The sequence below is a fragment of the Cervus elaphus genome, chromosome 24 (assembly GCF_910594005.1).
Source record: "Cervus elaphus chromosome 24, mCerEla1.1, whole genome shotgun sequence".
NCBI classification, from domain to species: Eukaryota; Metazoa; Chordata; class Mammalia; order Artiodactyla; family Cervidae; genus Cervus; species Cervus elaphus.
In genome coordinates this window covers 17,712,364-17,784,452 of record NC_057838.1, presented here as the reverse complement: position 1 = coordinate 17,784,452, position 72,089 = coordinate 17,712,364, and the positions used below count along the sequence as shown (strand labels likewise).

At 43.9% G+C, this 72,089-nt stretch overlaps 1 long non-coding RNA gene across 1 annotated transcript; it reads left to right on the top strand.

The window, feature by feature from the left end:
* The first annotated feature begins 28,149 nt into the window (after positions 1-28,149).
* On the top strand, positions 28,150-62,611 carry LOC122682993. Its single transcript, XR_006337589.1, has 3 exons — positions 28,150-28,213; positions 44,524-44,607; positions 62,458-62,611. It is a non-coding gene; the product is annotated as an uncharacterized LOC122682993 (long non-coding RNA).
* The last annotated feature ends 9,478 nt before the right edge of the window (positions 62,612-72,089 follow it).

Sequence of the window (72,089 nt, the reverse complement as noted above, 5' to 3'; positions counted from 1 at the left end):
TCAGTCTTGTCCTGCTACATTTTATTTGCTTTTATAAGATAATACTTTCACTGTGTCTAATAACTTGAACATCAAAGGATTATACATGTACACAAACAAAATCGGAATCATGCTAGATAGTCAGATATTTACCAAGATGATATTGTAAGGATTTCCCACAATTTCTAAGTCAATTTTTTAATCTTAACCTGAATGATTTATTTTTTTTCTCAGAAATTTATGGTATTTATCTCTGAACAAAACTGACTTAAAAAAGACTTTCGGGGAATAGAAGCATACTCACCGACTTAGAGAGTAAACATATGGTGGGGGGTAGGGATAGATTGGGAGATTTGGAATTGACATGTATACACTGCTATGTATAAAATAGGTAACAAGGACCTACTTGTATAACACAAGGAAGTCTACTCAATATTCTGTAATAACCCATATGGGAAAAGAATCTGAAAAAGAATGTATATGTGTATATGTACAACTGAATCACTTTGCGGTATGCCTGAAACTAACGCAACATTGTTCATCAACTACGTCCCAAATTTAAAAAAATTTTAAGACTTTAGGGGAAGGCACTGTCTCTTACTGGGTTTCCCAGGTGGCTCAGTGGGTAAAGATCTGCCTGCAGTGCAGGTGACACAGGAGATGCAGGTTCAATCCCTGGGTCAGGAAGATCCCCATGGGAACCCACTCCAGTATTCGTGCCTGGAGAATCTCAGGGACAGAGGAGGCTGGCAGGCTGCAGTCTATGGGGCCACAAAGAGTCAGACACGACTGGGGCGACAGAGCACGCTGCACTGTCCCTTAATACTTTCTGCTTTGATGTTTATTACTCAGCAACCTTTTGCTGAGTTAATGAATTAGAAAAGAGGCTGAAAGACAGGGGTTTCAGAAACGGGACACAGGATGAATGTGTTTTGAAGGATGAGAGATCGTGAGAGGTACAGAATGCACTGGGTCACATCTGGTCGGTATTCTGCAGCATCGGGAAACATCCTACAGCCATAATCCATCAGTGTCACTTACGGAATTCATCTGAGCCTTCCTCTGTGCTCCAAAGATACTCTGAAACCTGTTTGGTGTAGACCCTGTGACTCCAGCGTGGTAACTATCAACCACATGTCGTTATTCAAACATAAATTTAAAGGGAACAAAGCAGAAACTTCAGTTCCTTGGTACATTTAGCTGCCTTCCCAAGGCTCAGGAGCCAGGGGCAGTGACAGGTGACCATGTGGGCAGTGCAGATACAAAATGTTTCCCTCATCACAGTGCCGGCCTTGGTGGCGGGAAGGGACAAACTCATGAGGAGGGGAGTATGTGCTAAAATAGGAGCGAGACAGTGACCAAAACCAACCTTCTACTGGTTCCGATCTGACCTCGGCCGAAGTCTGAGATTTTATGGGAGGTGAACTTCTCTGCCCCTCCAGGGTGCTAAGGACTGAGCGTGACACGCCCAGACTTTCCCGCATGAGTCATTTCCTTTCCTATCACTACCTGAGCTCAATTCGAAGTCTCCTTGCACTGTGGCCCTGCTGTTACTACCTTTCATCTGCCGAGTCCCTTTTTGGTATTTCCTTATAAGGTGGCAGCTCAGTCCACCCCTTCTCAAATTACATTCTTTAGATGATTCCAATTAAATTTAATTAAGTGTATTAGCTAGGTATATTTCCCATATTCTGTAGAAGGAATGTCTTTCGCTAACCTCTGAGCTTCATTTGGGTTAACATTTAGTGTATTACTCTATCACAGCATTTTCATTTTAAGGCTGAAATCTTTTAATCGTGTGTTTAAAGTGAATGGAAAATAGGTCATAGGATCCACAAGTCTCATTGTGTTTTGTTATTCCAGCACATTATTAATTTTCATATGTGACAACCATGAATATTACACTTTAATTGAATTGCACTTTTACTTCCCTTTTTATAGTCAATATTAGTGATTAAAAGACCCTCAAATTCACTTGTCCTGGCATCCAAAAGTAGGACATTTTAGTTCTCATAATAATTGCATGCATAAGAGATGAAATCATCTGTTAGTTTTAAATGCCTTTAAGTTGAAAATAATTTCCATATGGTTGAATTAGGCACGATCTCCACACTCATAAAGATCCATATGACTGAAATGATACATCCATGCCTTCAGAGAAAAACGGAGAAATAAGAAAGTTTTACCACCAACAACATGTAAATTAGCAAGGATGGATCATTTTTCCAGAGCATCCAACATCAAATTGCCAATAACAAAGGCATTAGTGATGCAGATTTGGCCTTCAGAGGTAAAAATAAAAACATCTATAAATTACCAGTACTTACTCTGCACTAGATTACTGTATTAAAAGTGCTTTGCATATGTTATCAGATTAGGGCTTGGCCAGCTTTCTCTGTGAAGAGCCGGGTAATAAGCATTGTAGACAGTGAAGGGCATACAGTCTGTGTCACATCTACTCTGCTCTGCCGCCGTAGCACCCAGGCAGCCAGAGACAATTCTAAAGGAACCACAGTGTCTTGGTGAAACTTCGTTCACAAAAACAGGCCATGGGTCCAGTCTGGCCCCTTGGGCTCCAGTTTGCCAATGTTCGGTCCAAGTGGATACTCCTAAACAGCTGGCCTATCTGTCGAAGACTTATCTCCAAGCCCCTGAAGGTAGCTGCCCATGGGATACGGAGCAATGAGAAGATCCCTCCGTCCCCCTCTGGACAGGTAGGACACGCCCCCACAAGCAGCTCCACATCTTTGGGAGTCTCGGGGTTACCCCTTCTCCCAGCCCCTTGGAGCGCAGAGCACAGGCAGAAGGCTGTGGTCCAGCACCTTGGGTGGGGGGGGATCCTTAGGCCTCTGCTACTGCTTCGGTTTAGGACACGGGTTCACCTACGCAAAAAACCATCATTAGAGAAATCCCTCATGAAAACCCTTTTCCTAAAGCATTAGTCAGGACTCAGGGAAGAGGCAAAGTCTCCTGGGGAGACCCCCACGCCTCTCTGCTCAGCCACCCTTCATCACGCGGCCTCTGCGGCCACGATTCTGCAGCGGCTTTCTCCCTGTCCTCCCGCCCCCTCCTCCTCTGCAGGCCGCCTGGTGTTACCCGTGGAACCGCCTGCTGTTCCGAATAAACTCTTCTGCACCCACCCTCTCCATAGCACCTCTTTTCTACCTCTTCTGCCTTTAATAGGCTTCCTGTTTCCATAAGGGTTCTTCCCAGCCTCTGTGAGGGTCTAGAGTCATCCTGGCTCTCAGAGTGACCACGCGGGGTCTGTCGCAGCCAGAGCCTTCACCAGCCGCATCCCTCACCCTTCTGGGCCATAAGAAGAGAAGAAAGGTGGAGCCAACGCCTTCTCACCCACTCCCTGTCTTTAACTGCCTTCTGTAGCGGTGATACATCAGTTAGGACCAGTTGGAACGAATCTTCTGAGCTCCTCAAATTTAAATACACCTCTTCAGATGTATTTCCCATTTGGTTGTCCTGCAAATATCACAAGCTTAAGGTGCTCAAAGATGAATACATGCTCTTCCTTACAAACTAATTCTTCCTTGGATCAGTTGACAAACTACTGTCTATACCTTCACAAAGAACAGAAACCTGGGTCACTCCTGACTCTGGAGTCAACTTTACACAAAGCTGGCCCTGTGGGATCTAGCTTTCTGACCCTGCCCATAGATATTTGCCAGTAGTTGCTAACTGCACCCTAAAATCACCTTTCTCTTCTCATCCTATAATCAGAGATTTTAAATTCCATGGTCGCTTGGAATTAAGACCACATTGCCCAGACTCATTTGCAGCTCAAGGAGACCACGAAGGAGTCACTTTACCTGAGTGAGTGAGCTCAGGGAAAGGAAGCAGGCAGAAGTCTTACAGGTAACTTCCAGGGGATTGTCTTAAAGGAGGAATGCATAGCCTTCCTTTCTCTGTCTTTCCCTGATGCCCACAGTGAAGACAAAATGCCTTGTCTTGAGTACTCATCCTGGATCTTGAAGCACAGTCCTGTTTTTGAGCATGGAGGAGTCCTCGTCGGCGATGAGTTTGAGCAGTTGTCTCAACAGCCTCCAGTGTGGGACTGGGTACAAAGAGATTTCATTCATGTGAAAAAAAGAGAAGAAATAGAGAAAGAAAGGCAGAGAGACAGGGACGGAAAGGAAGATGGGGAGGGAAGGGAAGGGAGAGTGGACGGGAAGGCAGAGAAAGAACTGCATACTTACCTAGCACATCCAGGACACACACACGCAAACTTCTGTCTTGTTTAGGCCATTTTATTTTGTGTGGTTTTCTCTCACTTTAACAAATCTCTGTCTACAAAAAAAGTCCTTCTAAAAGCCAAATCTAGCCCTTTTATTCTTCTTATTACAGGCTTCCAGGTGCTCTTATTTGTCTCTGGATAAAGTCCCAACTCAAGTGAAGCATTCAAGGCTGGTTCATTCTGAGCAAGTCAGCCATGCCGCTCCTGGGGTCCTTCACTAGGAATGTGGCTGCTAACAATTATGCTGGCGGTGGCTCCTCTTGTTGGGAATTTCCTGCCAAATCTCCTAATAAAGAATGCAGGTTAATCTCTGTCTCAGGGCATCATCCAGTGCGTTCTCAGTGGTGTCCACTTCTGTTGTGACCTCATGGACTGTAGCTCATCAGGCTCCTCTGTCCATGGGATTTCCCAGGCAAGAATACTGGAGTTGGTTGCCATTTCCTTCTCCAGGGGATCTTCCCAACGCAGGGATTGAGCCCACATTAAACTTGTGGTATTGTCCAGCTCCAAGAGCTCTCTATGGATCAACTGCTTTGATCTTCAAACAAATCTGTGAGATAGTAATATTATTTTTATAAAAAAGAGAAACTGAAGCACAGAGAGATTCACTTGACTATCCCTATGTCCCTACTAATGTGTAATAGGGCCAGGGTTTAGCTCCGAGCAATCTGATGCCAGAGCCAGCTTAACTGCTGTGTGACATGTCACCCACCAGTGTGGTGGAAGGGTCATTCTAACAGCTCCAGAGATTTTCCAGGGTGCCACCCTTTCTTCCCGTATCTGTGCTGTTTCCCAAGATGACTTCCATGGAAATGGGGGAGAGGAGCTGCTTCATGATCCATGCATTAACTCCTCAGTCATTAGAATTATTAGCTCATTTCTGGCTGACACAGATACTTCGTATAGTTCTAGGAAATAACCAGCACTAATTATAATATATTCTTACAATTAATGCCTACTACAAAATGCAAATTCATCTGTACTGTGTTAACCCCAAGCTTCTAAATATGTTCAATTTAACTTTCTCTTTCCCAAGGTGAACGCAGTCATGGCAACAGACCATGTGTTAGGGATTTCCTCAGTGCGTAGCAAAGTGTAACACATGCATTTTAGTCGGGTGAAAAGTGGGCATTTGCTCTGTGTAAAAGCTCAGAGAACCAGAAATGCTTTATTCAAATCTTGGGGTTCTATAACCATTGTGTTATTTTTCTGCTTACACATACATAAGCAAACAAGATTAGGGGCAAAGGAAAGAGAATTAAAATTGTAGGACGTTTTCTAAATTCCTTCCTCAGTAATTCTTTGGAAATGAACAAGGCCTATTATTTTCTATATCCCCTGTTGTGCCAAGTCACAAAATGTTGTTAGACCAGTTCTTGGTGTCAAAAGTTAAAATTCTATCCAATTAATTAGCTATGGTTTGGTTTTACTGGAATAACTTCACTTAGTTTTCTGTGCAGAAACACTTAGAATACACTGGCAGGGGATACTTTGCTGTCAAGATATTTCGTTGATGTATTGGGTTTGTCCAAAGTCTGTACACTTGTTAATAATTGGAAAACAGTTGATTATTTATACCCATCTTTTTTTTTTTCCCCCAGAAAGGATGTAAAAGAGCTTATTAAGATACATATGAAAGAACAAAGAAAAATGAGTCAGGAAAGTACAGTAGAGGCAGAGATGAGTCAGGACACAAAAATCACACAATGAAGTCATGCATATTTGCTAGAGGAGGGCACAAACTTGATTTGAAGTTTCTTCTAGCCAACAAAGGAAGGAAACTTTATAGGTGGGTGATTCACACCATTTATAATGTCAAAACCATCTAATAATTGCTCAAGAGATGAACAATTCTGATTCTGAGGTCAGAACTTTCTCCCACGAGTCTTTATAGAGTTATGAAATGTCATAAACATTATCTCATCAGTAAACACAGACATATTTGTTTAGAGGAGTTTCGTACAACACAGCACATTATGGGCTCCTGGTAAAACACAGCAGGACCCTGGGGACCCTCCTTGGTACAAATCCTTTTCCTGTCTCCCATTTATGGTTTATAGGAAATAGGGTTCATTCAGCCTCCCTGACCTTCCCTGAGATCAAAGGGCAGATTCAAACTGTTGCTAATCAGGGAACAGTGGCAGAGACTGGGGAGGTGCCACCAGAAACAATAGTGCAGCTGCCCTGGGACACGGTCCTGGTTTCCCCTCAAGGAACATATAGAACAATATATCTCCGGGTTCTTCTGCAGGAACTGTGCCCCCACCCAGGTGGAGGATGGTAACTTCAGTTGTCCTCATTGTTTAGCCAGTAAGTCATACTGACTCTTGGGACCCCATGGACTCGCCTCCAGACTGCTCTGTTCTTGGAATTCTCCAGGCCATAATACTGGAGTGAGTTGCCATTCCCTTCTCCAGAGGATCTTTCCGACCCAGGGATCAGACCCACCTCTCCTGCATTGGCAGATCAGTTCTTTACCACTGAACCAAAAGGGAAGCCCTTATTACATGTTGCAAACATGTACCAAAATATTGAGATTTTGTTTTAGTGGTTCTCTACATTTTTTAGTGGTTCTCCATTTTAGTGATTCTCCATGTTTTAGTGGTTCTCCCTTCCCTGGTGCAGTCCAGTGGCAAGGACTGTGTGCTCCCAAAGCAGGAGGCCTGGGTTTGATCCCTGGCTAGGAGGCTGGATTCCACATGGTGCAACCAAGACATGGTGGAGCCAAATAAATAAATAAATAAAAATATTTAAAAAAATAAACCAAGAGGGATGCAGGACAACTCGACTCCGGGAGGCCCCGTTTTCCATGTCAGACTGAAGAGTTTGTATTTTGTATTCAAGACGATGATAGACATTGAAGGAGATTTTGAACAGGAGAGGGAGATCATCAGAGACAATCATATTACATTTTCAAATTAGTGACGGGGAGGTCTGAAAAATGCATCTGAGGACATTTTCAGGCTGAGCTCAAAATTCCTAGACACCACCCTATTATCTCACCACCAACCATTCATAAGGTCTGCACACACTGGAAGAAAACAAAGACTCTGACCTCCTCCCCCAGATGATTCTTCCTTTAAAAACTTTCATGATTGATCAGAGTCCTCTGAGTTGTTACTTGGACATGAGTCCAGCTTCTCCCCACGTTGCCAGTCTCCTGAATAAAGCAGCCTTTTCTTTCCTATCAACATAGAGATTTCCAGCAGCAAGCAGACAAACCTGAGTTTGGTAACCCTGGCATCTAGTTAGGTAAAATGAACGCTGCTGAGGCCAGTGTGATGGATCATAAACCCATGACTCCCTAATCATCTACTCAAACTAGGATAGGTCTGAATACTTCTAATAGTAGATGGCTGATGTTTGTGTCCACAAGAATCATCAAATACAAAAGATGAATTGCTGTGCTTCTTCCTTGAAGATTCTGGTGCAGATCATCCGAGAGGGACCAGGAGTCTCTGTTTAGCTACTCCCCCTGAAGTGAGTCCACTGCAGAAGGAGGACTAACCCCAATGGGAGGAGCTGCTTGGTCTGCTTGCTGCATGACAGGCCAATAACTGGGAGATGTTGAGGCAAAGCACAGTGACTTCAGAAATCCAGGCATCCAAAAAGATGGTGGACTAGAGTCCTAGAGTACTATGTTATCAGAGTCTGGATGCCAATTTCTTTTATAGACCAGAGAGTGGGAGGGGAGGAGGGGAGGAAGTAAAGTAAAAAGGCCATGAAGTGAAAGTGTTAGTCACCCAATCACGTCTGACTCTTTTATAACCCCGTGGACTGTAGCCCGCCAGGCGCCTCTGTCCGTGGAATTCTCTAGGTAAGAATACTAGAATGAATTGCCATTCCCTTCTCCAGGAGATCTTCCCAACCCAGGAATTGAACCTGGGTCTGCTGCCTTGCAGGCAGATTCTTTACCATCTGAGCCACCAGGGAGGCCCTAAAAAGAAATGTCTTGCAAAATATCTCCTGATTTGACCAGCCTTTAGGAGGGAGTGTGTTCATTTTTTCCTTCTTGCCACCATTCACAGGTGGGCAGGGTCAGAATGTCTCCTGTGAGCTGAACAAAGGCACTGTAGTTTTAACATTCAGGCAGAGAGACAGAGTTCCCCAAGGCAGGCTATTATGTATGCTCACAGCTATAGGCTGTGACATCCTTTTAGTGATTATAGAAACAAAAGCAACCAAAAGCAAAGGTTAAAGAGAAACAGATCCAGCATGGAGTCAGCTTTCGCTCTTTGTTACGCAGAGAAAAGCAAACCATGGCATTATTTGATGTAAGTTAATGGAACATATGGGGATGGCAGGAAGAAACGATCTTTTCAATTTGAGGGTGATTAATCTGTAGCAACTCTTTCTGAAGTAATGTTAATACAGATTCTGCAGGCCACCCTACTAGAGAAATTGCTACTAGAGAGCAGACTTGTGCTTTCCCTTTTTCTTTACAAATCGAAAAGCCTGCTTCACAGTGCATGGGATAGGAAATCTCTCAGAAGCCCTGAGCTACAGATTTCCTGAAGGTGATGTTCCTTTGATGTGTGGGTGTGGGAAGAGGTCTTGCTGGAATGACCTCTGTGGGATGTTGGGGACTTTTCAGAAAATCATGGCCTACGGTAGAGGATGCTCTGGTGTGGCCTCCGAATCCCCACTTCAGGACAGAGCTGTTGATCACCCAGCTGCCGGGAGCATTTCCTTCCTTGGGCTTACAGACAAATGCGTCTGCAGGAGTTTTCCTCCTCAACCAAGGTTACACCCTTGAGGCAGCCAGCACCCCACACTTGCCGGTAGGGAGGACCGAGGCCTGGCCCATTCTGAAGGGCATGTAGTTCCAAGGTCTCCGTGGGGTTGGCTAAGGTCTTCCGTGGATTTGCACCACAGTTCAGCTTCTTCCTCTGTCAGTCATTTGTTCCTCACCCCTTACAGATGTGGATCCCTAGGGAATCCCCACAAACTTCCTGCCTATGAATCCTCATCTCAGAGGCTACTTTCCTAGAGAACCTGACCTGAGACACATGGACACACATTCTCCTGGTCCCCATCTCATTAAGTCATCTGTGTTACTTTGCAACTGAATTTTAGTCACTTATCCACCACTCCTTCCTCTATCTTTTGTCTTCTTCTCCTGGTCTGTGCTTGATATTTAAGGGCTCCCTACTGGACCATTTTTTCTTCTTCCTGATCCTAGTAGGATGTCTCTGCTTTTCACTTTGTTATCTCTTTCTGTGGGACTGATTGAACACACACACATAGTTACGAAGCACTGACAACTCTGTGCTCAGAGGCACTTGAGAAATTCTGAGTTAAATCTAAGTCACCGCAGGAGTTTTTGGAGTCTTTAAAATACTCACATAACATACAATTAATCATTTTAAAGCGTGCAACCCAACGGCATTTCATACATTTACAACCAGCACCTTTATCTAGCTCCACATCATTTTGATCACCCTAAAAGGAATCCTGTGTCCACCGGGCAGTAGCTTCCATCGCCCCTCCTCCCGCCCCTGGCAGCCCACCTATCTCCTCTGTCTCTGTAGATTTACCTAATCTGGATGTTTCATGTAAATATAATCATACAACGTACTATATAAATTTTTGTGTCTGGCTTCTTTCACTTAGCATAATGCTTTTGAGGTTCAGCATATATCAGTACTTGATTACTCTTTACGGCTCAATAATATTCCGCATGGATGATACCACATGTTGTTTGTCTATTCATCCATCAAAATGTTGATGGACGTTTTGAGTTTTCATCTTTTGTTATTATGAAAACCCACCAAAACACAAAGTATTGTGCTGCTTTGAACATGTATACAAGTTTTTATTTGACTGCCTCATGCCTTTTGGTTATATTCCCAGGAGTAGAATTGCTGAATTAGATAATATTTCTATGTTTAATTTTTTGAGACACCAAAACCCCTTTTAAAAAGCATATTAATACCAGCACACTTAAGAATAATACACTCTGAAAAGTGTATTCTGGACTGATTCACTTTGAGCTGTTGACGGTTAATTGTGAGTTCATGTGTCTTAACCTGCAGAATTATGTGACACTTCAGAAGACATTAACCAAAAGCCTTGATTTTGCAAGAATAGAATTTTAGGGCATGTATCTAAAAAGGTGAGATAGTTTTGAGAAAAGATGTCTTTTAGTAGTCCTGCTCATACAATGCCATGCCAAGGACTTCTTCTTCCTGCTATGAAGAAGCTTCTTCCTGCTTCTTCCTTTTCCTTTAAGAAATTAAAGTTAGTCTGACAGTGGTCACTTGAGAACAGTGTGAGTAACATTTGTATCGTGAAGACTTGTTGATCTGTTGATTATGGGATGACTGCTTTAATGTGACTGATTCAGCCTGGGAGAAGAGTTATTAAAGGCAAATAGAAATAAAACAGTAAGAGATATAATTTAAATGTTATTGATTTCTGAACTCTCAATTTTTCTTTATCTTATTCTGATAAAAATTAGTAGAGGGAGAGAAAACAATTTTGGCTTTATATTTTTCTGTAGTGTTCAGACATCAGTAGAAGTAGATCCTTTTAGTCTTTTGGGTAATTTAGAGGAACAAAAATATAAAGAGTGTGTCGATGCACAAAAGTTAGCTCTAATAATAGAATAATACTTGTATTTATTATTTAAATAATTTTATTATATATAACATATAACACGTGTGGATATCCTGGCCTAGGCAAGCCTCTTGTGAAATACTGTGAGGACTAGCTGGACCTGAGCTGAGCTGACATTGTTATATGTGGATTTTCCTGGTGGTGGCTGTATTGTGATATGTGTCTTGAATTCTAGAATATAACAGTGGAGACCTGGATACTCCCTAACTTGCATCTCATCGGGCGGCATTGAAAGAAAGAGTATCCATGAACTATAAACATATCAAGTGTTTTCAGTTTGTAAGAAATATACGGAAGGGAGGAACTCAAGGAAAACATTAGTACTTGAGCAAGAACACTTCACAGAGTAATGTGGACAAAAAATGTCACATGCATATCGGTAAACAAAGGGTAGTGGGATCATCAGCCACTGCAGTGGCCCAGACTGTGTTCCCTGAGGAGGTTCAGGGTGGAGAAAAGCAGGACACTGGCCCCTAAAGAGTTACGGTGGGTGTCAAAGGGGTGATGTCAATAAGCCCAGACTCTTGCATCTTCCCATACATAGAAAAGCATTAAATACATTAACTTGGCGATGTCCGGTTTTCTTTTTTTTTTTTTTTTTTTTCGGTTTTCTTTAATTAGCAGTCATCTTTCAATGTTCAGATCACCTGGGTTTTTGTTGCAAAAACTCCTATGGGTCCCTCCCTTAGCTCCCAGGAATAAAATGCAACTTTCAGCTTTATGTTGTGCATTTTTTTGTTCAGTCAACAGTAAGGAGATGTCATTTTTTGCTGTTGATGACTGCACAGCAGCCCCTGGTGACCTGGTCATTTTGCTCCTTGCAAGTGTTTTTTTATTTTTTTATTTTTTGAGGCTCATCCTTTATGGTCTCCACCAGTCCCCGCCTCCGTCTGCTGTCACTGTGACTGGATCATAAGCTCAGAACTCCTGAAAAGGAGATCCATTAACTGCCATCCAGTTAACATCCTGTTGGGTGGCAGTCTCTCCTCTTACCTGTGGGGATGCTCCAGGAGTGATTCCCAGTCCAGATAACTGTTGTCAGAATCGACCTCGAATGTGGCATTTTGCACATGAGGGGTGACACTGGTTTCCAGTAAAACGGATGAGTGTGGCCGCCCCTTCCGGTGTCCTGTGTCCTGCTCCAGCGTAGACAGCGTGGCGGGGTTAAGATGCCTACTGTCCACACCAGGAGGCGTGTGAGGGTGAAAGGAGGGCGATGTTAACATAGAGTGAAGGCAGATACAGCAAACAAGCGTGGGGTCACCAAGCGGGAAGGGGGAGGAGACACATTAGGGGTGTGGGATTAACAGAGACAAGTCACTGTATAAAATAGACAAGCAACAAGGGTATAGTGCATAGTACAGGGGATTACACCCTGTACCTTGTAAATAGCCCGCAATGGAATACAGTCTGCAAGAACACGGAATCACTTTATTGTACATCTGAGACTCACACAATATTGGAAACCAACTATATGTCAATTAAAATAAAAGAATAGAGCGAAGGGATAAGCCAGCACTGCCGTGGCCAAACTAGGATATGTGTCACCTAAATTAGAGCAAAAAATTGATAAATCACAGACTGGATAGCGTTGAAACAGATACATTACCATACGTAAAATAGATAATCAGTGGGAGTTTGATGCATGACACAGGGCACCCAAAGCAGGTGCTCTGTGACAATCTGGAGGGGTGGGGTGTGGAAGGAGGTGGGAGGGGAGGGGGGCTCAGGAGGGCGGGGACATGTATATGCCTGTGGCCAATTCATGTTGATGTATGGCAAAAATATCATATTAAAAACCTCCATGCTATTGCAAAGTAATTATCCTCCAATTAAAATAAATAAGTTAAAGAAAAAACACAGGCTGAGATTCATGCCCTAGGGCTGCCATACATCAACGGTGCTCTTGTAGTTAGCCATATTTTCTCTGTAAGCTGCCTTTTTGTGTCTATAAATGTGAGTTTAATGGTTTTCTCTAGTACTCTGTGGTTCGAGCATTTTTCTGCCTCTCTGTAATTATTTCTTGAATGTCTGACTTCCCTGTTAGCAGCGTGAGGGTAGGATTTTGCCTGTCTTTTCAACCACACGTCTTTGTATTGATCAGAGTGTCACACTTACGGTAGGCACTCTGTTGCTCTTTTTGCAAGAGAGAATAAGGGATATACCCAAGAGCAGCCAGTAATGTCAGTGTCTGCTTTATAGTTAGAATGTTCTTGAGAAAGTCCTTCAATTCTCAGCTTGCTCTTATTGACGGCCAGTAGTAGTAACATCCAGCCTGTGCTTGGAAGAGAGTGTCTCTAAACTAATGATGTTAATTTCTCAGATTGCTGAAAATCTTGAGTTCCATCATTTCTGTGCTTGAGCTTCAGGAAACACACCCACACACATACTGCTTATCTGTGCAAGCTGGGAGTTAAAAAATTATTTGCTAGGGATGTTGAATCTTATAGACACATTTGTTGATTAACTCATCCATCAAATATTTATATGGTGCACATGTGCTGCTCACTACTGTCACGCACTTTTCAAGCACTGAGGATACAGAAATGGTCCCTAGTAACACCGAGGAGAGAAAGCAGAAAAGTAGTAAACTCATGAAAATTGATAGTAGTGATAGTGTTTTTAAGAAAAATAGAGCAGATTATAGAGGGCAGAATGTTTGGGTGGTGAGAAAAGTCCTCTTTGAGGAAGTAACATCTAACTCAACACTTGAGAGATCGTACCAACTGAGCTTTGCAAAGAGTCGCAGGAAGAGAATAAATTCCAGAGGGAGAATGTCAGGCACAAAGGCCCTGGAGTGGGACATACCCAGATATGGATATGCGGGAGCTGCAAGGAAGTGGGTGTGTTCAGAGCCGGGCAAGAAGCACAGGGCGTCAGGAGGCCAGAAGAGACAAGACCAGAGAAGAATTTGTGACGATCAGGGCGTGGAGCTTGAATCTAATTTGAAGAGGATCACATGTTTCATTTTGATTTTTAAAAGATAACTCTGGTAGGTGGAGGAGTAGTAGCCTTAGGGAGACAAGAGAGGAAGCAGGGAGCCAGGTTGCAAAGTGACTGCAACAATCCATGTGAGAGGTGTCGGCGCCCAGGAGGAGAGGTCAGCGTCGGGATGCCTTGTGAAAGGAGAGCAGGGAGGATGACGGATTGGATTTGGGGTGATAGAGAAACAGGTGGATCAAGGAGGATTCCAGGGATCCTGCCCTAAAACACTAGAAGACGGCAATGTGGTGATGGCATTTTATAGAGATGGGGAGCAGGGCTATGAGGGGGCAGGAGGGGATGTGATCTTGGGAACAGGAGTGAGCGAGTGATCAGAGTCCATCTGTGCATGAGCTTCAGATGCTGGTGGATACCAACCTGCAGATGTCAGCTTGGCTGTTGGTTTTACCAATATGGATTTTATGGGAAAGATCAGGACCAGTGTAGTGATTTGGGAATGTGTCAAGGCAGGAGGAGAAGGGGGTGACAGAGGATAAGATGGTTGGATGGCATCACTGACTCATATTTATGTCCATGATGACACCATATTCATCATGGACATGAATATGAGCAAACTCTGGGAGATAGGGAAGGACAGGGAAGCCTGGCGTGCTGCAGTCCATGGGGTCGCAAAGAGTCGGACATGATTTAGTGACTGAACAGCAACCATGACAACAAAGAGGTCACAAAGCATGGAGTTGGATGAGGTCACTGGGAAGTTTCTGAGAAGGAAAGCGAAAAGAGAGAGAGAGTTGGGAGACTTGATGGAAGGAGGAGGGCCTGGGCCCCTGGAAGGCTTTTTACAAAGTGGCACCCAGGAAAGAGGCAAACCTGGAGGTCAGGGTGTCCAGAACACCGAGAGGATAAAGCCTTTAGGAGGGGGGAGTGGGGCTCCGTTGTATCAAATGGTTCAGCTTGAAGCTGAAGATATACTGAGTGACAGCACCTACTCCCAGTTCAGTTCAGTTCAATCACTCAGTCGTGTCTGACTCTTTGCGACCCCATGAATCGCAGCACGCCAGGCCTCCCTGTCCATCACCAACTGCCAGAGTCTACCCAAACTCATGCCCATCGAGTCAGTGATGCCATCCAGCCATCTCATCCTCTGTCATCCCCTTCTCCTCCTGCCCCCAATCCCTCCCAGCATCAGGGTCTTTTCCAATGAGTCAACTCCTCGCATGAGGTGGCCAAAGTATTGGAGTTTCAGCTTTAACATCAGTCCTTCCAATGAACATCCAAGACTTATCTCCTCTAGGATGGACTGGTTGTATCTCCTTGCAGTCCAAGGGACTCTCAAGAGTCTTCTCCAACACCATAGTTCAAAAGCATCAATTTTTCGGTGCTCAGCTTTCTTCCCAGTCCAACTCTCATATCCATACATGACCACTGGAAAAACCATAGCCTTGACTAGACGGACCTTTGTTGGAAAAATAATGTCTCTGCTTTTTAATATGCTATCTAAGTTGGTCATAACTTTCCTTCCAAGGAGTAAGCGTCTTTTAATTTCATGGCTGCAGTCACCATCTGCAGTAATTTTGGAGCCCCCCAAAATAAAGTCTGACACTGTTTCCACTGTCTCCCCATCTATCTCCCATGAGGTGATGGGACCAGATGCCATGATCTTAGTTTTCTGAATGTTAAGCTTTAAGCCAAATTTTTCACTCTCCCCTTTCACTTTCATCAAGAGGCTTTTTAGTTCCTCTTCACTTTCTGCCATAAGGGTGGTGTCATCTGCATATCTAGGTTATTGATATTTCTTCCGGCAATCTTGATTCCAGCTTGTGCTTCTTCCAGCCTAGCGTTTCTCATGATGTACTCTGCATATAAGTTAAATAAGTAGGGTGACAATATACAGCCTTGACATACTCTTTTTCCTATTTGGAACAGGCTAGGCTTAATTGTGCAGATAAATCAGAGTATTTTTCTCTTTTCTGAGATGAGAGAAGAACCATGATCCATTTCTTCCCTCCTTCTTGAATACTGTATGCGGAGACATTTCCCTCAATGCTAGCCAGTTAGCACAGAGTCCAGTAAGTGTAGGAGGAAGATGTAGATTGGTGAAATTTACAAAAGCCAAGCTAACATTTCCATATTTTCCAGCTGCATGCCATCTTCTGAGAAGCTGCAAAGGATATTGCATTCTTTGTTCTTTCATTTATAACTGAGTTTTAAGTAACTTTATTTTCACTTCCAGAGCCCTGTATAGAGCAGTAGGAAAAGCTGTCCTTTCCTAGGCAAGAGAGAGTTTGATGTCCCTAATTTGGCTTCCTTTTTTCAGGCTTCCATCTTTCTTTGTTTATTTTGAACTTTCTGAATCGAATGTCCAGGGTCAGTGTCTGTCGCTTGACCTGAGGGCAGCGGCTGCTTTGCTGTGTTTTGCTTTCCGCTTTCCACAGAAAAGGAAAAGATGACAATAGATTTGCCTCTTCCTCTTCGGTTTCAGATCTTATGATGACAAATGGGAAGGCAGTATTTCAGATCCTTCTAATGTCATGGATCATTGGAGCCCCAGGAATGTCAAGGCTTTACTATTTGGACATCATTCTAGGCAACTCAAATACAACCTTTAAAGTTTCCATTCATGTGACCTGGCACTGATGGGGAAACTGCCCAGTGAAACTAGATACTGGAGGCAGCCCACCCAGGGTCAGTGGCAGAGCCACCGATAGAGGAAAAGGAAAATTGTCTGCAGGTGTCCAGTCTGCCCCTGCGTTCTTGCTCCAAGACTGAGAGACAGCCTGACTCTTTGCCTTACCTCTGTTGCAGCTCTGTGACCTTGAACATGCCCCTCCATCCCTCTGAATTCCACTCACTGTCTTCATAACACCAGGTTCGTATGTGTAGTACGTAAGGGTCAGCATCAAAGTGAGGTTTGGTGAATTGATAATTACTGTAAGAATGTGTTGTTTTTCAGTTGCCAAGTTGCATCCAACTCTTTGTGACCCCATGGACTGCAGCACGCCAGGCCTCCCTGTCCCTCACCATCTCCCGGAGTTTGCCCAATTTCATGTCCACTGAGTCAGTGATGCCATCGAGCCATCTCATCCTCATGATGCTGTTTATCATATTCTGAATCCTAGAGATCTGTTGTACTTTGATTATTTTGTTTCTTATACTTCTGACCCTCTAGTGAAGCCCTCCGTTCATCACCATTCAGTAAATGCTTGCCCTGCCCCCCACCCATAACAAGATACCTGGAAAGCATCTGAAACCATTCTTCACCCTACATCAAAATGGTGACAAAGTCTGGATAATTCTGTCTCCTTATAAGTTTTTAGTTCCTCCCTCTGCTTTGTGTGTCTTCATTAGTTATTAATAAGATGACACCAGGGTCAGTGGCATCATTAGAGCCCAGGACTCTGCTTTTCTAACTGCTTTCATCACCCTAGCTTCTTATCCCCTGATCCATTTTTCCTGCAGCAACCTTAGAGTGAGGCGTCAAACCAAACCCGAGCAGAATGATCCAGGAATGATCCACTCATGCTCCAGTTAAAGACCAACCAGAGGCTCCTCGATACCAACAGGATAAAATCCCAACAGCCTGGCACATGCTTCCAGGTTTTCCACGGGAAGTGTCCTCCTGTTTCAGCTCTCATCTCGGATCTGGGGGCCTCAGGGCTTTGTGCTGCCTCGACCAACCCATGGGTTTCCACCCGTGCCCTCTTGCGCGGTCCACCTGCTGCCCGGCCTGCCTGGTCATCGGATGTCTCCCCTTCTATGTTTCTGCGCTCTGACCCCACACAATCTGCTTTTTCTCTTCTTGCTTTTAATGCAGTGCAGTTGGTTTACAAAGTTGTGTTAATTTCAGGTATATAGCAAAGTGATTCGGTTACACACTCATATGTACACACACACACACATATTCTTTTTCAGATACTTTTCCATTATAGGTTATTGCAAGATATCGGGTATAGTTCCCTGTGCTATACAGTAGGACCTTGTTGTTTATTTTATATACAGTGTGTGTGTATTTGCTAATCCCACATTCCTGACACACAGTCTTCTTTGATTTCCCCTCTCTGGCCCCTCATCGCAGCCAGGATTGACACTCCTTCCATGGTTCTGTCTGGCTCGCCTTTCTGTCTCAGCCTCTGAAACACAGCACATTAGGCGGGCTTTCACATGAGGGTCCCCTTCACTGTGGACACCACATCCTGCTTGCCTTATTCATTGTTTCATTCCAGCATCTAGTGTAGAGCCTGGTAATACTCACTGTGACGGAGGAGGGGAGGGAGAGAAGGGGGGAGGGGGACATCGGTTTCTTAAAAACATTCATATTGCAAGTCACATGTACTCCTAATATATAAATAAACCGCCAGTCAACCAACATTTGTCTTCAAAACATTTATTTCAGCATGTTCTACCAAACCTGAACCATACTTAAAGCCTGCTCCTGGCCTGGCAGTTGCTCAGTCGTGTCCGACTCTTTGCAACCCCATGGACTATAGCCCACCAGGCTCCTCTGTTCATGGGATTCTCCAGGAAAGAAGACTGGAGTGGGTTGCCATTTCCTTCTCCAGGGAATCTTCCCAACCCAGGTATCGAACCTAGGTCTCCCGCATTGCAGGCAGGCGCTTTAACCTCTGAGCCACCAGGGAAGCCCCTTGTAAAGGTCCCTGTTTTGTAATGTCTGTGCTCTTTCTCAAGCTGGAGCCTCGGCTCCTGAAGCTGCAGCTTCTGAGAGCGGAGCTTGATGAGCAGGGCGCCAGGACCCCGTCTGGAATCCCCCAAACCCAGGCCAGCCTGCTCCCAGGTCTGCCTCGCCTTCACTGCAGCATCATTCTCTCAAGCGCGTGTGGGGCCTGACATCCCTCATCTGCAGGTGCTGGAGGTGAAGTCAGGCACCTGCTTCTCTCATGTGAAATGATTTGAAATAAAAGGTCTGCCCCGGAAGCCCCACCAGGAAGCCTCAACCAGACCACAGAAAACTGACGTCTGGCGATCTCTCCTGCTGTTTGGGGCTCAGTGACCTGCAGGAACTGGTTGGACCCCTATCTTCCCAGCCCCGGTCAGTGACAGCAGATCCGCGGGCTGGAATCTGCCCTAGTGGGAGTGTTTACAGCACAGACCGTGCATGGACATCGGGGCGTTTCTCTTTTCTGCAGGGACAATGTGACAGACAATTCAGCACCTTCCCGACCCCATCCTCCCCTCCTGGCCCCCTCCACATTCCCACCCCTCTCCCCAGCCCACGCTTGAAGAGCCCAAGCCAAACACTTGTGAGAAACACGGAGAACCTTTGTGTCCACAGGAAGATTTATTTTTTCCTTCACCTTCATACAGGAAGTCCCCGGGCAGTGATTTTTAGATAGAAGTGCTGAAAGACCATGTCCTCTTGGCTACTCACTTCAGTTTATGTGGCCATTGTTTGCTCAGAAGGTGTTGAAATCTTCCTAGAACACAGTTGATTAAAACTGACCCTGAGAAAGCCCCCTTAGTGGACACAGTTATAAGAAAACACAGACAGACAGACAGACAGAGCTTGACCATGTTCCTCTTCTCTCTTTCCCGTCTCTTAACTCCCTGGGACCACTCAAACAGGGAGAGTTTCAAAATTAATATCATAAGGAGTTCAAGGGCCTGCAGCCCAGGGTTTGAGAAATTTTATAATTGCTTTAGGCTGGCCCTCTCTCTCTCCCTGTTTGTTTAGAAGGTGTTTTTTTAGAAGGAAGTTTATTAAGATGCTAATGAGACAAACCTCAGGGCCTCGCATTTTCACAAGACCCATCCCAAATTACAGTGTGACATGTACTCATGTGTCTTTGAAAATAATCACAAAGGTGAGATTTTTTTTTTGCATTATTTTTCTTGAAAAGTGTCTCCCATGTCGTGCATTTTAGGCCCCACAAAAACTGGGTCCATCTCTTAAGATTATTTGATGTTGGTTTTGCCTAATTTATTTGAAGTCATAATCTCACATCCAACCCTGTCATTCTCATTAACAAAATTCCCATCCTCTGTCTGTCCTTCTAAAGATTCACAAGGAAACCTCTGTGTTATAAAGTTGCTGTTTTTTAAAAGTCTGTGTTACTACTAAGAAAAAGAAAATGAATATTTAACTCCTAAAGGAAAAACATAGGCTTTTAGGCCAAAAAGCTTAGAGCTCAGCCGCCTTCTGGTTTCACTGGCTCAAAAACCTCTCTCCCCAACCTTGCCAGCACATCACCTGCAAGTCAGCCTCTGTCATTAGCCCGAGAACCTTTCCTTGCCCTGATGTTCATTTCATCTTGGGGCCCTTCTGAGGTTAGGAGCCCCTCCTATGAATTACCACTGAACTTAAGCTTCACCCTACAGACCCCTTACGAACCATTTGTTGTTGTTCAATCACTAAGTTGTGTCTGATTCTTTCCAACCCCATGAACTGCCGCACGCTAGGCTTCTCTGTCGTTCACTGTATCCAGGAGTTTCTCAAACTCATGTCCATTGAGTCAGTGATGCCATCCAACCATCTCATCTTCTGTCTCCCCCTTTTCCTCTTGCCCTCAACCTTTCCCAACATCAGGGTCTTTTCCAGTGAGTCAGCTCCTGGTACCAAGTGGCCAAAGTATTGGGGCTTTATCACACGTTAGGGCAGGAGCTCCAAGAACCAGCACAGATGGTCCTGTGAAACCTCCATACATAGTTACTGAATGGATACATAGATTAACAAAGTAATACTTCTCTCTCTCTCTCTTTTTTTTTTTTTTGGCTGGGCCATGTAGCAAGTGGGATTTTAGTTCCCCAAACAGGGATTGAATCCAGTACCCCTTACAGTGGAAGCACAGAGACTTAGCCCCTGGCCAACCAGGGAAGTCCCCAAATAATACTTTTCTGAATTAGCAGTTAGGATATCTGAACTCTGGTTGCCTTTCTGCTCCCAAGAAGCTTGAGATCACCGAAAAAACCTGTACATTCCTTGGACCACATTTTCCACATACACATGTCAAAAGCAGGGATCCGAGGTAGGCTCCAAACCGAGATTATCTTTAGTACCTCCCATGTGTGTAACCAGTCCTTACAAGAAAGAGTGAGGTTCCTCCTAAGAAAGACCACACCCGGGGGAAGACAGGGCCGCTGCAGACACTGTGGTGTGAGTGGGGGGCTGGTGTGAGGAAGGCTGGGCGTCTCGAGCATTCCTGGGACCTGTCTCTCCAGTGATGCTCTTGCCCAGGCCCAGAATGAGATGAACAAGTAAAGAAAGTTTGTTTTCCACTTTTTTATATGATTTTCTCCAGTGGGCTTTGGGATCTCAGTGCGTCAGCAGCATTGGTATTGGAGTTTGGGCAGAGGTAGAGTTTGGCCCAGGGGACCTTGGGGGGAGGGTGGCTTGGCAGCATCGCAGCAGTGAGGACCTTCGTGGTGGGCAGTGGGGTGAGCAGCCACTCTTGATGTTGTGAAGAGCCCAAAACGCATCACAGTGAGATGGAGAAAACAGAAGGAAAAAGGCAGACACCTAGTGTCATAAGCAGACAGTTCATAGAGTGTGTATCTTAGACACCCTTTGTTGTTGTTGTTTAGTAAGTAAGTTATGTCCTTGTGACTCCATGGACTGCAGCATACCAGGCTCCTCTGTCCTTCACTCTCTCCCAGAGTTTGCTCAAATTCAGGTCCATTGAGCTGATGATGCCATCCAGTCATCTCATCCTCTGTCTCCCCCTTCTCCTGCCGTCAATCTTTCCCAGCATCAGGGTCTCTTCCAATGAGTTGTCTCTTCACATCAGGTGGCCAAAATATTGGAGCTTCAGTTTCAGCATCAGTCCTTCCAGTGAATATTCGGGGTTGATTTCCTTTAGAATTGACTGGTTCAATTTTCTTATTATTCAAGGGACTCTCAAGAGTCTTATCCAGCACCACAGTTCAAAAGCATCTGTTCTCTGACACTCAGCCTCCTTTATGGTCCAACTCTCACATCTGTACATGACTACTGGAAAAACCATAGCTTTGACTACATGGACCTTTGTTGGCAAAGTGATGTCTCTACTTTTTAATACACTCTAGAAATTTGCAGAACTCTGGTGCAGGAATGTAAAGAGACTCTGTGTCACCCCAAAGCAGAGACATGTGTTTTTACTGTTGTTGTGTGAACCTCTTTTTACTGCAAGGTCTGGATTGGAATATGATTGGGCATTTATTGGGAATTCAAAATTATAAAAGATTATCATAGCACAAAGAACATGATACACGTTCAATCCTCAAATATTATAATCATAAAATGAACAGAATTAAGAATATGTCATTCCATGGCTATAAAATTGGAAAGTTCAGGCCTATGTTTTCTTTTTCCAATACAGTAGGAAGGTTTCCTGTGATACTTACTGCGTGTGTGTGTGTGTCCTAAGTTGCTTCAGGTGTGTTCTAAGTCGCTTCAGTTGTGTCCTGTTCTTTGTGACCCCATGGAATGTAGCCTGCCAGGCTCCTCTGTCCACAGGATTCTCCAGGCAAGAATACTGGAGTGGGTTGCCATGCCCTCCTCCAGGGAATCTTCCCTACCCAGCAATGGAAGTGGTGTCTCTTATGTCTCCTGCATCATCAGGCAGGTTCTTAAACACTGGCACCACCTGGTGCCATGATACTTCATACATGGATTAAATTAGTCAAGTTAGATGACTTATCTGATCCTCAGTTTCTTCACCTGGAAGATGGGATAATAGTCTATACTTTGCAGGGGTCTTGGGAGGGAGTCAACATACAAACCACCTGGGTGAATGCCTGGCGCTCAAGAGTGTTTAATAAACATTATTCTGTCTCCAACTTCATGTCCATTCATTCATAAAGCTTCTTCCTCAGTTCAAAACAGAAGTTTAAGGGAGAGAGGACAAGGGCAGAAGGTGGTTCATGCTCTTCTAGAAGTTTCCTTGTGATATTCACTACAGTTTTAAGGGACTGAAGAATCTATGAAGTATAGAAGAAAAGGGAAGCATTGAAATTCGGGTATTGTAACTTCCACTCCATTCTCCGTCCCCCTTCCATCAACCCCTCATGCTTGCTCTCCAGTTGCTGGTGATTTTATCTGTGCTCGTCTTCACCAACATATCAAGACCATGGTCTATGGGAGTCATCTCAGAACCTGTGAAGAGCTTACTGGTGCTTTTTCTTTCTTTCTCTGGGTTTTGAAAATATAATTTTCATGTATATGTATAGGCTTTTGACCATCAATAGATGTGATTAACTTACTAAAATCAGTAACTAACTGTGACACACAGGTAAAAGCAATGCTGTCAGTGGAAGTGGAAGTCTAGGGGTCATTGTGTTCTGTTCCCTATGAACCCCTGCCAAGCATATTCCTGCATGCCAATACTTCTGTCATTATGCATATCTTCCTTTATCAGCAGTTACTTGATTGTGTCCTGGTGAGTGGTCTGGAGCATATATGAGCTTGTGTGTGTACACGCACAATGACGTGTAACATGTTAGAGTGACTACAACATCATTTGGGGGCTGTGGGAGACCTGTGTTTGAATTCCACGTCCCCTACTCAGTAACTCTGTGACCTTGACCAGTTTACTTAACTGCTCTAAGCTTCAGTGTTTTTAATTTAAAAATGAGATTTGGAGGATTTATGCAGAGCACCACAAAGACGATAGCTAAGGTATTAATATTCTAAATATAATGAATAATGAAGCAGTGTATAAACATTACGTGCAACATTGTTAACAAACAGGTTTTATGAGAGTGAGAAACATTTCAGAAATACTAGTTGAGATCTTGTGACAGTCAAGACCACAGAGACAGCCAAAAAGTTTTCTCAGATTTTTCACTAATCAAGGGAAAAGCAAGGCAGCTTATTTAAAAAGTTATTGCTCTATCAGTCCCTTCCAATTCAGTCACGGGGAGTTAACAGTAAAAATACTATGGATCCATCATATTTACTGAAACGTCACCCAGCAGGGACCCTCCAGGGCCTGTGATCTCTCCAGGAGGAGCTCAGTCTTAGCACTGCTGCCTCTTCCAAAAAACCATCTGGCAGAAAGCAGCATCCTGCCTGGAATCCACAGCATTTCTTCATTTGTGAAAACAAACAAACAAAAGTTCATTTCCTCCCAAATCTTCTCAGGATCCTCTCTCTGATTTATTATCTTGTAGGAATCAGTTTTCCCATGGCCTTCTTGACGCCTCCATTAGGGAGAAGGCCAATCCACCGCGCCCCCCTCCCCACTCCCCGCAGGTGGAAGTGGAGCCTTTAAGGGGCATTGTAATGTCACCAGGGTATCTCAGGATTGGGTCTGAAAGGATTCAGTCAAACTCTCCATGGGAATTATTTCTGGGAGATGCTTCTATAGGTGAGGAAGCAGTTCTTGCTTGTAAAAAAATCTACCTAGATTTTCCAGTTTTTTTACAATAAGTATTTATTACTCACAAGATAAAACACAATGACAGTTGAAACAAAGTGTGGTGATACCAAGATTGCAGCCAGGTAGCCTTTTTTCAGTTTTGTTACTGTTTTCATCTTGATACAGGCTTTGAACTGGCTGTATATTACCTTACTTAATTTTCCCAAACACTTCCACTCATGTTGCCCATGAGAGTTTCACAAGCTGACCTAGGTATCAGAGATAGGAAAACTTGACTGCTACTGAATTAAAATAGCCTTATTTATTTACTTATTTATGGTCATTCCACGTAGCACATGGGATGTCAGCCCAGGCCACCTGCATTGTATACCCAGAATCTTAACCACTGGACCTCTGCGGAAGTCCCAAGAGCTTTACCGGTTTTTTAATTTGTTGTTGTTGTTACTTTTCACTCTGTTTTTGGCTGTGCTGGGTCTTCGTTGCTACCCCAGCTTTCTCTGGCCGTGGTGAGTGGGGACCACTCTTGGTTGTGGTGCATGGGCGTCTCACTGAGGTGGCCTCTCTTGTTGAAGAGCAGCAGCTAGAGGCACAAGGGCTCCAGTTATTGCCTCTGGGGGTTTCAGTCGTCGTGGCCCATGGGCCAATTGCTCCACGGCTCGTGGAATCCTCCCAGACCAGGGATTGAACCCGTGTCCCCAGCATTTGGCAGGCAGATTCTTATCCACTGTACCACCAGGGAAGTCCGAGCCTTATCGTTTAACACCTACAAGTAGGTAGCAGTGCAGGAATTTGAACTCAGGTCTGTCTGATCAAAGTCTGTATTTATCACTACTATTAATCCTTCAGACGTATTATTCTGGAGGGGAAAAATCCAGAGTCTGATCAGTGTGGTTTCTTTTTGTAGCCACAGTTAAATTAAGGTGAATGAAAAAAATAAATTTTCTCCCTAACAATCAAATATCCAGTTCTTTTTCCCCAAACTGATGGATTTTGTAAGACCTTTGGCTCTGTTCATGACTCTTTACAGAAAGGGTCCATTCTAAACCTAAAACATCGGTAAAAGTGCATCTTCATTTTGAAATATGTAAGGAAGCTTCCAAAGATACTAAAGGACAAGATAATATGATAGATGGAGCAACCAGGTAACAGAGAGAGGCATAAATAAGGCCAGTTAACACCAGAATGAAATAATGCATTCCCCACCAGCAACTAACTAAAGAGGAAATGACTTAAAATAAATTTTAGTAGTGCCTAATATTCTTTTTTTTGTAAACAATTTGAAACTCATAATTTTCTTTGAGTTTCAATTTAATGTTCATTAAGTAAGTACCTTCTAAGCCGGTTACATTTTGACTTCCTTTAAATTTTGGGGGAGAAGGTTTGGGGGGCAAATTTTTAAAACTCAAAGGAAAAAAAACTTTGATTTTGCATTAAAAGAATCTTCTATTTATTTTCATTCAGTTCAGGGTGAGAGCCAGGATTATTTCCCTCTCGTGGTGTTCCAGCACATGTGTCAAGTTTAACTGAATGACTAGGGAATGAATCTAATGGCAGCAAATATGAATTAGTCCAACTGGCAAGAAGGAGATTATAAAACTAGTCATGTGATTTTAAAGCAGTCCCACGTTTGGATTTTGGAAAGTTAGATTTAAGAATAACTGAAAATCAACGCCTAAGGGCAGATAGAGGAGGAATAAATCTTACCTGTTCTTCCATCATCAAATTAAATTTCAAACCAACCATCCCCCAACTCAATTTCAAGCAGAATTAGCAGGAAGGCTTAAGAATGGGATGCTCAGGAGGCTGGAGGAACTGAGAAAGAAGGGAAGACAAACTCATGGGTCACACTGCAGAGATTACCGGGTGGAGAGATTACTGGGTGGGTGGAGAGTCCACTCTGGCAACTTGAGAAGTAGCCCTGTTCCCCTCTGAAACCCATCAGATTTGGACAGAGAGATGCTGGATTTTATTATTGTTTATCCCTTGACAAAGAGCCAAAATAAGCCCCAAGCTGAATATCCAGCTTTGCATCTAAGGCATTTTTGTGTCTCTGCTGTGGCAAAGGAAAACACATTTTTTTTCCTGTTGCTATGTATACTGGCAAATATCCTATCCAAAGAATTGTGCTCCAAGAACTCTGGAAACACCTGCCAGCAGAAAACTTGGGAGCTTTGTTTAAACAAGCGGACCTGCCAATTTTCCAGTACTGTTGACTATGCAGGACTAAAAAATGCGGACTATTTTAAAACCTACTTGATGGATAACAGGAACTGGGTCGTGGTGATGTGGCATGGAATGTGCCTAGAATGGTGTTTACCTTTTTTAATTTAAATATTGCATAGTCTGAGCCTTCTGCAAGGACACTGCGGTGTTCATCACCCTTCAGTACTGACCCCACCATGTGGCTATGAATGGGGAAATGCTTGGACTGAATTCAAGATATTTGGCAAAACAGAGTTTCCAGGAAACACTGTGGTAACCCAAAGCACCAGGCTGTGATATGTACAGGCATTAAAACAATGTCCTTTAGGTTATCATGCGTTTCTAGTGTCTTCTGTAACACCCAGTGTGGACTCTCCTAAGTCTTAGTGAGCAATTAAATTCCGAGTCCTAACTGAACTCTCATATGACAAATGGTCCCACTCTCCTCTTCCCCTGTCAAATTAACTACTATATGTGCTTGTCCAGTAGGCAAGATGGTTTCTGGATGTAGTGAATAGAGGCGCTTGGCTGTGTACAGTTCAGTGGTTGACCAAAAAATGCCGTGCTCAAGACAGTAGCATTTAGTGGCATCTGTTTTCATTCCAACAGGCAGTACTTGATTGTTTGAGAGTAACTGAGGTCATCAGAGGAGGTGGAAAGACGCCAGGTGTCCTTGCAGAGTGTAAGGTTGTCCCACTGGATTTGAGCTATTTCCTTGACTAAGGATGCCATGGTGAAGTTTTCTGGAGGGACCAATGCTGTTACTCCAAAGGTCCATCAGCCTGAGGATGTTGGTCTGTTTCGTGTGATCGGAAGGAATAGTGTTGAAAGCTTCCTTCTCAATGTGTCCATCCTCTGACCTGCCATGAAAGTCCTGCCACGTTGAGTTATTCCTTCAGATTGTCTCCTTAGGAAAGTCACTGTGCATCTTAGATCCTCAGTTTCCTCATCTCTAAAAACAGGGATTTAGACTATGTATCATTTAGCTATCACCACAATAAGGGAAGCCTGGAGAGCTGCAGTCCAGGGGATTGCAAAAGAGTCAGATAGGACTTAGCAACTGAACATTAAGACTCAACACCAAGGGTCAACAGGTCAGTTCTGCCCCATATACCACTGGCTAAAGAAAGTCACATAACCAACGCCAGAGTCACAGAGTGTGGAAATGCTCTCCATTCATGAAGAAGCCAGGGCAAGGGTGTGGGACAGGGAAGGAACTGAGATTAGTAATTCAACCTACGGTAGACTGGCTCAGTGGGTTCTAAACTTTTGGGCCTTATAGCTATAAGAAATTGTTCTTCAATGCAGTCTGTTATAGGATCCCGAAATTTAAAACATATCAAACTACAGTCATTCTGTGGTCCCTCTAGGGGATTCCTCAGGCATTGGACTTATTTTTAAAAATATTTACTTACTTGGCTGTGCCAGGTCTTCACTGCAAAATGTGGGATCTAGTTCCCTGATCAGGGATCGAACTCAGGCCCCCTGCATTGGGAGCTCAGAGTCTTAACCACTGGGCCACCAGGGAATCCCAGGGCACTGGATTTAAAACCTAGTACACATAAGTATCATGCCATGTGCTTTTAGGTCCTGTGGCCTTCTATGAGACATTAGGAGAATTGAGATGGGGTCTAAAAAGTCCCATTTTTTAATAAAAATCTCTAGATAATTTGGATGCCAGGGCTTTGTGGAGCTTGACTCCTCTGTGATCCCAGGGTTCTAGGCATTACCTCTGTCTTGACAGCATGTGTGAGTACCCAGTACCAGCAGCAGTTAGCTGAGTCACGTGATATATGTCAGCTGAAATATATTACTCTTCTCGTCCCAGCCGATGCGTTTGGCAGGGACAGCAAGTCCAGGAGCCAGTGCCGTAGAGGATGTGGAAGCAGGAAGGGAGCCAAGGCATCTTGTGAAGGTATGAATGTCTCAGATTTTGTTTACAGCAGTCCTAAACAGTGATGCTCTTAAGCGTTGATTCCAGAAGGTCAGAGTTAATATGCAGTTATCCCTGGTGGTGGGAAACTCAAGCAAAACCTCAGTCATTTAATGTATCAGTGTAGCACCAGAAAATAGGACAATAGAACCAGCAGGATGCGGTCCTTCTCTTCTCTTTCTCTTTTTCGTCAATCTCTTCCTCTCTCTATATATTTCTCTCCATCTCTATTTCCCTATCTACCTGTCTGTTTTTCCTGTTTGGCAGACGTGGGGCCTGGTGTATACATTTGAAACCCGCAGGGCAGGCCACCGTGTCTCGAGGGCAGACTGTAACTCGGACAGGATCTGACACTGCAGGTCAGAGTTCTGCGGGCAGAATTCTCTACCCTTAGAGTCTTTCAACCGATTGAATCAGGCCCAGCTAGATTGTGGAGGATATTCTCCTTTAGATGTTAATCATATCAGCAGAATACCTTCATGGCAACACCTGGATTAGTTTGACTGAACGCGTGCGTGCGTGCGTGTGTGCTAAGCTGCTTCAGTCCTGTCCTACTCTTTGCAATGCTATGGACTGTAGCCCGCCAGGCTCCTCTGTCCTTGGGATTCTCCACGGCAGTGGTTTGCCATGCCCTTCTCCACGGGATCTTTCTGACCTAGGCATTGAACCCGAGTCTCTTATGTCTCCTGCACTGGCAGGCAGGCGGTTCTTTACTCCTAGTGCCACCTGGGAAGCCTGTTTGACTGAATAACTGGGTTCTGTAGGTTGAGCCAAACTGGCCCTTAATACTGACCACCATAGTTAAGGATTCTTCTTGATTCTTGTCACATTTTTATGTTACTTATAGTCTTACTTAATATTTTCTATTAAGGTGACTCATTTCCTTCAAATTTTAGCCTCCTCCTAAGCAATAATAACTATGAAATTCCTGATTCAATCTACTAGTTATGTAAATTATACAAATGATAAAATTAATTATAACTATTAAAATGCCACCTTAAATAATTCACCACATCCTCTTGGAAATGTTTAACTAGTTCATCAGATCTCCTGCCACAGAGCTGGGTTGAAAAGTTTCCTGTGCAAAAAGGAGGAATGTTAATGAACAAAGTCAGGTCTTTGGTCAGTTGCTCAGCCTAGGCATGACAGAGTACAAGAAATATTTTCTGTTAGAGAAAGCCTTGGTCCGAGCAGGTGTGTGATTGTTTGGGAAGAGGAAGTGAGGACCTGTGCCCAGAAGGAAGGATGGAAGGATGCTTAGGGATTTCTGACAGTTTCACAGATATATGAAAAATGACTTTAGCTGCTTGTGGGTGGTGCTGGTGGTAAGAGTCCGCCTGCCAGTGCAGGAGACATAAGAGAGGCGGGTTTGATCCCTGGATCGGGAAGATCCCTGAAGGGGGGCATGGCAACCCACTCCAGGATTCTTGCCTGGAGAACCTCATGGACAGGGGACCCTGGCAGGTTACCAGTCCATAGGGTCACAAAGAGTCAGACATGATTGAAGTGGCTGAGCATGCACGCATTATAACTGTTAGGAGCACTATGTTGCAAAAAACTAGAAATAATTGAGTTCATCAAACCAGCAACAGATGATGAAAAAGAAATAATCTTTGCCCTTAAAATCCTTATAATCTAGTGGTAAAGATGAATATTGAAAGATGACTGCACAATATTTTTAGACCATGAAATTTTTGCACCTTGTTTTATGTAGGTGGGTATGTTCCGGTGTCTCCAAGTTTATAGTCTGTGGGAGCTTAAATAGAATTTGTATCCTACTACTGTGTGAAAATTGTGTAGATCTTAATTATGTTGAATTGGTTCGTGGTGCTTTTCAGATCTACTGTATTCTTCTGTGATCAGTCACTCAGTTGTGTTCTCCTCTTTGTGACTGCATGGACGGTAGCCCACCAGGCTCCTCTGTCCATGGAATTTTTCAGGCAAGAATATTGGAGTGGGTTGCCATTTCCTACTCCAAGTACTCCATTAAGGAGCTATTTTTAGTCCTTTCCCTTCTATGTATCCTTCTACTTTTCCTATATCCTTCTACTTTTCTGTATATTTATTCTATTAATTTTTGAGAGTTTGATATTGAAACTCCAACTACCAATTTTAATTTGTCTACTTAAAAAATAATTATATTATATAGTGGAACTATATGTAACTTTGTTCTGTATTTTCCCAGTCTCCTGTAAGTGTGTTATCATACTTTCATAATTTAAAAAATAGAAAAGAAGAAAGAAAAAAAGGAAAAAAGCAGAGTGAAAAAATGACTGCAGACCAGTGTAGAATATGCTGGTAGAGGCCTGCAGGGGTGATGAGGAAGGGGCCAGGCAGTCAGGAGGACTGTTTGGAGGAGAGGCTGTCAAACTGAGGTTCAAAGAATAACAAGAATTATAATAGCCTGGTAAACAGGGCCTGGGTATTGGGAGTGGGAGGAGCATTCCGTTTAACGTGGAAGCATGAACAAAATCAAAGACTTGAGCTTGCATTGTTTGTGTGTGTGTTTAGAGGACAAAGGCCAGGGGTGGATACAGTATAGAATCTGCATGACCCCTGGTGCCTGAAGCACAAAGTGTGGGGCTTGGGAAGGTGGAGAGGCCAGCACAGGCCGTCCCGATGAAGTCTCTCCCTTCAGCTGCAGGGGAGTGCTGGATTTCTCAATGATCAGATCACACATGTGCTTCAGATGTCACAGAGTCCGGGGAAGGCCATTTATTTTATTTTCAACCAGTTTGTACATTTTTAAAGTAAAAAGTGGTTATTTTAGGGGAAAAAAACCCCAACATTGGATGTTCTTACACGTTACCATTCTGGCGTTGCTTTTGTTTTTAAACTACGTCTGGCAGAATGGAGGTGGATGAGAGCTGAAGTCAAGTACCCTGAATGCAGTGTTACAGCTTTCCTGGATGGGTTTTACTTATTTATTTGGATTTTTTTTTAACCGGAGTATAGTTAATTTACAATGTTGGGTTAGTTTCAAGTGTACAGCGAAATGATTCAGTTATATGTGTGTGTGTGTGTGTGTACTTTTCAGATTTGGATGTGTTTTCTCGTATGCCTAACAAAGCCATCCTATTTTAGCAACCTCTCCCTTGTCTTAAGGATTTTGTTTATTTGTTTTCATTTAGTGGTTCTCTGCAGAGAACATAGGAAGTGTGTGTAAGCGTTCCAGTCTGTCACAATGATTGGGATCGCTGATGGTTTTTAAGTGGGTGAAGACCAGGGGTGTTGCTACAGACTGAATTTTGTGTTCTCCCCCCACCCCAATTCAGATTTTGAAACCCTAGTCCCCCTGATGAGGGCATTTGGAGATGGGTCCTTTGGAAGAGAATTGGGTTTAGAAAAGGTCGGAGCTCCGCGTGTATTAGTGTCCTTATAAGCTGAGGAAGACACCCGCTTTTCCTGCCACCCCCATGTGAGGACACAGCAGGAAGGCAGCTGTCGACAAGCCAGGAAGAGAGCCCTTAGCAGACGCTGGCAGCTCGGTCTCAGACCTTGCAGCCCTGAGAACCCTGAGAAATAAATGCTGGCTATTTAAGCCACCCAGTCTGTAGCATTTTGCTGTTAACAGCCCAAGCAGGCTAAGACAGGTGTTGTAATCTTCCTGAACCTGGGTGATGGTCCCACTGGTCAAAGTGGCTGGTAAAACTGAGATCCTTTTGTGCTTGAGGAAGGCTTTGGGAAGATATTAAGGTTCCACAGGAAAGGAAAAGATGAGTAAGGACAGCCCAAGACAGAGGCCAGAGGTCTCAGCGTCTTGCTTAGTATTTTTACCACCCTTTCTCATAGGATGGATATGGGGCTGGGCTGGGAGACCCTGCCATTAGAATACTGGGCGGAGCAGGCACGGGAAAGTGCCTCTTTTGGCTCACGTGAGCTGCAGTTAAAACAAACAGAAACCACGTTTGGGATAAGAAGGCTGCACCATCATGCCTGCATCCTGTATACTTGCAGGGTCTCAAGGACACTGGAAACTTCACGATTACAGTCAGTCATGTGCAAGAAGCCGGACTTCACAGTGGCTGCAGCGCAGGAAAGACAGTGCCTAGTAATGATAGTCGGGCGTCTGTGAGTGAATGGCTGGGTGGACCCGGGAGGCCAGGGGCCACCCCAGCACCACAGTAGGGCCAGGGAATGCCATCCCCTGCGCGCCCCCAGCCAGGCCGCCTCGGGTCTGCGCGCACTGTGGGCTTCGCTGGGCAGGAGGTATTTTGATTCCCTTGGGTAAATCACGTGCTTTAACGCAGGAGGCGAGACACAGCCCCTCTGTCAGACACACACCCGCCTTTGGTGGCTCAGCGTGTTACTGAGCAAGGGAGGTGGGAAAGGTCCCCAAGACTTGCCCACAGGAGTAGTGGTCCTGGCTGATGCCTCACCCTGTCACAGGGCCATCTCCTCACCCCTGTCCCTAAAAACCATCCTGGAATTTACAAACCAGACCCTAAAGAAGGGGCAGAGAATGGAAGTTTCCTTAGGGTTGTTCTCACCGTGCGCACCTTGGGGAAAGCAGAGACATTTTCCGAGAGGCAATAGGGACCACAGATCATCAGGCACGTTGCTAGACAACCCCACATCCTCCCAGCCCCCGCTGCCCCCTTGTCAGCCGTGGTAACATTCTAGTTCACGCTTGTATTTTCTCAGAAGTCCACAGTAGCTCAAGTGCGTCAGCATCATGTCAAGTTTATTTTGAAGATGCCGAGATCTCCATGGAGACTTGGGGCAAGAAACATAACAAGAGGCCTATCAATTTTCATATCATCTTGTCATGGTTTTACATAATGTTCTTGATGAAAGCAGAAAATGGCAATAAGTAATTAGTTTCTTCAGATAAGAATCCTGTGGGCAGAGAAAACTGCCCGGGAGGCTTCTGCCTCTGAGCCCAGAAAGCTCAGTCCACTTCCTTTTCTCTGTGTGTGGAAGGGGTGCATGGGGCCAGCTGTGCTGTAAAAGGGCCACCGCGGTCCTTGCCACCTTTTCTGCTTCCAGCCTATGTACACTTCCTGTGTTCCTTGGCTTCCTTGTTTGAATGGGGTACCAGCGTCCAACTGAGCCGAGGGCGTCATTTTCAAAGCTGCTGTTTGAGAATGGGGGGTGGGGGGGCTGTGCAGGAAATGAAGAAACCCATAGGCCAGGCCTTTGGACTCCACGCTGAGGCCAGAATCAAGACACTTGTTCTTGAGGACAAGAACTACTTTGTAAAGAATAGCCGATGTACTCCTAGCCCAGAAGGTCTGTGCTCGAGCACCGCCAAGCCCTGAAACTCATTTTTCCATAAACAAGCTTCAGCCTTAGACATAACTCTCTTTAGACGCTCTGATGACTTCATGGACCAGGCATGCAGGGCGCCCAGATGTATGACTTGCTCAGCCTCATTCACTGGGGAAACCGACCTTGTCCTTTGATTTGGTCTCAGCACAGATGTCATTTGTCAGAAATGCTCAAGGAGGTCACTTGTCCGTAACTTATCTCTTAGGACCCCGACTCATTTTGGGGGTGACTGTCTGTCCTCCCCCATCATAATTGCGTCCTCTCTGGCCCCTTCTCAGGGGAGTGAGTGTTTCTTTAATAAAAACCCAGACTGCCCCAAATCTCTGCGCTCTCAGAGATTTCCATACCTAATTGGCTTGAGGTTTTTATGACTTATTATGAAAAAAAAAAAAAATAAAGGAAAGACTTGCAGTCTTCACTGTAATCTTTTTAATGGAAGATAATTCCCAAGACAAACAGTAACATAAGCTTATTTTCCTGTCAAACACGATTCAGATTTGACAAGAGTGTCTCATCTCTCCTGCTGCTTAAGGGAAACAGGGTGATCAGGATCTGAGTAGAAAGAGCTTCATGAAATTCAAAGACTTGTGGGGAGCTGAGGCAAGACAGGCAAAAGAAAACGAGACACTTCCCCAGATTTTGCACAGCTCAGCTCTTTCTGTGGTGGTTTCAGACAGATGGCAGAGGTTAGTCTCATCTTCCATCAGCTGTCAGCCTGAGACCATAGTGAATTCCCTTCTAGATGATCTGCTAGCTTTTCTGTAACTCTGGGCACCACATCTTTGGAATTTTTTCAGGCCACCCTAATTTCAGTGGTTCTATCCCATAGTCTCTACAAATAGCTTGACTTTTTATGTTTCCATGTCTGTTCAATTCCAGTTCTTTGTTCAAGGAGTATCTGCATGTGAGAACACAAACCTTAAGCGTACATCTTGAGAACGGTACCCACAGACACAGATAGAACATTGCCAGCCTTCTGTGAGGTTCCCTCGTTATCATCGTTCTGCTTTGTTTGGAACTTCACAGAAGCGGGACCACACAGTGTGGAGTTGTTTGGGTCAGGCTCCTTTCACTCCATCTGACCTCTGTGAGACGCACCCATTATGCTGGAAGCAGCAGGAACTTGTCCCTTTGGACTTCTCTGTAGTGTCCTAATTTATAAATACACCAGGACGTTGGACGGGGGAGCATCTTGGCTTTTATTGGTGGACAGTTTGGTCACCATAGCTACAGGGTATCAGACCTCATCAAAGAGTGGGGTGAGGCTTCCCTGGTGGCTCAGTGGTAGAGAGTCCGCCTGCCAGTGCAGGAAACATGGGTTCGATCCCCGGTCCAGGAAGACCCAACATGCCACAAGGCAACTGGGCCCACACACCACAAATACTGACCCTGTGTTCTCGAGCCCAGGAGCCGCAACTAGCAACTACGGAGCCCACGTGCCACAATTACAGAAGCCTGCGCGCCCCGGAGCCCGAGCTAAGCAAAAGAGAGGCTGCCTTGATGCCACCACAAAGAGAGAGAGCCCGTGCAAGCAGGCACCCAGCACAGCCAAAAATAAAAGGAAGAGAGAAAGAATCTCAAAAAAGGGGGGGGGGCAAAAATAACAGGGATTTCAAATCCAGTACTGTGGTTCAAACACCCATCAGCTCTGCCACGTATCAGCTTTGAGCCCTTGGCACGTTATTAATATTTATCTGAGCTTGCCTTACATGGCAGAATGTATTTAGTATCTGCCATTACAGAGAATACTACGAATAAAATTCTGGGAATTGGTTCCAAGGATAAGGACCCCCAAGATGTTTTATTTCCAGAGACACATACTAATTATTCACTGTTCATTCAACAAATGATTGTGCAGCAGCCACCGTATTCCAGACTCTGTTCTAGCAGTGGATTGGTCAGCTTGTTCTCATGACAATCGGAAAGCAGGAATACCAAAGAAGTAAACATTTAAATGAACAAGATCATTTTGCTATCAATAAATGTCGATGTAGGGGACTTCCCTGTGGTCAGTAGTTAAGACTCTGCACTCCCAGTGCAGGGGCCTGGGTTCAATCCCTGGTGAGGGAACTAGATCTCACATGCTGCACTAAGACCCAGTGCACCCAAATAATATTAAAAAACTGAAAGTAAATAAATGCCAATGCAGAAAATGAAGCAGGGCAAGGAGGTGGTATAGTGGGTGTTGGGTGCTGGTCTAGATCAGGAAGTAGGGGAGACCAAGTGGAGGAAGTCATGTGTAAGTAAAAAGCTAAACTATGTGTATGATTCACTTATCTGTCTCTGGGAAAAGAGACTTGCAGAGGGAAAGCAAGTAAAAGTCCTTGAGGCAAAAACAAGTTTGACATGTTTGAAGAACAGCCAGGAGCTCCATGGGGTCTCAAAAGAGTTGGACATGACTGTGCATGCACCCATACACGCAAGCGCCTAAAGAGAGTGGGAATGGGGTTGGGGAGTGAAGTGGGTTGAGATGAGAGAGGCAGGCAGGGGCCAGACCCTGTGCACCCTCCCCTCACTGTCAGTATCCCAAGCTTCTATTGGAGCCTACAGGCTGCTGGGATGTTAAATGACTTCCCCAAGATCACTCAGAACCAGAACTGAACAAGAGGCCAGGTCTTCTGGGGCATGACCATATAACATGTATCTCAGCTCCCTCACCGAGGTTGGGAAATGAGTGATCAGATGTGAATGGTCTTTGGCAGCACCCACTTGAATGAGTTCCGAAGCTTACATTAGTGTGGAGTGTGCTGTGCTGCGGGGGAAGCAGGGTCGACCCCGGGGCCAGATCTGGCTTGCTGCCTGTTTTTATAAGGTCCATGAGCTGAAACAGTTTTTACATATTTATATATTTGAAAAAAATATCAAAAGAAGAATAATATTTTGAGACATGGAGAATTGTATGACATTCAAGCTTGTGTCCACATGGTTTTATTGGACTAGAGCTGTGCTCATGTGTTTCTGAATTTTCTATGGCTGCTTCAGGGGCTCTGATGGTGGAGCTGTGTTGTTGTGATGAAGATTATATGAGCCTAAATGCCTAACATTTTTATTATCTGGCCCTTTACATAAAGTTTCATGATCTCTTCTCTATAGTATAAAATCCCAACAGTTCAATAATTGAAATAGCTACACTCTCAGGATCCAACTTTAAATAATGCAATGTTTTTGGAAAGTCTTCAGGACAAATAAGTTGCAAAATATACTCCTAGACACCCGAGTTCACCTTTTATGTAACTTTGCTGGCGTTAGGCCATTATAGGCACAGTAGAGATTTTGATTATAGAATATTTGATCTGCATGCCTTCTCTCTGTGAGCAATTAGACAGCAGGTCCAGACTCTTGTAGGTCATTAAGGTTTCTACTCATGTATAACAGAAAATTCCTGTTAGTCTATACCATCAGGCTCATCCTTTTCTTTTCTATGACACCAGTGTATGCTAACTAGATGGATCTCGGTCATTGAGAAAGACCAAGCATGGGTGGATGGTGGGGAAGAAAAGAGGTGTTACGGCCTGAATGTTTGTATCCCTCGTCAATTCAGAGGTTGAAGCCCTAACCCTGATGTGGTGGTGTTAGGAGGGGAGCCTTTGGAGGCAGTTGGGTTTAGAGGTCATGAGGGTGGGGCCCAATGAGGGGATTAGTGCCCTTGTAAGAGTAAGAAACCAGAGCTCACTCCCAATCTCTGTCCTGTGAGAAAACAGCAAAGAGGTGGCCCACAGATGACCAGACCAAGTGAAGTAAGTCAGAAAGAGAAAGACAAATATCACATGATATCACTTATAGGTAGAATCTGAAAAATGATACAAATGGACTTACAAAACAGTAGCAGACTCACAGACATAGAAAAGAAATGTATGGTTACCAAAGGAGAAGCAAGGGAGGAATAAATTAGAGTTTGGGATTAACATAGTCACACAACTACACAAGTGTGTATAAAGTAAGCACCTACGGCATAGCACAGGGAACTCTACTCAATATCTTGTAAAAACCTATAATGGAATAGAATCTGAACAAGAATATATATAACTGAAATCACTTTGCTCTACACCTGAAACTAACACAATATTGTAACTCAAGTATAGGTCAGTTTAAAAAAATTGTGGGACTTCCCTGGTGGCTCAGTGGTAAAGAATCTGTCCTCCAGTGCAAGAGACACAGGTTTGATCCCTGATCTAGGAAGATCCTGCGTGCTGCAGAGAACCTAAGCTCGTGCACTACAACTGTTGAGCAGAGCTTAGGCTCCAGACCCCGGGAGCTGCAACCGCTGAGCCCTCACACAGCAACTGCGGACGCCCAGGTGCCCGAGAGCCCGTGCTCAGCAAGAGAAGCCCTCACACGGCAGCTGTGGAACAGCTTCTGCTCACAGTGAAGACCCAGTACACTCAAAAGAAAAAGAAAAAAAGCGGCCTATCCACAAGCCAGGAAGAGGGCCCTCACCAAGAACCGCATCTGTCAGCACCTTGATCTTGGACTTCCCAGCCTTTAGAACTGTGACAAATAAATGTTTATCATTTCAGCCACCCAGTCTATGGTATTCTGTTGAAGACACCTGAGCTGGCAGAAACAAAGGAATAGCAGGGAAAAGAAACTAAAAAGAGACAGACCCGTTCCTATTAATTCATCGGTAATTATTTCTAATCTCTCAAGAGACTTTGCAGCAACCTTGACATTGGATAATACTCACATGGAGTTTCATATAAACTCCCTAAGTCCATACTGACTCTTTACAGTTTATCCTGTTACTTGTATCTGTTAGGTAAACCCTGAGAACCATCTCATATATTCCTGACAGATGATGATGAGTATGGCAAAGTATTCTCATCCATAAAAAAAGGAAAAAAAAAATTTATTGAGAGCCTGAACTGAGCTTACCTTTTTCATACCTTCTCTCTATGTTGTTAGTGGCACTATAAGGTTAGGGAACCCTTATAATTCCTCATTCTACATCAAATGAAACTGAGGCTTGCATACACCAGGTAAGTGATGCTCGAGGTCACATAGCTAGTAGGTGGCAGAGCTGGACCTGCAGCTCAGTTCCCCCTAAAATTGAGAGCAGCCACCTTCGATCAGTCCCTGGATCCTCAAGAATATCTTTCTGCTCCAAGTGCCAGGGAAGAGAAGAACTTCCCTAAAGTATGCTAGTGCATCTGTCGCAAGAAAGACTTAAAAAAAAAAAAAGAAAACTGGAGACTGGGGTGAGAAATCCCCTACAGAAACAACAGCTTTATTTTAGGACCCTAGAAAGTCCCTCCTTTGTCTAACACTGAGGGGTCAGAACAACGGAAGGCCTGCAGCTCAAACCGGGCCAAGCCTTTCCCCGGACTTTCTCCACTGCCTGGACCCCACTGGTAGTTGAGCACCAGCTCTGTACACTTCAGAGTCTGTTGTACAGCTGAAAGTTGGTGTGAAGGGACCATTTTCTGACCTGCTTCTGGGGACATCTTCTCCTCCTTATTTTAGGCCACCCTTCATGGCAGGCATGTGGGATGTCAGTTCTCCAACTAGGGACTGAACCTTGGCTCCTCGCATCAGCAATGCATAGTCTTAAGCACTGGACCGCCAGAAAAGTCCTCAGAGGACATCTTTAAGAAGTGAGTTATACTCAAAACTCTGCCACAATCCTTCTTTTTGTTAAGATGTTGGGAAATCTATCTGCAGTTTCTCTCTCAAGAGAGAGACTTAAATTTTTTTTAAAAATATCTTCCCCCTTAACTCCTGACCCTTGTCATATTTTTCAGCTGCTTTGAATGTTTTTGTTGAGTACCTGTTAAGTACATGGCGCTGTACCTCGTGCATTGTTAAAACCATGAATGTGAATTAAGAAATGGCCACTCCCAGGCTCCAGCCCCAGTCAGGAGTTGACAGTGCAGTGAAATAATCTGACCAGAGTATACGTCTTTTACCAGCGTCCTCTCCTCTTGGCGGAGTTCCTGCATTAATCACTGAGCTCGGAGCTCACCTGTCAAATACAGCAGAGACCTGGCAGTTACCTGCAGATCTGATGTCGGCCTGGCTCCAGTGTCAAATACGGCTTTTTTCTTTCTCTGCATGTGGCTTACTTGCGGTGGTGGTGTTGTTTAGTCCCTCTGTCGTGTCCAGCTCTTTGCAGACCCCGTGGAATGTAGCCCGCCAGGCTCCTCTGTCCGTGGGATTTCCCAGGCATGAATACTGGAATGGGTTGCCGTTTCCTTCTCCAGGGGATCTTCCTGTCCCAGGGATCGAGCCTGTGTCTCCTGCATTGGCAGGCGAATTCTTTACCACTGAACTGCCAGGGCAGGCCATGGCTTACTTTACCTAGTGGCGTACTCTGTAGTGAGATGGTCCCTCTGACTGTATTTTGCTTGGAATGCATTATATCAGTGATGCATTGACGACATCCTCCAGTGTGGCTTGGTTCAGAGCTGCAGGTTCTTGTCTAACTTCTGTATCTGCTTAAGTGGGGAATAGACAAGGACTGCTATTTAAAAAGGAAAGGATTTTTAATAATCACCTGATTTGTGTGATTAATAACTAACAATAATAATTACAAATGTGTCTCAGGAGACACTTCACAGCTGGAGCATCTGAAGAGCAAGCCTATTTTCCTCCCATTAAGAAGTTCACATGACTTTGTTTTTACGAAGGGAGAGTAGTTTACTGGGGGGTGAATGTCAGCATTGGAGAAACTCTGACTTGGGTTCCAGTGATCCCATCTATTACCCTGTCGCTTTGGACAAGGCATTTAAGCTCCCCGAGGCTAGAATACCTCTTTTAAAGCGAACACGTGGACATTAACTACTTATAGGATCGCCCTGAGTTGAGGTGATGCCCGTGTTTGACACTGTGGAGTAAGTGTTGCGTCAATGTTGTCTGCGGTCTCCATCCTTCTGATCTTGATATGAGTTCATTAACTCCTCCAGCAAAGCATGTGTACTCTTCAGGCAAAGATCCACTTTGTGTTACTCTGTCTTCCCTTTCTTTTGTGGAGGAACGCCTCATGCTAACATTGGTAGAATCATGGGTGGATTTCATTTTCATCCTTAAACTTTCTTCCCTTTTCTCACAAAGAAGAAAAAGCATACTTTTAGAAAAATATCACATGAATTTGCATTTCTATGACTGAATTATGTGCTGAGTGGTAAGGAAAGAAGCAGGAGTCTCCCAAACACCCCAGAAATGCCTGTTAGTCCACTTGCATGTATATTTGACTGATTGATAAATGGCTTTTCCAAACTCATCAACCGATAAATAAGTTCTTCTCTTGGGTTATGAGAACCATCTAGAAAAGAACGGGGAATGAAGGAAGGAGACAAGGAAAGGAAAGTCACAGTTCTGGGTAGCCCAAGAGGTAAAGGTCACCATGGAGGATGCAGGATATTGGCAAGCATATGTGCTGTAAATTCAAAGGACTACCCTAGCATTCTTGTGATGGAAGCCATCGGCAATCATTCTTCCTGGCAAAACGGGAGTTAGCCAGAGTCACAGTGTGCTTGGGTAATGAGCTTTCATTGTCATAATAACCCCATATCAAGCCCCTGATACTTAACAGGCGCCTAGAGTAGTCACAGGTTTCTAATCTGGATCCTGTGGAAACTGGGGACACTCACTGAGCTCCTTTCATGGGCACGGGATGTGAAGGGAAACACCAAAGGCCTGTCCTTCTTGTGTTTGAAACTGTGGGCTTTGTTTTCATTTTTATTTGTTCATTTTGCAGTGCATTCTGCAAAGACGTGAGTACTCCATTAGAATTAAAAATTTATATCTAAGGTAAATTGAGTCATTATAAAGTGGACAACATCCTGATAGCTTTCTCAGCCTTTCTCACTCCTGGCTGTTTTTAGGCAGCCAAAAAAGTATCTCCTGAATCTACTCACAGCATATTTCTCCTCTTATAAAGGGGACTTGCATCATAAAGGGGACAACCATTATGACTGAATGGCATATATTTTACTGTCTCTCCAGTTCACGTGCCATCTCCCTCATCTGAGAACCACCTCCTTCCCTACAGACCTCTGCTCCAGTCAGCCCTGATTCTCCTATATGCCCTCAACCTTTTCCTATAAAGGAGTGAGGCGGTGCGGAAATCTGACCCTAAGTGAGCCACGGAGAATCTCCCTCCTGGGAAATTGAAATTAATACCTAAAGACAGGGAATCTGCCTCTGCACACACCTGGAACAAGCAACAGGGAAACTCAGATGCTAAGAGGCCACTCAAAGGAGAAAGCAGAGAAGGCCAATTTGTACTTCAAAAGTAGAATGAAGTTTTTCAGTGAAAAAAGGGCAGAAATGAGAAACTTTTGGGGTTTTTGTAACGTTCCATCTCCTAATTTCAGTTCCTTCTGAAAACTTAGCTGTATTTTGACTTTGGGTTCTGTGAAGCACCCCTGGATATTTTTAAGAGATAATTCTCCCCTTCCTCATTTTTTTTATTTTAAATTAAAGGAAGTTTAGATAAACTCCAGTGATTTGGCAGCCAAGAGGCATAATTAGTATAAACTTTTACCAAAGACACCTGTTTTTTTCATTTTATCTTCTTTAGGCTTCCCTGACAAACCAGCCCTCTTGGGGCTGCTTCCTTGATTAACTTAAACCTGCATTGTATTGACATCATTTATAACATGCTCTTGTACCAGATTGTTTGAGCACCTCTGGAGTCATAATGGTCTATTGTGTCAACACAGCATCCATGAGATTTATACAACTTGCATTATTTACCCAACAGACTGTATAACTTCTCTGAATGAACCATTATGACTGTCATGGGGCATAAATCCATCTTCAGGCACTTTTGAAAGTGTGACTCACTGTCGTCTTTTGTGTAAGAGAATTTATGAAATGAGTATTATCCACTCAATGAGCTCTAATGTCTGCCTGGTGAGGTGTAAAGCTAAATTAATCTACTGGGGAAAAGATGAAACCTATGAGTCAAGAAACAACCCCTTATATAAACTGATTCTAGCACCCCTACACTTAGAAACGGGGAACCTCAAATATCAGCATCTACTCTGTCTCTGGACAACCAGTACTTGAGCAGATGTTCACTAGTGTCTAATCTGTTCCAAAGACAGTGCTTATGTCTGTTTCCTTCACTAGATTAAAGCCTAGGGCCATCTTGGTTTTCTCCATGCCCTTGTTATAAACCCTGGCATAGCTAGGCATTTGGGCTTCCCTCGTAGCTCAGTCAGTTAAGAGTCTGCCTGCAATGCAGAAGACCTGGGGTTCGATCCCTGGGTCAGAAAGATCCCCTGGAGAAGGAAATAGCAACCCACTGCAGTTGTCTTTCCTGGGAAATCCCATGGATAAGGAGTCTGGCGGGCTACAGTCCATGGGGTCTCAAGAGTCAGACACAACTGAGCGACTAAGCCCACACACTTTGCCGAATGAATGCGTGAGTAAATGCATATAAATTATCTCATTTAATTTCAGCAATTACCCTGTTTTACAGATAAGGATCTGTGACTCGGGTGGCAGATAATTTCTTCAAAGTTGGACACATTTGGTGGGGTTTAAAAATATTTATTTTATTTTGACTGCACTGGGTCTTTGTTGTGGTATATGGGATGTTTAGTTGTGGTGTGCAGACTTTAGTTGTGGGATATGGACTTAGTTGCAGCATTGCATGCAGGATCTAGTCTCCCGACCAGAGATCAAACCCGGGCCCCCTGCATTGGGAGCACAGAGTCTTAACCAGTGGACCACCAGGGATGTCCCCAAAGTTGCATAAATTTGTATAGTGGTAAAACTGAAATCCAGTCTGTCCTACCCCCACAGCCACAGTTATCTCGGCTAAGTCAGAACATAGAAAAAATGCAGAGATAATACGAATCGCACGTTGCTGCAACAACCAGCATAAAATAATACTGTGGATTCCGAATAAGTGAAACCCCAGTGGAGAGAGCCCTGCAGCCTAGAGGACAGGAGGTCTGTGTTTCACACCATCGCTCCTTTCCGTCTGCCGCGTGTATGGCATGATCCTTTTATTCATCTTTCCTTTCCTACTTGGTGCCCCAGTTCATTTTCTAAAAAGTGCTGTTTGAGATATTTATTCTGTCTTCCTCGGCCAGCACCTGGGAGTGAGTACCTCCTTAAACTTTACTCCCTGGCCCCTGGCTTGCCTCACAGGGTCTTGTCTCTGCTTCCACCAGAAGCCCAGGAGTCTGCTATCCTGGATTCCATCTGCGTCAATCAGTTGTTAACCACGTCTCCCAGAGGCCCTAGCCTAGCTCTCCAAGGAGGTGGAGAATTGGAAGGGATATATATTGTATTAGTGAATTTTTTTTAAATAAAAAAAAAATTGACTGGAGTATAGTTGATTTACAATGTTGTGTTAGTTTCGTAAAGCAAAGTGAGTCAGTTACACATACACACATGCCCACTCTTTTAGATTCTCTTCCCATGTAAATCATTACAGAGTATTGAGTAGAGTTCCCCGTGCTCCACAGTAGGTCGTTCTTAGTTACCTATTTTACGTGTGTGGCTTCCCTGGTGGCCCAGCTGGTAAAGAATCCCCCCACACTGCAGGAGACCCCATTTCGATTCCTGGGTTGGGAAGATCCGCTGGAAACGGGATAGGCTACCGCCTCAAGTATTCTTGCGCTTCCCTGGTGGCTCAGCTGGTAAAGAGTCCACCTGCAATGTGGGGAGACCTGGGCTTGGTTCCTGGGTGGGGAAGATCCCCCGGAGAAGGGAACAGCTACCCACGCCAGTATTCTGGCCTGGAGAATTCCACGGACTGCATACGCTGTGGGGTCGCAGAGAGTCGGACACAGCTGAGCGATGTTCACTCTCACTTCCCTTTCACATGTAGCAGTGAGTATATGTCAGCCTCAGTCTCCTTTCCTTTGTCCCTTGGAAACCATTAGTTTGTTTTCTGCACCTGTGACCCTACTTTTGTTTTGTAAATAAGTTCATTTGTGCCCTTTTTTTAGATTACACATGCAAGTGATATTGTATATTTGTCTTTCTCTAACGTACTTCACTTAGTAAGGTTTTAGAGGTTTTTAATTAATGTTCTCTTCCTCTCTTTTTCTTTCTTTTTTCAGTTTTACTGAGTGTGGGAATCTTGCCCAGCCTCTGACATCATACAGGCTGATGACACCGATCAGGTTGCCCTTGTGTGGACCACGGTAAGAGCAAGAACACCGTCCCTCCTCTTAGGTGACCTTGTCAGATGCAGCGGCCGTTACCCTGCGCGAACGCTGCTGTGAGGAGTGTTCCACCCCGATCTGCGCTTTGTGTCCTCTCTAGTGGACGTCCGTGTAATCTTCCATTCACGCCGACTTCTGGAACAGAAGTGTGTAGTGGCCACACTTTGGGGCAGTTCGGGTCTGTGGCACTCAGAGGGCATGGCCATATGACACACATCTGTCTTTTGTTGAATCCACCCAGGGCTGGGGCCAACATAGCTGGCTGATTGCTCACAGCCTTTGGTAACAAAAGCAGGGGAAATCCACAGCTCCTGGAGATGGAGGCCACTTGTTGCTCAAGCTGGGGTGGGCTGAGCTCAAGGGCCCCCTTAGGGCTCACCAGAAATGTCTCCCAAGATTTGTTTTTTTTTTTTTTAATACTATATTTTATTTTTATTTATTTATTTATTTTCCATTTATTTTTATTAGTTGGAGGCTAATTACTTTGCAATATTGTAGTGGTTTTTGTCATACATTGACATGAATCAGCCATGGATTTACATGTATTCCCCATCCCAATCCCCCCTCCCACCTCCCTCTCTACCTGATTCCTCTAGGTCTTCCCAGTGCACCAGGCCCGAGCACATTCCCAAGCATTTGAATTGCCCTCTAGAGAATTTTCAGGTAGACAAGTGGGACAGCTCTGGGGAAGAAGGCCTGGGGACAAACCAGCAGGTTTCCTCTCCCTGCAGAGCTGTGGATTCCATTATTAGCTATCAAGCATGGTTTTGAATATCAGGATGAAAAGTTGCGTATATGTACTGTATCTTAAAGTCAACTGTCAGTAGACTAATCAGCTATTGAGTGATGTGAGTTATTTTCAGATAAATACAAACATTGGATGATGGATTTTTCGGGGGCGGAAAACAACCTTGAAATTAACCTGGGGAAAAAAAAAACCCAAACAAATGTAACATAACAGCAGCAAAAACAAATTCCACACAAAAATTAGAGAAGAAACAAAGCCTCATGGATGGCGTTTGAGTGATGATGAAAGACAGACTCAACACAGTGCCTTGTCTTATTAATGCATTGACGCGGCAGAGAACGATGAGCAGCACACACGCAGGGAGGAAAACAGAAATCACCTCTTTTGCCGAGCTCTCCAGAGTTTAGCTGAAATAGCGCCCTGTTCCTATTCGAAGGTGGCCTTGCAGGGCTTCAGAATCAGTAAAACAATCCCTCCATGCAGAACTGGGGGCTTCCCTGGTGGCTCAGATGGCAAACAATCACCTGCAACGCAGGAGACCTGGGCTCGATCCCCGAGTCGGGAAGATCTCCTGGAGGAAGAAATGGCAACCCACTCTAGTATCCTTGCCTGGAGAATCCCATGGACAGAAGAGCCTGGTGGGCTACAGTCCATGGGGTCGCAAAGAGCGACTAACACACGACACACCAGCTAGAATTTGACACTAGGAAGTGAAATGAGTGACAAACTAGGCCACTGCTGAAGATGTGGGAGAATATAGCACTCCCCCATCCTGCTCTGCCACGATCCCCTTCGTCCCCACCGGCATGGCGGGAATGGCTTTGCCTGTGCTGGCAATGGCTTTCCCCCGTCACGGACTGAAAACTCAGACCAAGGGTTTTAGATTCTTGTAACTACAGAGCTAAAAAGCAATTGGAGAAATATATTCTGCACCTTCAGAGGTTTGATGTGACTTTCTGGTGACAGAACAGGGCCGTGCTGCTAAGGGATAATTTTCCTATTCAATCCTTCAGCCTTTTCTAAAAGTGAAAGATTCCTAGCACCATCTTTCGATTAAGTGAATTCAGTTAATTAGCTTCACAAACACAGCCCATGCATTATTCAGCAGCAGCCAATTCCTCAAAACTGTCTCTCTGTGGTTATGGTTATCAGGCAAACCTTTCTGTCACTTCCCCAGGGAGAAGGGGCTGGTGCCTCCTAGAAGGATCAGCATTTGAGTCAAAGCTCATTCCAGGGTGGGGTCTCAGGTGGGAAGACAAGGACATGCTGACCTGTATTGGGGCAGGGGGTGAGTTGGAGGGTGGACTGATGCATCAGCTATGAAAAAGGGAATCGGAATGATCTCATTATTTTTTTTTTAAAAAGTGAAATGATTCATTTGTGGTCTCTTAGAAGTGTATGCCCTGGAGAGGCAATCCCGCCTCATCACATTCACCTCCTTGGGATCCAGTAATACTGGTTCGTGGTTTTATCACAGCAGGACAGCACAGCTGGCTTCCCACACCCACCAGCAAAGTCAGAAAGAGAAAGACAAAGACTTTATGATACCACTTGTACATGGAATCTAAAATATGACATAGATGGACCTATCTACGGGACAGAAAGAGACTCACAGATTTAGAAAACAAAGTTATGGTCACCAAAGGGGAAAAGTAGGTGAGGGGATAAATTAGGAGTTTGGGATTAGCATACGCACACTACGGTGTATACATGTAACCACCTGCTGCATAGCACAGGGGACTAGATTCAATAATTTATGTAATAAACCTTAATGTCCAACTCTTTGCTACCCTGACTGTTTGTAGCCCACCAGGCTCCTCTGTCCATGGAATTCTCCAGGCAATAATACTGGAGTAGATTGCCATGCCCTTCTCCAGGGGATCTTCCCAACTCAGGGATTGAACCCCCATCTCCTACATTTCAGGCAGATTCTTTACCATCTGAGCCACCGGGGAAGCTCTAGGTGGTAAAGAACCTGCCTGCCAGTGCAGGAGACTGAGATGCAGGTTTGACCCCTGGGTGGGGAAGATCCCCTGGAGGAGGGCATGGCAACCCACTCCAGTATTCTTACCTGGAGAGTCACTTGGACAGAGGAGCCTGACAGGCTACAATTCATGGGTCTGCAAAGAGTTGGACTCGACTGAAGCGACTTAGCACACACACAGCACACACAATAACCCATGATATAAGAACATGAGAAAAGAATATATATCTGAGTCACTTTGTTGTATAACAGAAATTAGCACAACACTGTAAATCAACTACAGTTCAATAAAAAACACCCCCAAATTGAATACCCTATACTACCTCCCTTTTGATGACCTTGGTCCAAGTCACCATCTTCTCTCACATGTAATAAATACAGCAGCCTTTTAACTGGTCCCCTTACTTCCTCCCTTACTTTATATTCTCTTCTTACACAGCAGACAAGGATTTCTACAAATGTTAATTCAGATTACAAAGCCCTTGAATGACCTCCCCTCTCACTCAGGCAAATCTGCACAATTCTAACAGGTTCCTGCATTATTTTTTCTCCTTCACGCCTTCCTGACCTCTCCAGCACTCTCCTCTTCGCTCACTCTGTCCTGGCCTCACAGGCTTCATTGTAGTACATTATTTTTTAAGCTGTGTTCTATGCCTAAAATGCTCTTCTGTTAATATTCCCCTTCCCTCATAGCTACCTGGCTCAATCCATCACCTCCCACAAGTCGTTACTCTAACATAATGTTTTCATTGTGGACTAGCCTGACCGAGGCATTGTTTTACCTTGGAAACCCTCCTCCAACCCCTGGAATTCCTAATCCCCCTTATATATATATATTTGTGCCTGCTCAGTCGTGCCTGATTCTTTGTGACCTCATGGACTGTAGCCCACCAGGTCCCTCTCTCCATGGAATTTTCCAGGCAAGAATACTGGAGTGGGTTGCCATTTCCTCCTCCAGAGAATTTTCTCGACCCAGGGATCAAACCTACATGTCTCCCACACGTCTCCAGCATCTCCTGCGTTATAGGCAGATTCTTTACCACTAAGCCACCAGGGAAGTCCAGCTCCTGGAATTCCTAATCCTCTTTATCTTCCTCTATTCTTAGTTCTCTGGTGGGATTCCAAAGATTTAGAGCAGTGCCTGGCACTTAGTAGGTCCTTGTGAAATATTTATGCATTTGAGTGATATAATCCCTGCTAAAGTCAGTCTGAGCCCATGAGAACAGTTCAGGGTAATTTGCAGAGGCCCCCATGGCTCATGCCTGTTTAAAAAAAAAAGAAAATAGCTGTATAATCACCATGAAAACTGCCACAAATTACCAAGATCAAAAACCAGAAAGTCTTGCATTTATGAAACACTGAAGCTTGAAGCTAATCTTCCCACCCTGACTGAACCAGTAACCTTTGCATCTCCATGGAGTTCATAGATTATTTCAGCCTCTGAATATCAGTGCTTAAAACTATCAAGGTTCCCAGTTGATTCGCTAATTGGGAGTTTTACAGAACAATAAATGGCTCTTTCTCTCTTGCATTTCTGAGTTCAGGAATAAGGAACAGAGAAATGAATTAATTAGATGAACAGCAAAATACCAACTTTATTTATGGTGTAGGAGAAAGCACCTTGGATCTACAGCCACAACCATGAACCCGGATAATCCTTCTTCCCTTCTTATTTGTTCATTGAGAAAACCCACCGCATCTCTCTGGGGCAGTTTTAGACTCTAAGGGACTGAGGCCGGAGAAAAGAGGCTGTATGTCGTGGTGTGAGGTGAGGGAGAGTGGTTGAAAATAAAGGTACATTTTATCTGGTGCCAGCCTTCACTACAGGGCTGTTGTAGGTGAGGAATGCGTCCTTCAGAATTCAGGTTTCTGTCATTTCATCGGATGACAGGAGCTGGCATATTCCACCCAGTAAGAGAATCTTGTAAACTCTCTGGTGGTGGGGGGTGTCTTGATTTCTTTTTCTGCTTTTATTTAGCCTCCATAAGGGAGCAGAGGAAAGATAGAAATCCTGACATTTCCACTACTTAATTACTTTCTCCTCCTCCTTCTCCGTCTTTCTCTCCTTCTCCTCCACCTTTTCATCCCCTTCCCTGCCTTTTTTCTGGCCACCCCACACAGCATGCAGGATCTTAATTTACTGACCAGGGAACCCATGCCTCTCACAGTGGAAGCTTGGAGTCTTAACCACTGGACCCCAGGGAAGTTCCTCACTTTTTTTTTTTTTTTTTCTTTCTGATTGCAGTCTTCTTCTTTCATGATTTGGATAGAAGAAAAGCGAGGCTGCAACTTCTGGCTTCTTGAGTCTCTCTTTCTTCCCTTCCCTCCACCTCGCGCTCTCTCCTTCTCCCCTCTTCTCTGCTCTTCCATGCTCTTCCTTCCCTTCCCTCTCCCTCCCTACCACCTCTTTCTCTCTTTGAATTTTGGGTAGATTTCTTTCATTTATTCCACACCGCATGAGCCAGATGTTTTAAAGTTAGCTGCAGAGGATTATGTTTTCTTGTTTCCCATCATCCTTTCCTAGCACCATAAATCCTGAAATTCTTGAGCCCACAAATCACCAGCTTACATAAACAAAGACTGGGGAAAGCGCACCATGACGGAGGCGTTTTAAAGGCTGCGGTTATTCCAGCAGCAAATGCTTTCTGTCATCTTCTTGGTCGCTGACTGCTGCTTCAAATGCCACTGGTCCATGAAATAATTTAAGATTCAGTTCTGAAGCGCAAGCCCAACCAATGTTTCCAGACATGTCCCTACTATAAAACACTCAAGGTTATTCGTTTTAACATTCATGGAGCTTCCAAACATGTCAGCGTTTTTATGGCATCACTGGTGACAGCTATAATGTTGAGATATAATACCTCAATCTGTGTTTACAGATTGAGGAAATGTTTGTCATGAAATGTAAAGCACACTATTGAATATCTATATGGCTTAGCAGGAGAAAGGACTCTTAACCTCCTCTTCCACCTGATCCTCAGCTTGTATTTAGGTCCCCACTCCTGTCCTAGGCTTAAAAGTATTCATTAAACCACCCCTTTCTCAATAATCCTTTAAAACTACGGAACAGGGCTGACAAACTCAACTACCTACAGAAGTTGAGAGGTAAATAAGAGAAGTATTTGGATGTAAGAAAACCAATAGAGCAAAATTGACAATAGCTGGCAAGTCAGCTGCAGGGTCAGAGATACAATAGGGAGATGTAGAGACGGGGACCCTTTGGAACACTGCCCGCCCCGTCTAAGGGCACAGATGCTCTGTTCATTATTGCCTGGTGAGAATGTAGCCGTGCATTGCCAGATATTCCAAATTTCTGGAGAAGCTGCAATTTGGATATTGATGTGGAATCTTGTATTAGCGCAGATGCTAGCATCGTTTCAGATTTATCTAGCAGAAATTCAAATAGTGCTGTGTGGAACAAAGATCATCTGAAAAGTAGAACTGGCTCAAAACAGCTATCGCTTTGTTACAGGACAAGTGAAACCTAGCATCTCTGACAGTTCTGTCGCTTTGTCATGAACTTCAGGTCATCAGTTAGCTAATAAAGGAGGAACCCAAAATGAAAAAAAATCAGATTTAATGGTGCAGATGAAGTACAGATAACTTCAATACTATTGGGTTGGCCAAAAATTTTGTTTGTTTTTTCCAAAACATCTTACAGAAAAACCCAAATGAACTTTTTGGCCAACCCAGTATTTATTATAACAGATATGGGTTGACTACCTGCTTCATACCAGGCACTGGGTGAAATGCTAGGGTCATACTAGTGAACAACACAGATGAAATCTCTAACCTCCTTGAACTTATTAGCCCTGGAGGGAAGATGTATTATTGACATCAGTGTTCAGATGAGCCCCCAAATTACAGAAAACTTATTTGAAACCAAGCCTGTGGGACTCCAGATCCTTGTCTATTTTCATCCGTGTGCCCTATTCCATGCTAGTTCCTGGGAGGAGTGGGATGGGGAGATGGCCTTCTTAATAAGGTACTTGTGTGTGTGTTAAGGGAGTGGGGTCTGACAGAGTGGCATCACAACGCACAGTTGTGACCTTCATAGCATATCATCATGCCACCGTTAGGTTTATTATTCTTGGGTGGGGTGGGGTCCACACCATGTGGCATGTGAGACCTTCCCTGACCAGGGATCAAGCCCGGGTTGCCAGCATTGAGAGCACAGAGTCTTAACTTAACCATTGGACCACCAGGGAAATCCATTAGGTTTACTTTTGACTAGAATGGGTCTTCCCAGGTGGTGCTAGTGGTAAAGAACCTGCCGTCCAATGTAGGAGATGCCAGAGACCCGGGGTTGATCCCTGGGTTGGGAAGATCCTCTGGAGGAGGGCATTTCAACCCACTCCAGTATTCTGGCCTGGAGAATGCCATGGATAGTCCATGGGGTCACAAAGAGTCGGGCACGACTGAGTGACTTCCACTTATTCTCATTTTACAGATAAGGTAACTGAGGTTTAAAAAAGATTTAAAAAATAATTCAAGATCACATGGAAAATCAGTGGTAGATAATGCAATTCAAAGTCAGTCTGTCCTGATTTAAAGTATGTGCTATAAACCCTAGCCCTGCTCTGAGTCCCAAACCCCATCCTTTTAAGATTAGCAGAGACAGGGAGTGAAAAGCTGGGCCCCAGACAGCATGTTTGATACCCTCATTCCATTATTGCTGGTTGGCAGGAAGCCCATGGCCAAGGTCCCTTCTGCAGGCTTGTGGTCAGGGGTTTGAACTCAGCCCTGCTCAGCTATGAAAAGCATAACAGCAGGCAGACAAAACCCTTCATCCCCTACTCCAGTCCTTAGCTCAGACGTGGCCACGGTGGATTTGGCTACTGTCCATCACTGCATTCTCTTACTGATGCAGCCAGCTGTCTAAGGAAATTCAGCAGGCCATGTAGATAGCAAAATAAGAAACCCACTAAGCCATCATAAGTGGAAGAAGTCATGTTGTAGGCTAGTCACATTAGAGCCATCTGTTCTTGGTATAATATACACTGAACTAATAATTATCAACAAATATTTTACCTCTCTAATTTGAGGTAAGCTGGGAAAATCTCAGGGCTATTTATAAATAAATGTCTTCTCGTTGAGTATTTATGAACAAGTATTGAGTTCTACAGTTTATAAGTAAACTCTTTATCTTTTCCCACACATCTGTTCCTTGTTTTCTGTTTTTTAATTTTGTCAACTTGCCCAGTGACCCAAGCTAGAAATCTGAATTGTTTAAAAATTTCCCTCTACTTCAGTCTTTGTGGGCTTGCCGAGTGGCTCAGTGGTAAAGAACCCACCTGCCCATGCAGAAGATGTAGGTTCGATCCCTGGGTCAGAAAGATCCCCTGGAGAAGGAAAAGGCAACCTACCGCAGCATTCTTGCCTGGGAAATTCCAGAGGGGCCTGGCAGGCTACAGTCCGTGGAGTCGCAAAAGAGTCAGACACAACCAAGTGACTAAACAGCAAATCAGTCTTCATAGTCATCATCAAAGTCTATCTGTTTGCACCTCTGAAATTTCTCAGAATCTTTTGTTCTTCATTTCTGCTGTCTTTGCGAAGACTAGTCTTGCAGTCAATTGATTGGTCAATTACAATCACTTCCACATCGGTTTTCCAGTTTTCTTTTTTTTTTTTTCAACATTGCTGGTTTTAAAACAGCTTAAAATATGATTCTGTTCTGTCAACACCCTTCAAGAATGCTTCATGGTTTACAGGGTAAAATTTGAACTCTCTTGTCATGTATAATGTTTAAGGCCTTTTGTTCATCCCAACTTTTATTAAGCTTCTGCTGTTTATTCCCTGACAGTAAAATCAGAAACAAGGACCAATTCCTGTCACTGAGGGAAACTGCCTAGAATCTAGTGGAGGGGTTGTCTGTGTGAAGACAAATACAATTAAGTATGCGAGGTGTTAGAAGTTTGCCTGAGGTGGTGTGTTTCGGTGAAGGAGTGGTTAAGTCCTGTGGGTGAATCTGTTGGTTGACTTCCTAGCATGGGTGCTGTGCTTTCCCACCATCCCACATTGCTCTGCTCTTGGTTTTAGGCACAAAAGGTAGGACGTAGGCTCAGCTAATTAATGTTTCCTTGCCCCAGCTTGTAGTCAGTGGTTCCGGGATGGATTCGTGAACAAGGTCGGTCAAACAAAAAAGGAGTCTCAGAACTTCTGCAGAGGAATCTGGGTCAAAGACGCTCCCGGTTTCTTTCCAGACAAGGAAACCCAGGAGCTGCCTGCAGCCCTCTGAAAAAATAAAGAGGGAGGCCAAGGTCGGGGAAAGCCAGCACTGTGAAAAACAAGGCAGAAAGATGACAGAAAGTGCTATACTGAGCTGAGGGATCAAGCCTTGCTGAAATTTTGCCCTAATTCTGACCTGTTTAGTTAGGTGAGCCAAAGTAGCCTCTTTGCTGGTTTAGCAAGGTTCTTGTGGTTTGGCTCCCAGTCTTCATCCCTCTTCTCTTGGAAACTCTGGGAACCGTGCTTCTAGAGTCTAAAGAAAGGCCTCTTCTCCGGTCTAGATTCTACCCCGTGGGACCTACAATGCTTTTGTCAGCTGTGTTCTTCTGACTTGAAATGCCTGCTTTTTGCTTCAGGACTCTCATTATTAAGTCTTTCTCGCCCTCTTTTTTACTGAAGCACATTCACGGATGGACTGTATTCTGGGTGCCTCCCGGAAATCCACTGCTCACAGTGCATCTTAGGGAACCAGCCCACTCCTGTCCCCAGTCCATACGGTGTGGGCATCTCTGACTGTGGCCTTTAGCTGTACAGGCTCGGCCAACGAGCTTCTCTGGCTACAAAAATATGAAGTTAGCCATGGATCTGTGACTAACCAACACCTCTGCGATGTTGGTCAGAGTCCAATCAGGAAACAGATATACAGGGTTGTCTGAACAGGAAGATTTATTATAAAGTGTTGTTGATGCTTTACAGGGGATTAGTTAAAAAGGGATAAAAGAGTAGCCTAAAGAACATTCTAGGGCTGAGGGACAACACCCAAGGAAGGACCAAACTGAGATGGGACATTCTCCCAGAGGCCAGGATTCAGACCCCACAGGAGAGACTGATTGTAGCCGCTGGATGGTGGGGAGGCTCCTGAGGATGCTCAGACCAGAGCCGGTCCACTGTTGCTGGGGCGTGGCCAGCAGGCAGAGATGCCCCTGAAAGCTGCCTGTAGGAGTCACTATGGAAACTGCAGGGAATCATGCTGGAGTCGTCAAGTGGGGCTGAGGTTCTGGAGCCGTGGGGACTCTGGGAACCTGTCACCAGGAAGCTGATGGTAAGTGAGCGAGGGCCCTTGTGGAACCCACTCCAGGGAAGCCTGCTGCTTCACCCCTGGAGCTGGCCGGGCAGCCACACACAGGGCTTTGTCCAGTGGCTCTCCCTGCCGGGAACCCACTGGGGGCAGTGACCTCCCCTGAGTGTCCTGGGTGTCAGCCCAACACAGCAGGAGCCAGGAGAGGCCAAGCCTGCTGGAACCAGGAAGCCCCCGTTACCTCCCCGGGGCCTCTCCAGGGCGCCTCCAGCCCCTGCTACTGACAGTTTAATATCATTCCGGCTGGCAAGGGAAACGTGTTCCCGCATCACGGGAAGGGCAGCGGAGGCTAGGTTTGTAGCCAAGAGGCAAGAAATCACTAACTGGCACCTTTGCGATTTTAATTTTTTTTTAATAATTTTATTTGTTTGGGATTTTTATGATAACATTAGGAAAGAGATGCTCTCTGGAACCTACCGATAAACACTCAGAGCAAGACAACAGCTACCTTTCCACCAGGAGGGGAAAGCCTACCATAGGGTCAAGCCAGCACAGAAGAAGTGGATCAGAGATGGGGAGAGGCAGGGTACTGATAGTGCTGTTGGGTTTTTGGATCCAGCCATTTCTTCAACTTACACACATTAGGACTTTTTTAGTTTCAAAACCAATTAGTCCCTCCCCATTGCCATTTAAACCAGTTTGAGCTGGATTTAAGTGTCTCAACCTAAAGAATACTCTTCAAATCACAATAAACCGTTAAGCTTTAAACTCAGGTCAGTGTTCCCTCTCTAATCTGCATGTGTTGTTTCTCGTTCTTTGATCCTAGTTCTGGGTACATCATCCTAGAAGCAGAGGTGGTCTCAGATCTGAGAGCTCCGTTGAATCAAGGAGTTTTCTTGAACTTGAAATGAAGGCCACCCTTGCACAATCCCATAAAACTTCGTGTGCGGCATCCTTGGGCTTCCTGTGTCATCCTCGTTGCAAGCGTACCACAGGCTGTTACAGTTTAATCATTTCATTCTCAGTATCCTCTTAATTACAGGGAAACCAATTAAACTGAGAGGTTGGGGTTCTCACTGATGGGTGGGGTTCTCAGTGAGAGAATCCGGGTTGGAGAGCCCTAGCATCTGCTTCCCAGATTTAGAGTAATTTCTGACTGGATGAAGTCTTTAGAGTGAGCCAAGCTACTCAACAAAACCCGAGTATTACCTGCCCTTTTTGAATGGAATGATTTGAACATGAAAGGTGAATGAATAGCTCTAATATGGTCCTATAAACTTAAATGGTTGCAATTTAAAAAACTGAATTGGTTTTGATGGGTACTTTTTCTTGCCGCTGTTGAAAGGTAATTTGCCTGAAAGTCAAAGACAAGGGGAGAGAACTTTGTTGAAGGCGTAGCAGAATGGTTTCCAGGTGAACTGTGAGCTGCTCCATGATCTCAGGGCCCTTGACTGAGGCCATGTTATATCCACAACAGTCACTCAAGTAAGCTGACAGGGGGGACCATTTTCAAATATGTGAGAGCTTGAAACTGCTCTCAAGTAACCTGGAACTGACCTCAGTGATGACAGCCTCTCTGACTGTCTGTCTCATATGTAAAAAAAAAAAAACAAACGATGTTTGCATTTCCTGTATTCCCACAAATTTAGTCCAAGTGAGTAGGTTTGCAGCAGAACAGGACTTGATTGGAAAAAGAAAGAGAACTGATACACCCATCTCATTGATTTTTGACAATTTTTAACATTTCCCGTGTTACTCTAAAGGAAACTTTTGATCCAAAGTAGGGGAGGTGTGGTAGATCATTTTCATTCAAAGTGGGGAACTTCACACAAAAAAAGGCAGAGAATATCTTCTTCCCTAATATCCTTCTACTTTAAGGAGGAGAACTAGAGTGTGGATCTAAGCTGAATATTTACCTAGAGATTCTGGAACATAAAGGTAAAATATTGGGAATCCCTCCCTCACAAAGGACCATAGAACTTTGAGGACAAACAATGCATATTCCAAGATTTGAGCCCGAAGCTCTCTAGTAGGAGAAGCATGGTTTCTACAGCCTTCGGGAGGGAAAGTTCACGTTTTCTCAACAGGCAGAAAATCTTCCTGAGGAGAGAGAGATCTAAAGGTATGCAACGAACACACCCCAGGGCTATGCCAGCTGATGTTTCCTATAAGCACAGGTTTTGAAGGGCTTACTCTTAAGTTCTTGTAAAAGGAGGATCTTTAAAAGAATCAGTGGGCCCTTGGAAGACCTCAGAGAACCATAATCATTGATAAGCCTATTTGTCCAAGATAGATCAGTATAACTTGCTCACTTCTTTTTTTTTTTTTTTTTTGCAATATCCAAAATGTAGGAGCAGCCCAATTGACAACTGCTAGATGAATGGTTAAGGCTTCCCAGGTGGCACTAGTGAAGATGCATGGTTAAAAAATTATGGAAAATCCATCTAATACTATCCAGCAACAAAATAAATGAGATCGTGACATGTTACAATACACATGAACTTCTCAATAATTATTCTGAGTGGAAGAAGATAGAGTACATACTGTATGATTCCACTTACGGAAAGCTTTACAAATGCAGATGAAACTATAGTGACAGAAAGCAGGTTGATAGTGGCTTGAGTATTTGAGGAAGCAAGAAAAGATGAGAAGGAGGAATTTAAAAGGGGCACAAGGAAATTTGGGGGACAATGCATGCTTTTGCCCTTCTGATTGTGGTGACTGCTTTCTAGGTACATACATATGCCAGATATTTCAGATCGTATACGTTAAATGATGCTGTTAAATCCCCACACAAACAACTCTGGTCACTCAGTGGCCATAACAATTATGTTTGACTTTGAGACCTTCTGGAAAAGAAGACTGCCTTCCACCTTGAGGAACAGAATATATTTCACATAGATGGCAAGAACATCATTGTGACTTGTCGGCCATGGGCTAGCCATAGAAATGATGCAATAGCTTCCAGGGTGTCAGAGCTACTGGATGTGAGTTCTTCATAGTGGAACCAAAGGAGAGTTTAGAGGGAAATCAATTAGCTCTTCATGGACGCTGAAGTCCTTATGCCATGTGCTATCCTCAGTTGCTCAGTTGTGTCTGACTCTGTGACCCCATGGACTGTAGCCCACCAGGCTCCTCTGTCCATGGAGTTCTCCAGGCAGGAATACTGGAGTGGGTTTCCATGCCCTCCTCCAGGGGATCTTCCCAACCCAGGGATTGAACCCAGGTCTCCTGCTTTGGCAAGTGGATTCCTTACCACTGAGCCACCTTGGTTATAGGTAAGACTTGCATTGCAGTTGGGGTAGAAAACGACTACATGGTGAGTATTACAATGGGTAAACGTGGACTTGGCGTTTATTACCGTAAGACTAGAGTGCTGGGAAGAGCCTGGGAGGTAGGAAGACCAATCTCATCAGCCTGGACCACGACCTCAGCTTGTCCTGGTTCAGTCTACAAACAGCCACGTTTACCTCTTTGTCTTTATTTTTATTAAGAAGCTGTTTAACAACCAGCAATGTATTGGCCTAGGATAGATAAAGCAGATGAAGTGGTTTCCATACCACATTATGTGCAGAAGAACTAAGACTTCTCTGAGGTTTCAGAGGACTGAGCTTAGAGCAGTGGGAAAAAATTATTGAGGGGTAGCACTTGATTTAATGTGAAGAAGTCATTATTAATATTGGGTAATATTTTAAAAATGAAAAGGGTCGCTTTGTGAGATCGTAGTCTCCTTGTCAGCAAGAGCATTGGAGCAGAAGCTAATTACAGATACTGTTTCTATAGTTTGTGCTCCCTTAAACTAAATTACATGTAGTTTGATTGGTTAATTCAGGAACACAATCTGTATTGTGTAGACCACTATTAGCTATAACATGATAGCGTAGGGGAAAAAGTGTTTCAGGAAGCATGGTATTAATAATACACAGATGTTCAAGTGCTGCTTGCTTACTTTGCATCCATCCCTTTATCCAGTGTCAGCAGTCATGAACTGTGTTGCAATTTTGTGCATTTTTGCAATCTGATTTATGTTCATTTCCAAAATAACATACAATATAGATGATATGGAGGTATATGTGGTCTTCTCAGTTAATCACTTCTCTGACACAATTTTTTAATAAACTGAGATTTTATATGATCACAACCACAACAACTGTAGGGTCACAGCCCCTATGGAAGGGCTGTCATAGACTGGGCAATATTAGACTAGAACTTCTCAGGCAATGATCAGTTCTTCAGTTGTCTGATTCTAATGGTCCTAGAAAGGTTAGCTGATTCATTTTTGCCTGGATTCCTCCTTCTCATTATTCAGATCTTAATTTCAAGTCTCTGGTAGTAAATTTTGGAGGGAAAGGGTCAAAATTTTGGTTTAATCCCTCTTTCAGTTTTTAATGCTTCTTGGACACCCTAAGAAGGATGTGAGTTGGAGATTGTGTACATGAGTTTGGAGTGCTGGGAAGAGAGAGGATTGACTGGGCGGTGCCTATCTCTATGATATTAGACAAGACAGCTCAGAGTGGTGTGGAGGGAGGAGGGCAGAGGGAACATTCTGGTTTTGCTGCTATTTACGGATCGAATAGAGAAGACAGGGGTGGAGCAGCAGATGAAGTGGGAGCAAATTCAGGTGAGCATTATGTCACAGAAGCCCGGGGAATAGCATATTTCCAAAGGGAGGAAAAGCTCCAACATAATTTATGTGCGCTTTGTACCAAAGATGGTTGATGGAACCAAATCATGGAGAAACATCAGGCAAAGTCAAACTAAGGAACAGTTTAAAAACTAATCAATGGCTCAGAGTCTTCAGTTGTATTAAGTGTATGATACAACAGAATGAGAAACTGTTCCAGATTTTAAAAGGACTAAAGAAGCACAATAATGAAATGCATTGATATAGAAATACTGCTTTTTTCTCTTGCTGTTAAAAACGTTATTGGGCTTTGCTGGTGGTCCAGTGGTTAAGAATCGCCTGCCAGTGCAGGGAACATGGGTTCAATCCCTGGTCGGGGAAGATCCCGCAACTACAGGGCAGCTAAGCCTACGTGCCACAACTACTAAGGCCTGCACTCCAGAGCCTGTGCTCCGCAGCAGGAGAGTCGGGCATCACAGCTAGAGAGTAGGCCCCGCCCACCACAGCCAGAGAAAGACCTCGTGCAGGAACAAGGACCCGCCCACAAATGATGTCCTTTTCATTATAAGGGACTGGAATGCAAAAGTAGGAAGTCAAGAAACAGCTGGAGTAACAGGCAAATTTGGCCTTGGCATACAGAATGAAGCAGGGCAAAGGCTAATAGAGTTTTGCCAAGAGAACTCACTGGTCATAGAAAACACCCTCTTCCAATAACACAAGACGAGACTCTGCACATGTATACACCAGATGGTCAATACCAAAATCAGATTAATTATATTCTTTGCAGCCAAAGATGGAGAGGCTCTATATAGTCAGCAAAAACAAGACCGGGAGCTGACTGGGCTCAGATCATGAACTCCTTATTGCCAACTCCTTATTCAGACTTCAGTTGAAGAAAATAGGGTAAACCACTAGACCATTCAGGTATGACCTAAATCAAATCCCTCATGATTATACAGTGGAAGTGAGAAATAGATTTAAGGGATTAGATCTGATAGACAGAGTGCCTGATGAACTATGGACAGAGGTTCATGACATTGTACAGGAGACAGGGATCAAGACCATCCCCAAGAAAAAGAAATGCAAAAAAGAAGAGATGTGAAAAACAAAGGAGAAAGGGAAAGATATACCCATTTGAATGTAGAGTTCCAAAGAATAGCAAGGAGAGATAAGAAAGCCTTCCTCAGTGATCAGTGCAAAGAAATAGAGGAAAACAACAGAATGGGAAAGACTAGAGATCTCTTCAAGAAAATTAGAGATACCAAGGGAACATTTCATGCAAAGAGGTGCCCAATAAAGGACAGAAGTGGTATGGCCCTAACAGAAGCAGAAGATATTAGAAGAAGTGGCAAGAATACACAGAGAAACCAAACAAAAAAGACCTTCACAACCCAGATAATCACGATGGTGTGATCACTTCCCTAGAGCCAGACATCCTGGAATGTGAAGTCAAGTGGTCTTTAGAAAGCATCACTACAAAGCTAGTGGAGGTGATGGAATTCCAGTTGAGCTATTTCAAATCCTAAAATATGATACTGTGAAAATGTTGCACTCAATATGCCAGCAAATTCAGAAAACTAAGCAGTGGCCACAGCACTGGAAAAGGTCAGTTTTCATTGCAATCCCAAAGAAAGGCAATGCCAAAGAATGCTCAAACTGCTGCACAATTGCACTCATCTCACATGCTAGTAAAGTAATGCTTAAAATTCTCCAAGTCAGGCTTCAGCAATACATGAACTGTGAACTTCCAGATGTACAAGCTCATTTCAGAAAAGGCAGAGGAACCAGAAATCAAATTGCCAACATCCAATGGGTCATGAAAAAGCAAGAGTTCCAGAAAAACATCTATTTCTGCTTTATTGACTATGCCAAAGTCTTTGTGTGGATCACCACAAACTGTGGAAAATTATTAAAGACATGGAATATGAGACCACCTGACCTGCCTCTTGAGAAATCTGTATGCAGGTCAGGAAGCAACAGTTAGAGCAGGACATGGAGCAACACACTGGTTCCAAATAGGAAAAGGAGTCCGTCAAGGCTGTATATTGTCACCCTGCTTATTTAACTTACATGCAGAGTACATCAGAAGAAAAGCTGGGCTGGATAAAGCACAAGCTGGAATCAAGATTGCCAGGAGAAATATGAATAACCTCAGATATGCAGATGACACCACTCTTATGGCAGATAGTGAAGAAGAACAAAAGAGCCTCTTGATGAAGGTGAAAGAGGAGAATGAAAAAGTTGGCTTAAAGCTCAACATTCAGAAAACTAAGATCATGGCATCTGGTCCCATCACTTCATGGCAAATAGATGGGGAAACAGTGGAAGCAGTGACAGACTTTATCTTTGGGGGCTCCAAAATCACTGCAGATGGTGATTGCAGCCATGAAAGTAAAAGACTCTTGCTCCTTGGAAGAAAAGTTATGACCAACCTAGACAGCATATTAAAAAGCAGAGATGTTATTTTGCCAACAAAGTTCTGTCTAGTCAAAGCTATGGTTTTTCCAGTAGTCATGTATGGATGTGAGAGTTGGACAGTGAAGAAAGCTGAGTGCCGAAGAATTGATGCTTTTGAACTGTGGTGTTGGAGAAGACTCTTGAGAGTCCCTTGGACTGCAAAGAGATCCAACCAGTCCATCCTGAAGGAGATCAGTCCTGGGTGTTCATTGGAAAGACTGATACTGAAGCTGAAACTCTAATACTTTGGCCACCTGATGCGAAGAACTGACTCATTGGAAAAGACCTTGTTGCTGGGGAAGATTGAGGGAAGGAGGAGGGGACGACAGAGGATGAGATAGTTGGATGGCATCACCGACTCAGTGCACATGAGTTTGAGTAAACTCCAGGAGTTGGTGATGGACAGGGAGGCCTGGCATGCTGCAGTCGATGGTGTTGCAAAGAGTCAGACATGACTGACTGAACTGAACTGAATAGAACAATTGGTGAAATTTGGGTAATGTCTGTAGATTTGTTAATATTATATCAATGTAAATTTCATGATTTGAATACCTGTACTACAGTTGTATAAGATAATGTCTTATGTAAAGAAATTCACGAGGGCATATTTAATGATAAAATGATCATATGTCTGCATTGTGTTCCCGAATAGTTCAGAAAAAATTATCTATCAGTCTATCACGTGTTTATCTCTAGCTATCATCTATCATTTCTGTTATCTATTTACCTATCTAATTGTCTACCTATCATGTATCTGTATCTATCTCTAGAGAAAGACAAAGCTAATACAAAATTTGTGGGGAACTGTGAATGAACAGCTGACTCATTGGCAAAGACCCTGATGATGGGAAAGATTGAAGGCAGAAGGAGAAGATGGTGACAGAGGATGAGATGGTTGGATGGCATCACTGACTCGATGGACATGATCTTCGGCAAACTCTGGGAGCTGGTGAGAGACAGGGAAGCCTGGTGTGCAGCAGTCCACAGGATCGCAAAGAGTCGGCCGTAACTTGGCAACTGAACAGCAGCAAAAATGAGAGACATGTGAGAACTATTTGCACTATTTTTACAACTTTCAAATTATGCCCCCCCCCAAATTCTTAAAACTTTGGAGAACTGGAGGAGAAAATAAAAATACAGGCACATGTTTCTGTCAATCATTATTTTCTAGATTGAAAAATGTGGCCCTTCTTAGCCCCTAAAACCCACCATGTTTTATATGGGTCTTCTCACCACACATCTGACTTTTAATAATCTTTCTGCCTCAGATGTTTAGAACATGTTCTCCAGATTCAAGGTGTCTTTGGCTATTTTTTTTTTTTGACCCATGGAGGGATTTCTGATGATCCTGGATAGAATCAAGCCCTGATGAAAGAGAACTTCAGTGCAGTTTATGGGCCTGTTCTGGTCAACATATAAGTCTGTTGAAATGGCTTTTCTCATGAAGGGATGCTTTGATCCATTAGAACAATAATGATATTATTGTCACTCAACGATCCTTATTCCAAGAGCTCGAGCTATATATAAGTCAGAAGAATGCATTCATAAGAGTTGGAAAACACAGCTTTGTGAAATTGACAAGAAGACATTTTAGTATCAGAACAAGCACTCTTTCTCAAGAGCATTTCTTTGGGGTCAGGAAAATGGTAACTGGGTCTGCAGGACATTCACACCAGCACTTTTCCTTTTTAACATTTGCAACTCCACAGAGGCCAACATCTCTATTTTTGTTTCCCTTGGATCTGCTTGGTCTCTCAGACATCTGAGTGATTCCTTAGTAGTTACTCACCAACAAAGACTTACCATTCACCAGAGGACTTGAGAGCAAATTCCTCAGACCTGCAAACCATGGATGATTAGAACAGCCAGCATTTAGTAATTAAGCCATGAAATGAATGTGAACCTTGGAAAATTTGGAAGGTTATCACAGAATGTGCCCAGCGGCTGTCAAGCATGAAGGACATCTCTTCCAGGAGAAGCCCGTCCAGGAGAAGCCTGTCCATCTTCAGGATGTCCAGGGAACCCCTCTAGCTCTGGTGCAATTTTTCCCTAGCTGGGAATTTTCTAATATTTCTTAATAGCTAATATAAATCACAAAATTTCATAACGGTAGACAGGCCTTCTAGGGTTGATTTAATATGTATCATCCACCAATTTGCAGTACAACCTACTGGGTAAATCTACATACATTATTTTGATCAGTTTATGCAGCATAATGATAATGGCTTTTTCAAATTACTTGTTTTTCCTTTTTTTTGTGATAGATTTACTGCTCAGCATTGGGAGGGGGACTCAAGGACCCATAACTCTGGAGAAATATCAAAGCTTCACTCCTCATGATAAAACACGAAATTTCTCATGAGTCAAGAAAATGTTCTTTCACTCATTTATTCATTCATTTATTAATTTTTTGGCTGAGCCACACAGCTTGTAGGATCTCAGTTCTCCAACAAGGTATTGAACCCAGGCCACAGCAGTGAAAGCTCAGAATCCTAACCACTCGGCCACTAGGGAACTCCCAAGAAAATACACTTTATGTTTCCAGAGCTTGCATGATCACAGGACACCCATCAAAATATCTGTCTGTTCAGCACACTGACTAGCATTTGCTTCCTTAGCAACATTTCCTAACGGAGTCCCCATGTCAAGTGATGATCATTGTTTCCTTAGTGAAGAGTAATTTTTTTTCAGTCAAATTAATGGTCAGATTTTTCTAGATGGGTGCTCTTCTATCAACTTAGAAAACATGTACCAAAACTAAAGGAAAAATAAATGAAAATAACAGTATGGTAGGCTTTTTTCTAAGTTTTGACCAACCTAGACAGCATATTAAAAAGCAGAGACATTACTTTGCCAACAAAGTTCCATCTAGTCAAAGCTATGGGTTTTCCAGTAGTCATGTATGGATGTGAGAGTTGGGCTATAAAGAAAGCTAAGTGCCAAAGAATTGATGCTTTTGAGCTGTGGTGTTGGAGAAGACTCTTGAGATTCCCTTGGACTGCAAGGAGAGCCAACCAGTCCATCCTAAAGGAAATCAGTCTTGAATATTCATTGGAAGGACTGATGCTGAAGCTGAAATGCCAATCCTTTGGCTACCTGATGCGAAGAACTGACTCATTTGAAAAGACCCTGATGCTGGGCAAGTTTGAAGGTGGGAGTAGAAGGAGACAACAGAGGATGAGATGGTTGGATAGCATCACCGACTCAATGGACATGACTTTGAGCAAGCTCTGGGAGTTGGTGATAGACAGGGAAGCCTGGCGTGCTGCAGTCCATGGGTCACAAAGAGTCGGACATGACTGAGCGACCGAACTGAACTGAACTGAACTGAGACCTTTGTTTAACCTTGCCCAGGGACAGTGAATGAAAAGTAACCCACATTTATTCTGCTTTCCTCAAAAGTCCCTACGCAACAAATAGTCCCTACAGAGAGGAAAGCTGACACCCGAGAAGCTTTATTGTATCACCCAAAGGGAGGATTCCATGAATGGCAGAGCAAGAATTGGGCTCTGGTGTTTCTACTCCAAAGAAGGTCTGGCTTTGTTTGGTGGCTGACTTCATTGGTGTTGAGATTTAGAAAGTCAATGAGAGAGATGATGAAGGGGGCCAAGGCTGCTTCCTGTCCACTGGAAGTCACCCCCCGTGCTCTTGTAAGGACGGAGTGAGATGGTTTAGGGTCCGAGTGCCTAACACAGGGAGGGACCTAGGAGACGGCACGTTATCCTTAGTCGTTGAACCTTGGGGTCTTCATTCCCCTCTCTCTCTGGCCTGCACTTCTGTAAGCAAGTGTCTCTGTGGCCTCTTTTCCCTTTAATGCCCAAATGTCAGCCATGTGCCTTGTCATCCTGACTGACTGTGGAAAGTCTGGTCTGTTATTTCATCCCCTCTCCAAGTGTATCTGAGAATGCCAGGAGACTGTTTCCAGGTTTGACGATTTCCACATGGTTTTCACTTGTCAGTTTCACCAGCCATCTGTTTCATATCTCCTTCCTCAGTGCTGCTACGCCTTCACAATGGGGACCGGCATCTCTATTAATTTCCCGAAAGGACAGTTAAGGTCAAGGTTTGGGAACAAGAGCAGGATAGTACAATGCAGAAAATGTCATTGGATCCTGAGCAACTTTTTGGTCTCAGCCACACAGATCTTCTCTTTCCCTGATTTCGTATGCCACAGTGTATCTGGAGCCAACTTCACTGCTTTTTACAAAGGTATTTTGAAGACAGGCTCCCAGATTTCTGTTGGGCTCAGTAGAAGGGAAAGAGTTCTTACCTCCCTCAGTTTAAGATATCAACATTGGTGGGTGTTTTTCTTCCCCAGGATTTGTGAAGCTGAGAATGTTCACTTCCTTTAGAGGAAATATCCTTCTCCATCCTAAGGGTGTAAATTGGCCTCTGTGTCTAAAGCAGGCAATTCCAGCCCTCAACATTTCATTTCCTGTTTGGCTGATTCAAGCTAAAATAACACCATGGGGAGATACCAAACTATGATGATACTTTTCCCTAACCCTCCAGCATTTCATTCCTCCTGATGGGCCTTGGTCTCCCAATTTTTAAAAAGATGCCTTTCAACACACATTCATATTAAGAACAATCAGTTTTCTTGCAAAAGGAAATAGAATGTCTAAACAACATTTAGTAGCTTGGGCTGCATTGTCCTTCCCAAGGACAATGAGTAGATATTTGAATGACCTCTGCCTTACTCAGTGGTCTTGGTAAGCCCATCCTGCCCTTTCCAGTAGGACTGACGTGTTTATGAGTGGTGTGTGTGTGTATTTGTGTGTGTAAAGAAGAAACCACAAGGTTATAGAAAAAAGTAAATCCATCCAACTACTGCATTCTTTGACATCATGTTGATGCAATCTATCACAGAAACTGGCAGAATCTAAACACTGATTCATAGCTCTTGCTGGATTTAAAGGTCATTTAATTAGAGGCACCCTGTAATAAGGCTTGGGGGAGTGGTCTCCAAAGAGAGTGCACATACCCTAAAGACAAATTTCACATCTACTTCAAAAGCAAAAACTTTCAGCAATCCATCAAACGGCATTACAAGCATCAACAATTTCTGTTTCCTCCCCCATGGGCAACCCTACTGCCATGCCCTGTTGTTTGCCTTAAAGATAAAAGTGAAGACTGCATTTATACCTCTGAAAATTATTCAGGTCATAGTTTTGCTACAGAATAAGCTTTGCTGCCTTCACTGGGTGGGATCTATGTTTTAAGTTTGGAGATTAAAGAAGGAGGGGTAAAGAAGAACATGCTACTTCACTGAGTGATGCTTTTGTAGACACACGCTCTTATGTACCTTGAATCTCTGGGTGTTAGCCTCAAGGGCTGAGAGTAGAATTTAAAAGGTCTGGCGTATTCTGTCAAAGCACTCCCTCCATTAAAAGTCCCTTGGTTTAAGATTATTTTAGAGCAATGGGCATGGGCAATATCTTGGTATCTTTCAGTGGAGGAAAACATTAATAAAGAGAAAGAGGAGGCTTTTATACCTATAAAGAGTAATCTTGGCATCCTCCTTGCTTCATCCTGCAGTTCCCACGATGGTTCTCCTGAGGCCAACCAAGTCATTGACCAGATTAATCCCTGCAGTAGTGAATGCTGGATGCCTGTGGCTTGAATGGCGTTGGAAAGTGGGTAGGAGCTATAAATCAGTGGTTAAATATTGCTAGTTTCTGTGGTTTATTCTTCAAAATGGAGCCAGATAGTAGCAATTTGGAGGATTTCATTTCTTTAGTGACTAGGTATTTCCTTTCTCACACCTGCACTTCCAGGCTGTGCAGTGGTGTGTGACAGTCACTCCCACGCTTTGAACACTTGCAAAGTGACCTATCACTGTGACCAATGGAGGTTGCTTAATGGACCTTTTCTCACGGCTGATCTTTTCTCCTGGCAAAGGGGTCTTTCAAAAACCAAAACGAGAAAGAGAAAGGGAAGGAGGGAAAACATCATAGACATGAGTCAAACTCAGATAGTTGATTTGTGGCTGGTAGGAAATTCTGTGTTTCTCAGAAAGTGAGGAAGGGCAGGCAGGACCAGTTAGTTACATTTTCAATATATAAGTGAAAACGATGCTGCTGGTGGTGGTGTAGTCACTAGGTTGTGCCTGACTCTTGCGACCCCATGGGCTCTAGCCTTCCAGGATCCTCTGTCCATGGGAGTCTCCAGGCAGGAGCACTGGAGTGGATTGCCATTTCATTCTCCAGAAAACGATGCTAGCTCTTAGTGGTTAAGAAGCATAGATTTTCTTCTGACTTATTTCACTCTGTATGACAGTCTTTAGTCCATCCTCATCTCTACAAATGATCTAATTTCATTCCTTTTCCTGACTGAGTAACATTCCAGTGTCACTATGTACCACATCTTCTTTATCCATTCCTCTGTTGATGGACACTTAGGTTGCTTTCACGTCCTGGCTATTGTAAATAGTGCTACAATGAACATTGGGGTGCATGTGTCTTTCTGAAACAAATATCATACATTAATGCATATATGTGGAATCTAGAAAAACAGTATAGATGATCTTATTTGCAAAACGGAAATAGAGACACAGATGTAGAGAGCAAATATATGGACACCAAGGGGGGAAGTAGGGTGGGATGAATTGGGAATGACATATGTGCACTGCTGTGTATAAAATAGATGACTAATGAGAAGACCCTACTGTATAGCACAGGGAACTCCACTCAGTGCCTTGTGGTGGCTTAAAGGGGAAGGAAATCCACAAAAGAAGGGATATATGCATAATACAGCTGGCTCACCTTGCTATACAGAAGAAACTAACGCAACCTTGTAATGCAACTGTACTCCAATAAAAATTAATTTTAAGAAAAGATGAGGCCTAGATTCCAAAAGGTGTCTCTCCAAGGTATAGGTTTTTTGGAAGTAAAATTTTAAGGATCTTGAGGGGCATTTAACTCTTGAGTACATATCACCTCATTTCAAACTTTGAAGACTCCAGTATCGATTTATCTCTGCTGTAGAAATACCACTCTATAAATTATTCAAGTACAGACTCCAGTGTTAAATGTTTCATACAAAATAATTGCTTTAGTTCGCTGAAAATTTGAACACTTGGCTCTCTGGTCCAACTCCCTGGCATGTCTAACCAGGACACTCTCGCACACCTCCCAGCTAGTCTTCCTTTTTCTCCTCCTGCCCTTCTGTAGCGCATTGCATAAAGCAATCAGGACAACTTTAAAAAATGAGATTCTCATTAAGCTTAAAACGTTTCCAGGAAGTTGCATTACACTTGGAACAAACTCCAGTCTCCCCCCTGGGGCCCGAGTGACCCTTCCCAATGGAACTGGTCCTTCCTGCGGATCTTAATTGGTACCATGGTCTCCCCAGCTCACAATGTCCCTGGCCCGAAGGCTGCTAGCCCTCAGCCCCACTTTGCATCTCGTCTTCCTGCTTTATGCTGTTTATAGCAGTGATCCACACTTTAAAACACAGGATAGATTTGTTTACATGTTCATGTTTTGCTCCCTCAACCAGAGCTAAGCTCCCCACGGGCGCAGACTTTGCCTTACGCAGAGTCTAGGCTTTTTCACAGCACCTGTCACAAAGTCACCTGAATGATAGAACTGGTTTTCAGTGAGATTTCACATGCCCACTCTCACTGAGGGATAAGGGATGTTGACGAGGGGAAGAAATGCGTTTTGTCCTGAGTCACTGGCCTTCCCCTAGGCACAATCTCAATTCTTGCTCTTTGGTGAGCAGATGAAGGCATAGTCTGTGCTATTTAGGAGCTCCCATAGCCACTGAGCCACTGAGGTGAGGGCAGGAATAAGCTTGCACGCCAGCAGTACATGAGGAGAGAGAACTCTGGAGCACAGTGATGCATCTCTGCAAACAGAGCCCTTGACGGCGTCACTTTAATCTTCCTGTTAGTCCTGTATAGGGAAGGGCTTTGGGCTCAGAGTCACATATGGAATCAAGTTGGGTTCTTGCAACACAAAGGCCCCTGCATAGACTGGGCCTGTTTTCTCATCTGTGATCTAATAGAAAGAGCTAACATTTTTATTGCATCCTTACTGCATTGCAAACCCTATGTAAACATTGGTTTTAGTCACAAAATCGTGTCTGACTCTTGTGACCCCATGGACTGAGGCTGCCAGGCTCCTCTGTCCACAGGATTTCCCAGGCAAGAATACTGGAATGGGTTGCCATTTCCTCCTCCAGGGACTCTCCACTCCCCGCCTACCCCACCAGGGATTGAACCTGGGTCTCCTTCATTGCAGGCAGATTCTTTACCAATTGAGTCACCAGGGAAGCCGCCATGTAAACACTGGCAGGTATTATTGTGCTGGTTCTAATGAGCACTTCTTTTTTTTTTTTTTTAATTTTTTTATTAGTTGGAGGCTAATTACTTCACAACATTTCAGTGGGTTTTGTCATACATTGATATGAATCAGCCATAGATTTACACTTATTCCCCATCCCGATCCCCCCTCCCACCTCCCTCTCCACCCGATTCCTCTGGGTCTTCCCAGTGTACCAGGCCCGAGCACTTGTCTCATGCATCCCACCTGAGCTGGTGATCTGTTTCACCATAGATAGTATACATGCTATTCTTTTGAAACATCCCACCCTCACCTTCTCCCACAGAGTTCAAAAGTCTGTTCTGTATTTCTGTGTCTCTTTTTCTGTTTTGCATATAGGGTTATCGTTACCATCTTTCTAAATTCCATATATATGTGTTAGTATGCTGTAATGTTCTTTATCTTTCTGGCTTACTTCACTCTGTATAAGGGGCTCCAGTTTCATCCATCTCATTAGGACTGGTTCAAATGAATTCTTTTTGACGGCTGAGTAATATTCCATGGTGTATATGTACCACAGCTTCCTTATCCATTCATCTGCTGATGGGCATCTAGGTTGCTTCCATGTCCTGGCTATTATAAACAGTGCTGCAATGAACATTGGGGTGCACGTGTCTCTTTCAGATCTGGTTTCCTCAGTGTGTATGCCCAGAAGTGGGATTGCTGGGTCATATGGCAGTTCTATTTCCAGTTTTTTAAGAAATCTCCACACTGTTTTCCATAGTGGCTGTACTAGTTTGCATTCCCACCAACAGTGTAAGAGGGTTCCCTTTTCTCCACACCCTCTCCAGCATTTATTGCTTGTAGACTTTTGGATAGCAGCCATCCTGACTGGTGTGTAATGGTACCTCATTGTGGTTTTGATTTGCATTTCTCTAATAATGAGTGATGTTGAGCACCTTTTCATGTGTTTGTTAGCCATCTGTATGTCTTCTTTGGAGAAATGTCTGTTTAGTTCTCTGGCCCATTTTTTGATTGGGTCATTTATTTTTCTGGAATTGAGCTGCAGGAGTTGCTTGTATATTTTTGAGATTAATCCTTTGTCTGTTTCTTCATTTGCTATTATTTTCTCCCAATCTGACGGCTGTCTTTTCACCTTACTTATAGTTTCCTTTGTAGTGCAAAAGCTTTTAAGTTTCATTAGATCCCATTTGTTTAGTTTTGCTTTTATTTCCAATATTCTGGGAGGTGGGTCATAGAGGATCTTGCTGTGATTTATGTCGGAGAGTGTTTTGCCTATGTTCTCCTCTAGGAGTTTTATAGTTTCTGGTCTTACATTTAGATCTTTAATCCATTTTGAGTTTATTTTTGTGTATGGTGTTAGAAAGTGTTCTAGTTTCATTCTTTTACAAGTGGTTGACCAGTTTTCCCAGCACCACTTGTTAAAGAGGTTGTCTTTTTTCCATTGTATATCCTTGCCTCCTTTGTCAAAGATAAGGTGTCCATAGGTTCGTGGATTTATCTCTGGGCTTTCTATTCTGTTCCATTGGTCTATATTTCTGTCTTTGTGCCAGTACCACACTGTCTTGATGACTGTGGCTTTGTAGTAGAGTCTGAAGTCAGGCAGGTTGATTCTTCCAGTTCCATTCTTCTTTCTCAAGATTACTTTGGCTATTCGAGGTTTTTTGTATTTCCATACAAATTGTGAAATTCTTTGGTCTAGTTCTGTGAAAAATACCGTTGGTAGCTTGATAGGGATTGCATTGAATCTATAGATTGCTTTGGGTAGAATAGCCATTTTGACAATATTGATTCTTCCAATCCATGAACACGGTATGTTTCTCCATCTGTTTGTGTCCTCTTTGATTTCTTTCATCAGTGTTTTATAGTTTTCTATGTATAGGTCTTTTGTTTCTTTAGGTAGATATACTCCTAAGTATTTTGTTCTTTTTGTTGCAATGGTGAATGGTATTGTTTCCTTAATTTCTCTTTCTGTTTTTTCATTGTTAGTATATAGGAATGCAAGGGATTTCTGTGTGTTAATTTTATATCCTGCAACTTTACTATATTCATTGATTAGTTCTAGTAATTTTCTGGTAGAGTCTTTAGGGTTTTCTATATAGAGGATCATGTCA